Raw genomic sequence first — 68,014 nt, 5'->3', positions numbered from 1 at the left:
CCATGGGTGACTCCCTGGTGTATCCATGTGTGATTCCTGGTGGGCCCATGGGTGACTCCCTGGTGTATCCATGAGTGATTCCTGGTGTGCCCATGGGTGACTCCTGGTGTATCCATGTGTGATTCCTGGTGGGCCCATGGGTGACTCCCTGGTGTATCCATGAGTGATTCCTGGTGTGCCCAGGAGTGACTCGGGAGCAGAGGGTGGGAGAGCTGTGGCTGTTCTGTGTCTGATGCCCAGGACAGCTCCTGGTGGCACTGCTGTGTCACTCAGACTGAGTGCCAGTGCACAGACCCGGCTGTGTCGTGCCCGCACCCAGGCCCTGGGGACTTCTCCTGCCCTTTCCATGAGTTGCCCAAAAACTGGGCTTTGGAAGGTGGGAGGTTCTCAAGATCCCCAAAAGTCCCAAGCAAGAAGCCTACACTGGGTGAGTGTCAGGACAAGCCTCCATCCATGCCTCCTTGCCTTGGGGAGCAGATGGTTTTGGTATCCTGCTCTCTCTCCTGGAAACACATCACTTCTTCCCTTCCACATCGCACACATTAAGGGAAATTTCTTTCCAGGGACAGCTCTCCATGGTGCTCCCTGAGCCCCTGACAGCTTTTTATCCCCACAGCACTGCATGTCCCACTCTAGATCACATTAAGCAATGTGATGAGCACCCCTCCCATGAGCATCCATCTTCTCCCTTCCTTCCCCCGGGGGAAAACCGAGTGGGAATAGTTTTAATTAACTAGGCTGTATGTGCACGGTGTTTATACCTACGCAGGCAAGGCTGAACAAGTGTGCCTTGCTCTTGGAAAGAGAGGCACTGAGGTTTGTGGCCTCTCTGAAGTTCTAATCCCTCAGTGGAGAGCCAGCTCCAGAGAAAGCCCTGGGTTTGGACTACACTGGGCTTAGCCCAGCACAGAACAGAGAGAGGGGTGAATGTCTGGGCCCAGAGCTGGGTCACTCTGCAGAGCTAAGGAAAGTCTATATGCACCCCACACCAGGAGCACTGGATGAGACAAAGATGGTCCTAGTGTAGCCTGGGACTTCATGGGGAGCCTCTGCAGAAGGCTGACGTGACATTTTAGGCAGAATTCAGAAGGAAGGTTAGGACACCTACATTCAAACGTATTTGAAGCTGTCTCTGTGAGCTCTTGGTGTCTCAGCTCACTCATTAGTCCATAGAGATCTTGTCCAGCCAGACTCCTCCAGCTAGCAGGGATCTTCTCTCCATGGAGGCACAGGGAGAAACAATCAAAAGCCAAAATAATTTCTTAGCCTTGATCTGGCTAAGGCCTTGTGGGTCCTCCTTGTGATGTATGTGTGTAATGTAGAGTTTAGCATCATGCAAAAAGCCATCTGTCCTCTTTTTCAAAGGTGTTTATAATGGACTTAAAAATCTGGCAGGAAGCATGCTTATTTTATATATAAGGATGCCTAATATTGACAGCTGTGAGACATCTAAAAATTAAATGAATTTTTTACCAATGTATAAATTAAGAGGGCTTTCAAATAGACTGACTATTTGTCAGTAAAGGTTTTGGATAGTCCCTGCATTTCACCATGCGCCCACAGAGGAGATCCCTCAGAGTGGCACATGGACAGTAGCTGATGTCCGAGTCACTGTGTTTCTCACCATGTTGACCCCATAGACTGTGGAAAAGTACCCTCAGAGATGTTTTTCTGCCCATCTCTGGTAAAGCCAGGGGGACAACAAGCTACTCGCTCAAAATCAGAAGAAACCCCATCAAAGGGGCAAAGACCGAACCTGGTTCACTCAAATCCCAGCATTGTTCTGGCAACTTGCTTGTCTGCAATAAGGAATTTTTTTTTATTATTTTCTCCTTCCTACACCTATTTATAGTTTCAGTTCATAACCAGTGGTTAATATTTTCAAAGTAGTCAAGCATGTGGTCACTCACACAGAAGATGTGACTGATTCTGCTGCGCTGCCTAAGAAGTGTTGCCCATGATATTCAGTATCTTTCTGCAGGGATCAGTGGGGAGCTGTTGGCAGAGGGCAGGAAAGATGCCCTGCTGCCCTGGGAAGACACTCTTGCTGAGTCTACTACACTCTGCAAGGCTCTGGGTGAGTTTGCAAAGCTGCTACCTTCTCCTGAAGATGCCCCATGTTGGATTTTCATTGATTTTTTTTTTTTTTACTGAATTTAACCCACCCTTTTCAGAGTGCAGCTGAAAGTTCCTGAATACATGGGTTGAAACTTATTGCACTCTGGATCAAAGACTGGTATTTCGTGCCTCCTCCTGCACTGTTGTGCAGTGACAAAGTTCCTGGTGACTTAAGTGGGAGAGAGGCTGTGTCCTGGGAGACAAAACTTAATTGAGTGTAATACCACAGGGCACGTAAAGTAGGACAACACAGTCTGACCTCATTTTGCCCATACATAACCCTGCTGACATCAGTGGGAGCTGCACATATGCAGTCAGGAGGTGAAATGTGCCCACTCTTGGCTGCTCTAGGAAATTCTTCCTCGCCTGATAAATTCTGTTATTTGACGGTGCATTATGAGAGCGATGGATACACCAGGTGAAGCTGAGCAAACACAGCTCAGCTCCCTGCCTGTTTGAAGTTGTGGAAAGACTTCTTTTGACGCTGGTGGTTGTTGGATTGAGCCCACAGTACACAGTGATTCATAATCATTTTCCTCAATGAAAGCAACCAGGTTGGTTTGTTGTTATTTGTGGGATCACATATTCATTATTTGCAAATATTTGAATGGCAGTTGGACTTTCTGATGCCTGTGAACCCTGTAGCTTCCATTGGTGTTAGCACAAAATGGTTATTCACACACTCTGCCAGAACAGACTTGTTTGATACTGTACATTTATTACACTCCTGTTTCCAGAAAAACTTTGCTGAGTAGAAAGGGCATCATTTGGCAAAGCCAGCAAAGCTTACACCCAACCAGTGACTATTCCAAAAGAATTGTTCATGAGCAATCCTGAGACTAATATTTATTTGCATTCATGACTGTCTAATAATTAAAACCAGTTTTTACTGCTGTAGAAAACAGGATGGGGCTGACTTACGAGGAAGAGGTGAGCTGGTGAGTGAGGCTTCAGCTCTCTGCTCAGGGCAGGCTGCAGGAGCAGCAGCAGCAGAGCTTGGCAGAGCTCTGAACGTCCCAGATTCTGAGTCTGGGGTTTCTTAAAACTGATCTTTTAACTCTTTGGTCTCCTTCCTCACAGAATAAATGCAAGAAGACTATAAAGGAAGATTCTTGGTAGATGGGATGCAAGGCTGCTGTATTTAAGAAAACTGTTAGCTTATTTAACAATACCAGTTACTCAGAGGGATGGATCCCCTCCATCCTTGCAGACATGTGGGACCTGGCAGAGGGTGGCCTCCAGCAGATTGTTCTAAGTGGGCCCAGTATGGGCTGAGGTGAGACCTGGGACCACCAGAGGCTGCTTACAGCCCAATCTGCTCAAAATAACCAAAAAAAAAACCCCAAAAAAGCCCATGAAATGCTTTAATGCTCCAAACTAGCCAAAGCCTGATCTGTATCCTGCTTGTAAATAAGTTTCCTCCACCCAGTGAAAGCCTATGACAGGTCTGTGACACAGTGTCTGTCTGTTGTGAGACCAAAAGGAAGTTGCTGTAATTGCACACAGATGTATCATCCATTGCCTTGCAGAGAATGCCATCAAAACTCTCAAAACTTGGAACGATACAGCATTCCCAAGTATGGTTTCCTTGTGAGCACGTCCCCTTTCCAAGGGAGACATCCTGATGTCCCAGAGGTCTGGTCCAGGCAAGCTCTGCCTCAGAGATGGGCTGAGGAAGAAGGGGTCCCTGTGTCATTCCCAGAGTCCAGGAGCTGGGCAGAGCTGCATGAAGCACACGGTGCTCTCAGAGCATCCCTGCTCCCCTGTCCACATCCAACCCCTCCTGCCAGATGTGAATTTGGTGGCCAAAGACCCCTCCACAGTCACGCCACACAGAGCATCCCTTGTCACCTCTCCTCCTCAGTAATAGAAACGGACATTTGTTCACACCAAACTGAGCAAATCTAATATTTATTTCACATTTAGGTCACAGAACATCAAAACAAATATTTTTTCCCCAAATAGATTTCCTGACCTTGTGGTTTCAATCCTGATTTGCAGTAGCATTTGTCCAAAGAAATGTCTTGTTCTCACTTAAAAATGAAAGGAAAAGAAGTTATATAATGTCCTGCTCCCAGCTTTAAGGTGCACAATTGCCTGTGCACCCAAATCAGCTCTGAATGCCACTCTTGGAACATGCCACTCACTGGAACCAGAACAAGGTCATTAAACTCATATTTCCTGGATTTATTCACTCCTTTTCATCCCTGAAAACCAAAATTATTTAAATATGTAAGTCTAAGCACCCCAAATGCAAAGCATTAAAAATTATATTTAACAATCTTGGCCCAAACAGTGGCTGTGGGGCCCCTATCAAATCTGAGACAACCCCATCGCTTGTAAAGATGCTTTTTTTAAAGATGATTTTTTTTCCTTTTCAGCCGGTGTAGGCCAAGGATCACATTAACACTGCTCCTTTGAAAGCTCTGAAGGGCTCTGTACACAGAAAATTGACCTTTTTTTTCAGTTAAGTTTGATCTAGTTTTAAGGCAGAAACTGCTGAACAGAGAATTTCAAAAGCTTAAGAAATCTAGTGGTCCCTTATGGCTTGCAGTAATGAGTAAGATAAAATGCTCTTTCTGGTTTCCTTCCCCCTGTAATTGAAATAGATGCTGTACTGGGGCTGCAAAACTGCTGCCCAATTATCGCCCAGCCGGGCTGATTTACATCTCCTGCTCAGCCTCAGCATGGTGTGAAATGCTCAGGAGGGCCAGTGTAAACTTATTTATATCCTGGTGGGATGTGCTGAGCTCCTAATATCAGGATAATAATATTATATATGTATACATATATATGCATATATGTCCAAAGATCCAGCTAGGCAAACTTTCCCATGCGAGGGCACAAAGAGCTGCTGGCTGAGGCACAGCACAGCGACCTGGCTGGGAAACACCTGGTTTACCCCAGTGCTTGCTTGGATTTTAGTTGCTCTGTGGATGTGATCCTCTTTTCCTGGCACATCCAAGCTTCCCTTTAGAGGGTTTACCTGGTGTCTGAGCACCAGGGCACTGCTTGAGCTATTGGTGTGGTAAACACAAACTTGTCCCAGTCTCATTAAGGTCATTTCTCACATTGGCTTGGGTGGGGGAGGTGGAGAGGACAGGCAGATGCTAGTGGGCTGCCCTTCAGGGCACCTCTGCTGCCCCTCAGAACCCTTCCAAATGAGTTGGCTTCACAGAGCCACGCAATATTTCACAGGTAAATGACAGACTGTCTACTTGGCTGTAGGTGGGAGGAGAAGAAGGTTGTGGCCACCACATGAAGCCACACCAGCACAATTCCTGGTGGGTTTGAATAATCCAATACCAAATCCCACAGGATACCCACTCTGGGTTTCAATGTCATCAGGGTGAAATCCTCAGAGAGTGTGTGACAAGAATGCCATCACATATCAGACATTTCAGGAAGTCTCTGTAATTTCTTTAATTATTCAGACAACAGAGCACAAGGATAATAGCTTCAAGTACATTCTTATACATTATTTTGACAGTAATAGATATGTATTTAGTCATAAACTATTCTGTAGCCACCACTATGTGTACATTTTATACAAACTATTGCCATACTCGGACCCTGAAAATGGACAGTGACATCTCCTAGATGTTTTGCACAAGGTTATGACAGTACATCCTTCATACCAGAGCTGTGGCTATGGGTTGGGTTGGCCCATCTAAGGAAGCACTTCTAACACACCATGGAGGGGTGATCCTGATGAGAGGCGCCAGATGGAGAGCTGGAATTCAGACACCATGAGGGGAAGACATAAAGCTGCTTGGAATAAGTGCAAGGGAGAACATGGCACAGCATTTCTCTGCTCAGTGAAACAGGCTGATCCTGGTGTAAGAGCATCTAAGCTTCTCTCACACCACAAAGCTCTGAGCTCATCTCGGCCTTTGGGTGAAGATTAAATGAGGCAATGTCTGGTGTGGTCCCATCCAGGCATGTGCCCTGCCCTGACACAAGTGTGGGCTCTGGTCTGATGGCTCTTTAACATCTCAGTTGCAATTTAGATTGAATCCCTCCAGCCAGTGGCTTTAAGTTTGATCACTGACATCCCTAAACACCTCCACCACCTGACCTCTGGAGAAGTCACCTTCCAACACGGTCATTTCTTTGAGTGTAGAGGCCTTAAGAAATGGCAACCACCTCTCAGAGACAGTAGAGAGAACTCAGACACCCAGATGCTGCCAAACTAAGGCCAGACCCTTACAGCAGAGATTCATTTGTTCCATGATCACATTCTCACATGCCCCAAATCATCTGGGTTTGCAGCCCTCAGCACACCCCAAAGACAGGGAGGTGGCAGAGTCCAAGCTGGGGTGTGCAGCGGGTCCTCAGCACCCACCAGGCAGTCCACAGTCCCCCGTGATGCCTCTCATTGGGTAGGCATGAGGGTGGCTTGGCTCCTCTCCTGGTGCTGCAGCACACTGTGGTCACTCCAAAGTCTCATCACCTTGGCCATGTCCGAGCTTTGGAGGTTAGAAGTGGGGCTGGACTAGAGGTTGACAGGAAGGAGAAACCACATCCGTCTCTCGGGGCTTCACACAGCAGTGCTCGTGCGTGGAACTCGGCCACCAGCTCCTGACAGCGCTCCAGAAGCTCCTGGGATTTCAGCGTGGAAGAGCATGGTCGACACTCTCTGGAGATGGCCCCAGGCAAGGACATTCTGGGAGAATGTGGAGCTGCCATCCATCCCAGCAGAGAACATGGCTGTGTCTCTGGAGCAAAAGGCCTGGTGGATGAACATCCTAGAGTGGCGAGTAATGGAAACCAAAGAAAAGGTGAGAAGACATTCAAGGCAAGCTCCCTTCCGGCACGGTCCCGTCGCAGACGCGCACACACATGCACACACAATGTTTTGCAAAATTTTTAAAGGGATCCTGGAAAGCCTCCATGGAGGAGCACACGGTGCAGCAGAACCTCACTGATCAGCACCTGTCAAGGATGATCCCCTCAGGGTGGGTTGGGGCTGGGACCAGGCAGGGAATGCAGCACTGGCCCCACCACTCCGCTCCTAAAACACATCTCCAGCACATTCACCCATGGGTGGCTCGGGACAGACTCCTGCGTTACGGCTAAGGAATGTCTCTCGGGATAAATGAACAAATCTTTACCCTTTTGTTTTGCAAAGGGTGTTTTGCTCTGTTCTCAGTGGCCCCAAGCTCTATGCTGTTACTCAAAGCGGCCAGTGAAATCTGGTGGCCGTCTCCTTCTTCCAGCATCAGCCACATGAATCCTTCTGACTCACCAAAGTCAATGTCTCTCCCTCAGATTTCCATCTTCTGGGCACCCAAATTGAAGCCCACCAAAATCCCGGGGCTGTCACAAGGTGAAGGCAGCTGCCTGCCTCCTCATTAATGCGCTTCAAAGGGAAAACTTGATTTAGCACCCTCAGAAATCAATTTTAAGAGCCATCCACAGTCTTAATTCCAGACTGGGAAGCGGACATGGAGTTAGGGCTGGAGCTGGAAGAGAGGAGCATCGCCTGAGCAGGGATGGGGAGCCAGGGCTCTGGCAAAGGGAAATCCGTCTGCCGGTCTCTCGTGCAAATAAGTGAGGTTCTACTGTCAGTACAAGAGATTCCAGGTTATGCACAGATGTGATGGATTCGTTTCCTTAATTAAAGTACCAAAATTAAATGTTATAAGCAACACATCTAAATAAAATAACGGGCACTCATTTAGGCATCATGTTTCCTAAACCAATAAGCAAAAAGAAAAAAAAATGGGATGCACCAGGAACTCTTAGTTATTATATACTAACCAAACTGTGCATGGCACATTTTATTTCTATAAAACTATTAAAACTATTACAAAATATTCAAAAATACATTTTAGTAAATTTACAGCAGTTATTTCTCAATTTATTAATGCAAAACATCCTTTTCCCCCCTCTGTACAAACTACCATCTCCATCGTCACAGAATTGCCGCCATGTGCGCTTTTTAAAAAATATTATTTTCTAATAAACTTTTTCTGAAGTTAAAAATAACAAAGTTTCTTACGGTTTTTGCAAATAAAAAGTTTGTGTAACAGTCTTGACTTCCATGAACTTCCATGAACGTGGCCAAATGATGTTTTTACAAAGCAAAACATGGAAAACAATACAGGAAATGATGTTACATTTGAAACTATTTAAATTAAAATAATATATTCTCATATTTTACACTATTTCAAAAAACGAAATGTGATTCAGTTAAGTATTGATCTCTCAAAAAAATCTAATTTACAATTCTGTGTATAAAAATATAATTTACGGACCCCCATGAAGTTTGTCTTTTTTGTGTGTGTTTGTTTGTTTGCTTGTTTTTTAGACTTGCTGAAATGAAGGAGCAATGTAATGGAGAGATGGGAAAGTACAGAATTTTGCTTTCTGAAAGTCAGGACACACGTGACATGTAGAAAAATAGACTCTGCGCAGTTTTGCTTGGCCTCACAAAATAATTTTTTCCCCTGTGAGTACAGTTCACATGATAATAAATTATCAAAGAAACTATTTAAGGCTCTTGAAGGTCCGGTTCATATCATTTAAAACATCTATTCAAAATACCAAAGAAATAAATATCCAGGAGAGGAGAAAAAAAAAAAAACAACAAACAAAACAAAAGAACAAATAAAAATATATATATATTTATAAACTAAACAGAACAGAACTTCCAGGGGTCTTTGTTTCCCTTTAAGTCTACTTTGGACTGTCCTACTTAATTATTATTATTTTATTATTATTATTTTTAAGTCTTAATCCGTGCTCTCTTTTAAAAATATGTATTTTTTTCTTTTTTTTTTTTCTTTCAGTTTTTTCTTTTCTTTTTTTTTCTATTTTTTTTTTTCTCCTTTCTCTCTCTCTCTCTCTCTCTCTCTCCCTCCATGTCTCTGTCTCTCTGTTGGAGCCTGGCGGGCGGCCGGGATGGCGCGGGGTCCCCTCAGCTGGATGACACCATCATGCCCAGCGGGTGCAAAGAGTCACTATCCAGCACCCAGCTGCCGATGCGGTAGAGGAGCCGAGAGTACCAGTGGATGCCGGGGGCCGTGGGGTCTCCCATCGGGGACCCCGCCGCGGAGGGACAGAGGGCGGCCAGCACGGCCTGGAGCAGGCGGAAGGGAGCGAAGGCCCAGTGCGCCCAGCTGTGCTCCTCGATGACAGCGTAGCACGAGGCCAGCACGCGGTCGATGAGGATGGTGCCCTGGGCGGTGAGCGGCGCGTAGGCGCCCGACGCCTCCTCCCGCAGAGACACGCGGTGCACGGCCGCCGGCAGCAGCTGCTGCCCGCCCTCGCCCAGCACGAAGATGCGCTGGCCCGGCCGCACGCGGCTGGCGAACAGCGCCCGGCTGCTGGCGGTCCCCACCTCAGACTGATTCTGCTGGGGGGCCACGAAGAGGAGGTGGGCGGCCGTCAGCAGCAGCCGGGCCCGGGGCTGCCGGGTCTCGATGACGTAGAAGAGCTTGTGGGAGCCGTCCTCACGGTCAAGGAAGGTGAGGAAGTCGCTGTAGAGCAGACGGCCCTCCGTGTCGGCCACCAGCACCCTGTCTCCAGGCCTCAGGTCCTTCACCAGCTTGGTCCCACCTTTCTCCAGGTGCACTGTAGCCGAGCCAGGGAAGCAACCCCCAGATTTGGCTGCCACTGAGTTTTCTGTGCAGGGAGAGAGGCACAGCAGGTTAGAAGAGGCCCATGCCGGGTGGAACATGGGGGCATGCAGGAATTTATCACTTCCTCAGCTTCCCCAACCCACCAAGAAAGCTCAGGACACAGCCAGACTCCCCTCTGAAATTCCTCCACCCTCTTCTATGAACACAGCCCATTTGCACTCAGTGGGTCAATTGAGAATCCCCTTCCTGCCAGATTTGATCCAGTGCAAAATCTCCTCTGGGTTAGGAGTTACAGGAGTGATTTGTCTCATAAAGGAAATGAGCCAAAATATTTCCGCTGAGAAAATTGTTCCAGAACAAATTCTCCTCTGGAAGAAGTTCCCATTTGGCTACTGTTTACCCTGCACTGACACCTGATGCCAGATAACTTGCAGGCTTTCAAAGCCAAGTGGTTTTGCTGGCATACAGTATCTTCTCTAAGCAAGTGCCTGTGCTCTTGATGCTTAGGGTCCTCACTCAGCTCTTACTCAAAGAGCACATCTAGGGCAGCAAACAGTAGAGGACAGGAGAAGACTTTGCCCCAGGGTGCACACAAATTTTGCCACTGCAAAGCAGCAACCCAAATTTCCCAAATCCCCCTGCATGGTGCTGAACAAGTCCCCATGCTGCCTCCAGCCTTCCTGCTCAGAATGGTGGCTACTGGGGCACATCCCACACTCAGGCAACACCCCTGCCTGGCATCTCCAGCACTCTGCTCCAATCCTCTCTCAAAGAGAAAGAAATCTCTCCTTCCCCCCTAGAAGAAGCATGCTCTTTCCTGTCTCAGAGCGTGTGGTCCCAGAGCAGCCCAACACCTGTGCCAGACCCAAGCAAATGCCTCCTCCACCTTCCCCAGCTCTCTTGGGAGTTACTCAGAGTTTAGAGCAGCTGTTGCTGCTTTCCTGTGCTACTGACAGGAACAATCTCAGACTTAAAGAAAGCAAAACTAGCAATAAGACTCTGTCTCTCTTGCAAATCACTTTTTGGAAGCTCAGCCACCTGTGGGGTGGTAGGAAAAAAAGTCTGCTGAGATCCAGGCTGATCTCTGTCTTAACAGAGGGACTTGCAGTGTTCCTAACCGCTCTGGGTTTTTAAATATTGGGTTATAGGATGTCGTGGTTGCAAGTGTCTACAGCTGTTGAGATTCCCCATCCCTCTCTTGCCTTTCCCTGCTTTCTCTCAGCTACTTCCTATACCAGTTAAAAGACCTGGTGATTTAGCTCCTAAAGATGGACAGATTTTATATTTTTCCTCTGTGACTGCTACTGAAATTCCTATAATTTAAACAAATCCTTGGAGTTTCTCCTAATGACTTTCTCGGGAAGGACAGGAAGGGTGAAAATTAGACCGTTATTGATTTGCTAATGACTTTATCACTTCTCCTTCAGAAACGAAGCAGCAAGATCTCCAAGGCCTCCCTCTTCAGGGAGGACATGGCAACAAACAAGCTATGTGCTTTATGTGGAGGCCTCTGCTAGTAAACTACACCTTCCTACAAGCTGGCAGTAAAGGTCTGGCTAGAGCTTTGTTTGCATATTCAGGGACTTGATGAATAGATGTAGTAGTGTAGCAGCTCTACAAACATGCCAGTGAATTGGCAGAGGTGTGAAAATCTGCTTCTTTGAGCAGTGCTTGTTTGGGTTCTCTAATTAAAATCCAATAAAGGATCAGCATTGTCATTCTGATTCATGTAATAAATGCAGACACTCTTGGAAGAGAGGACACTTCCATTTTTTTCCCAGCTTCTTCCCCCCCTTTTCTCCCCCTCCCTATTTGTTCAGGTGCAGAAACCCTATGTGCCAATTCACACACATACTCTCCAAAAAACCCAGGACCTTCCAAGCACTATTTGCACAGCAGAGCCACTTTTCCAAGGCACTCAAGATCTGTATTTGAATTTTAAATGTAGGAGCTTGCTCTAAATACTTGCTGTAGCGCATTATCAATGTCCCTTTTACCACCCCTGCCTCTCCCTCTGTTCTGGTGACAATAATTCAGGCCTTGGGGGAACTCTTCTTTGCATTCCAGTCTCCTGGATCATACTTTTTGCAAACAGAGATCTAGATAAAGAATCTTCCTGCTGGCATTATGGGATTTAATCTTCTCATGAGATGCTCTGTCATGAAATGAGGTTTGGACAGTTTAAGATCAGGCTGAGAGAGTGGAATTCAAGCCTGCTCCCTTCAGCCTGCCTCATACAGTCACACGACCCTGCCTGACACCCTCCAAATATTGCCCCCGAGTCCTTGTGTGCCGAATCTCAATGAGCAGCTTGGGGTGGCTCCTCTCCTGTGAAACACCCCTGGGGTGGATTAGGAGGTGCTCCCGGGCTAAGGTCACCGTGCGCCACAATCGGACACCTTGTGCTACAAAGCCCATCTTGGCTATTGAAAGGGGTGTTTCAGATCTCCACGCAGCTGACAGCTTTGCAGGGCCTCTTTTCGGCTAGAAAGGACCCAGGAGCTGAACAAAAGCGGTAGCAGACTCTCAGGACAAAGCCCACATGGGCCAGGAGAGGTGCTCAGCCCCTGGGGAGCTCTGGGCTGGAGTGGGGGACATGAACCCCTCCTGCAGGTGGGCACGACAGGGCAGGGCTTGTTTCCCTGCCGTGGGGCTGCTGGGTTGGAAGCAAACGGCTATATTTAAAGAAAGCCCATTGTTTTCTTTTGCAGCCAAGTGTCTCCTGACACATCCAGCAGGTTGCTGGGCTAGAGTATGCTCTTAAAAAGAGCTCTCGATGTCCTACAGCTGGATGGAGGGAGGTGGTGGAGCTGGGGGTTGTCACTCGCTGACAGATTTGCCCCACCAAAAAACGTGTCAAGTGTCAAGAAAAGAAACTCTGCGAGTCGGGGATTTCTTGCGAGCTGTTCCCGGGTTGAGACAGCGTGTGGCGTTGTAAGCACAGGGGAGGGGAGGAAAAAAAATTATGTGTATGTGTATCCCTATCTGGGAATTTCCTAGCGGCTACCGCTGAAGGAGGCTGGGGACCACGTTACTTATTTATTTTCCTGGCCCGCTCCCACTTGGAGATTAGCGCTCGCGAGTAAGGCGTGCAGCCAGCGAGGCGGCTGGAGACAGCCACGAGTGTTTGTGTTGAACATGCTCCTTGGATGGGGAAAGCATCGGATCCCACGGGGGGAGGAGAAGGGTGTGCGGCTGCGACGCAGCTCTCGTGGGAAGGCTGGCCTAGCAAATCACCCAAATAAAAGTGCTGTGAAAAACTGCTGCAGCTGGCTGGGCTTTGTTTTTTCCTTCCCCCTCACTCTTTCCTTTCCCCCACCTCTGCTCCCACGGGGTCGCTAAGAGGCGGGGGGAAGGCCGGCTGCGCCCTCGGGGCCGGGTGATGGGGACCCTGCGGGGACCAGAGGAGGGAGCCCGGCGGTAGAGACAGGCGACAGAAGGCTCTAGGGCGCTGAGTCGCGGCTCGGGGGTGTCTCCCCACCTCAACACGCCCCTGGGCAGGCTGCCCGCCTTACCTGCTTTGACGGAGCAGTGGATGTGCGCCTTGGACTCGTAGTAGACCCAGTCGAAGCCAGCCTCGACGGCCAGGCGGGCCAGCATGCCGTACTTGCTGCGGTCCCGGTCCGAGGTGGTGATGTCCACGGCGCGGCCCTCGTAGTGCAGGGACTCCTCGGAGTGGTGGCCGTCCTCGTCCCAGCCCTCGGTTACCCGCAGCTTTACCCCGGGCCACTGGTTCATCACCGAGATCGCCAGAGCGTTCAGCTTGTCCTTGCAGCGCTGCAGGGATACGGGCAGATAGGAAAGGGTCATTGTGGGGGTGATGCAGCCAGGGGAACACCCCCCCTTCGTTATCTATACCCCCTTGGGCCACATCCTGCTTCTCTTTCCAGCCAAAGAGGCGGCATTCCTGCGCTCCCCGCCAAACGTGCCCCAGGATGGGCTCAGCTGGAGCTGACCACCTTCTCCCCCGCTGCCAGGGAGGGACGGGGAGGTAGCTGAGGAGGAGAAGAGTGAAACCTGGGGACACGGGATGAACAGAGGATCAAACACCACGAAGACCCACAGGGACGGACCTTTTCCCTGCCCTGGCACCTGCTGCAGGGACAGGGGGACCCCCCTCTGCCGGCGCTGGGGTGTGAGTGTGGCGATTCAAAGCCACCTGCATGGAGCAAATTCCTGCCGCTAAGTGCCCTGTCCCTTCCCGAGAGCAAAGTTTCTGCCCAGAACAAACACTCGCCATATATCTCAGAGTCACGGATTCCCCCCTGGAATGTCTCTGCGGGTCTTTTCAGCTTAATTCTGTGTTGAAAAGGGTATCAATACATGTTAACAGCCTTTATGTGCTGGAGGGAGGGGTGTTTTTTTTCTTCTCTCCCTTCGCACATCACTCATTAGAGCCCTCAAAGCTGCATGGGCTGGGAGCATTCACTCTGCTTCAAACATACATCGGCGCTCGCCTACAAAGCCGAGCAAATCCATACAATAATATAGCTCTTAGTGGGAAGATGAAAAGCAAGGGAGGGCCAAGGAGGGAAGTTAAGCAGAGCAGGGATGCTATGCAAGCTGGGAGCCCCTTTGTGTGGAGTGAAACCCTTCCAACTTCGTGGAGAAAGTACTGCAGGGTTTTTCATTGACCCTCCAGAGCCACCAGTCTTCCCCGGGATGAACTGGGCCCAGCAGCACCGGGAGCATGTAGGGGTCGAGTAATGACCCCTAAGGACGGGGGAAAGTGAGGAAAAGAGGTGAGCTGAAACCCTGAAAGTTTTGGGGAGATTCCCATCTTAGCCAGGTGGGGAATAGACACAGTGGTGACAGGGGAAAAGGATTCTGAGCCCGGCTGAAACAGGAAATCAGCACCGAAAGCACTGAAAAGCACTTGACTAAAGGTACAGAGTAAGAAACACACACATTGCCAGCTTTCTTCCTCCTTTTTGAAAGGAAAACAACCCGTGGATATACCCGATGTTATTCTCTTGATGCAAATACCGGTGTTTTGCCTGTAAGCCACGGCGGGATGCAGTAAGCTGCTCTTCCCACACTTTTGCTGGCCTGACTGGTATGCTTGGCCTTCTGCAGGACCATTCTCCCCAGTGTGCTCACAGCACAGCCAATAACAGACCACAAAGTTCCCCTTTCACAGCTCCCAGGAAGGCAAAGCCCCTCTATTACTCTGAGGACGCTACTTTTAGGGACGTGACAAGGTTGCTTAGCAAGGAAGTTCCCGTGTGTTCACCAACAGCCATAAAAGTGATTCCAGCAACACACAGGTTGATATAAAGAGATATAAAAGTCTCCGAGAGATATAAAACACGGTCATGAGCTCACTTTGGACTCTCTGGCCTAGCGTTTTATGGAGAGAGATGGGTGTTTGGGTTTCGGCACCGTTCCCTGCAGCAAAGTGCAGTAGTACAAGGAAGTTGAGTTTGATTTATTTTTTTCCCTCTCTCCCTCTCACACCTGAGTGGATAGATACGTTCCTTCACTGATTTACAGGGGAAAGGGGGAGAAGGATCAAACGTCTCAGCTGGTGATAAGGCGACAGCACTGCGCGACACGGCGATGTCTCGTCCCGTACGGGAGGAGCGGGCGCGGGCAGGGACGCGGGCAGCGGCGCGGGCAGCGCCGAGGGGGTCGCTCCGGCCCTGCCAGCACCCCTTCCCGGCTCCAGGCGAAATAAAGAAGAAGAAACGGCCTCCTAAAGGACTTTTCTCCCTTTTATACTGCCTGAGCTGGATTGTCAGAGTCAAAAGCCGTGAAGCCCAGACTATTTATTAATTCATCGGGTCGTGTGCCACAAATCAAGCCCAATTCTGTTCAGCCACCGTGAAGCTCAGCAGGGCTGCCTCCACTAACGCTTTGTGTGGAGGCAAAGTTGTTCAACAAGCCCTCTCCTGCCAGCTCCTAATCTCTTCACAAATGAATTGCTTGAAGGAAACACTTAACAGGTACCTGTCAGTGTAAACAACCTGGTGGGCTTCCTAAATGCCAAGTTGATCTCTAAATTCCTCACATCACGCACTAGTTGTGTGCCTGCATTACACGAGATTGCTATTTTATTTCATACAAATTCCAGCTTTATCATACTGACCTGGCCTCCTTATCTCTCTCCCCAATCCAGCCAATGGCCGGGGTGGGGGGGGAGGAAAGGGAGGAAGGGGGGAGTCCTTAGCAAACTGCTGGTGTCACCTGCAAAGTTGAGAACCTGACTTACCTACCTCTGTTTGTGTTCTCCCCCCCCCTCTTCTGGAGTTAATATTAACTAGCGACTAATGCATTCGGCAACCACTCTGCAAGTTTAACGATTCTGTCCATGAAAGATCTCTCCATGGTTGAAGGGCTCCCGAAGCCGGCGTTTAAAGGCTGGGATTTAACGAGGGGTTGCTGGCCGAGTTAGAGAGGGAAGGAGAGGAAAGCAAGGCAGGGAGGCCAGTGGCAGGACCGCACTCCGGGTCGCCGAGGACCCGGCCGTGCCCGGGCAACGGGGAGCGAGGGCAACCAGTCCGCTCGCTGCCCGGCCCCGCTCCGCTTCCCCGCTCCCTGCCTGGCCCAGGCGCGCCGGAGCCCCGCTCGCTCCCCGACCTCTCTCCCCTCTTTGCCGCCGGGTACCCGGCCCTGCGGCCTCCCCGGCCCCGCCGCTCTCAGCCCACCTCCCCCCTTTGTGTCTAAGGCACGGGAACAAGCACTGAAGGAGGGGGGGGGGAAAGTATTTGTTTTCGTTTCGTTCGTCTGAGGGAAGTTGACAGAAGGTCAGGAGTTCAGACGCTGCCAGCTAATGCAGCGGGAGCGGCCAGCCGCGTAGCCGGCGCAGCGTGCCCCGGGAGAGCCGCGGGGCCGGGGTCAGCCCGCAGTCCGCCCCCGGCCCGCAGCCCACCGCTCCCGACCGTACCCCGGCTCCCCCCGCGCCCGCCGCCCCGCTCCGCTCCGCTCCGCTCCGCTCCGCTCCGCTCCGCCGCGCACACGCACCGGCGCAGCCGCGCAGGGAGGGATGCGCCGAGCCCCGGCGGGAGCCCGTCTCCCGCGGAGCCGCCGCCGCCGCCGCTGCCGCCGGGCTGCGGAGGGAAGGGTGAAACCCGAGCCGCCGCGATCGATACGCGAGGGGAGTAAGTGGAGCTGAAAATGCGAGAGATGCGGCTCCGGAGGCAGCGGGGGCGGAGGACCGCGGGTGCGCGGAGGGGCGCGGGCCGCGCCCGAGCGGGGACCGGCACCCGCTCTGCTCCGCTCCGCACCCCTGCGCGGGGCGGCGGCGGCGGCGGGCGGAGGCGCCGCCGCGCTCCGAGGTGCGGTGCGATTTAAGGTGGTCGGGAGGAGATGGTGGCGACCGCCGGTCCCTCGCCCCGGGAGACCCGGCAACGTGCGGAAAATCAGGCCGAGGAACGGGGAGAGTTTGGGAAATTCCACCCCCACCCCCCCTTCCCAGCGTCCACTCCCCGCCTAGTCCTTCCAGGCGAGTCCTGCTCTAGCACTGAAGGTGGGGCTTAAATGTATTAATATTAAAAAAGCGCTGTTGACCTATATTTGGAGGAAACCCATTTCCAGTGTCTAGATTGCATGTAGTTTTTGAAACTCCGGGATTGGCAGAGCAATTGACTTCACCGAGCTCTCTGTTGAACATGAATTATAATTACGAGGTGACTCTCGGAGCGGTTCTCTTTCTCTCTCTCTTTCTCCCACCTTTATCTTTTCCTTCCTTTCTTTCTTTTTTTCATAAAATAGTTCCGCAATCCGATTCCACCCGAAATCCAATATTTACCCAGTTGTAAACCTTGTGCCATCAGATTTTTTAAAAGAGAAGGTGATGCAATGCCGATAAGTTGCAAGTCCCTCCCCTATGGAAGTACCAGAGCATTGGCGGCGAGCATCCTTAAAGAAATATCAATATATTTACGCTCTGATGGGCACAATTGCAGATGATGGTATTGCAATACGAGCTATATAATACGGAATCAGATGAGGAATGGTCGATCCGGCTTCAGCTGCCTTTTGTGAGTGCACGACTGCATGCCTACTAAATTTAGAATATGCTCGCGAGGACAACAATAATAATAATAATGAAGGTTAAAATGAAATGAAAAGGAAAAAAAAGAGGAAATAAATAAAATCTATAGAGAAAAAAATCAACTCAGCAGGCGCAGCAACCGCGGACTACGTTTGTAATAATGAGTGGGTGGCCTGGCGGTCACTATACACTTGGGGTCCTCTGAGCTGTATGCAATTCGTTTGATCAAAGTGCATCCTTGGGGACAAATGCAAACAGCAATCTCTAACCAAGTTACAGGGAACGCCATGGCACGGTAATGACTGTAAGTATCACACAGATTCCCCCACCAAATATCCAAACAGCTCCAGCTCCAGCCCCTGCTAACTTGGCCGGATAGATGGTATTTACATTCAATGGGGAAACTAGTCGAGTTTGGAGGGGCGGGGGGAGGAGGGGAGAGGGAAAGAGGGGGGCTTTCAAAAATACTAAGACAGATGCGTCCTTTAGGATTGCTCAGAGAGGTTAACAAACACAAATACAGGTATCTCTGTGGCTCTACCTGAGTCATCAGTCTGTCAGCTCCCGTGTTCTCTTCATCCTTAAAAATAATGTCAGGGTTGTAATTTGGGGTTAGTTCTTTAAATCTCTCGGAGTTTCTTGTGATCTTCCCTTCATATCTTCCACTGGCCCCTAGGGTCTTCTCTGCCACATTGGGAATAAACTGCTTATAGGCTAAAGGGGTCAGCTTTTTGGGGTGTCTCCTTTTTCCAATGCCCCTGCCTGGTCCACAAGTCAGCCCAGAGGAGACTAAAAGAGCGCAGATGAAGCCCACCAAGAGAATTCTTGTCAACAGCAGCATTTCGTCCATTGAATCCAATTACTTCAAAGCTCTCTGTGCCTATCCCTGGCTGTCTCTCTAGAGCTCTCTCTCCTCCTATGTCCTTGTCTGCTTTCTGAATCGTATACTATCCACCGATCCCTAGCAAGACAGGTGCTGGAATGGCAGGCTTTAGGTCGCTGATAACGGAATACATCGGAGTTTGGTCGGGAGACAGCAATCGAGAGACAAAAAAAGGGTCTGATTTTAATGGTAGCAAAGCAAGACGCTTGTGAGAGGAGTCTGCCTTTAGTTCTATATTATAGCTGCCAGGGCCGAGAGCTGATTGGCCAAGGCGAGACAAGCTTGTCTTCTGATGTTTTAACCCTCAAAAAGGCAACAAATTCTTGAAAGATTTTTTTTTTCCTTTTACCTGAAGGGCTTGGAGCTGAGAGGGGTGGAGATCGCGCTTTCTTGGGATAACATCAATTACATGCTTTTTTTTTTTCTTTCTTTCTTTTTTCTTTTTTTTTTTTTTTCTTTTTTTTTTTTTTTTTTCTCCAAAAACTTTCTTGGCAGAATGGTACATTTGTCAGCAAGAGGAACAGATGCCTCTCTGAAAGTGGGGGAAAAAAAATAAGATTAGCAGGCTGCTTCAGTGATAGTCAAGTTTCTAAGGGCAGTTGTGGTTAAATAAAATGACGAATTATCGGGGAGCCGTAGAAATAGGAACATACTTGGGTAATACTAACGCCCCGGGGGGGAATAATGCCATTTCAGAGCGCACCCACCTAAATGGCTTTGTAACAGGTTTCTTGCCCCTGAAAAGGGAGATTGCTCTCCCTCCCAAAGACATACATTTTTAAACACACTCGCCTTTTAGTTGATAAATGACCACTTTAATAGCAGAAACAGGTCTGATGCGAAGCGGCAGTTAAATGAAGTTAGTGTGTCTGACTTGTGTGCCACACAACTGCAATGTGGCACTATTTTTTTTTTTTTTTTTTTAATAAATTCAGGACTATCACCCAGTTTAAAATAGCGTTGTATCTTCGGAAGTGCACGAATAGTCAACTGATTAAAAATAGATGGTCTCTTGAGCACGCTGGGGCTATATTCTTTGTTTCTTTGGTCAAAGTCGGAGAGGAGCGTTTTAGACTCTTACACCTCCTTGCGGGGTGTCATTAAGTTTTTAAGAAAAGCATAGTGTTGAAGGCATCCGCAAACACAATTAACAGAGATCGATCCAAGCAAAGTGAATGGAAAGGGGATAAGTTTAATGTTAAATTAATTGTTATCTCATGCAGCGTGGCAAGTGATGTCTTTATCCCGATCTCCAAAAGCTACTAATCAGACAAAGGTGTTGAGAGACGAGCAAAATTGCAGAGATGAGGCTGATAGAGCAGGTTAGACAGAACAGTAGAGTCCCATATGAGCAAACACTTCTCTGCCTGCAAAGTGCTCATTTGCTTCTGCTCCTAAGAAAATACAATTTGTCCTAGGATCTAGAAACTTTCAGGAGTTTTTTAGGAGTTCTTAAAAATTCCAGGACGGTGTGCTAAAGTAATTCAAAGTCCACTTTCTCAGAAAAACAAAACACATAAAAAAAAAAAAAAACTTTATTTAAGTTGTGGTGTTTAAAAAAGAAAAAGAGAAAGAAAAAGGAAAAAAAGAAATAAAAAGAGCTCTTTGGGGTGAACAACTATATGGGAGTTTTCCTGTCTGTGACATTGAGCTGAGTAGCAATCAACTTAAACCTTGAAAATCAGTTTTTAAGTGGTAAAAAAGTTGTATATCCGTAAACTGCAACAAACAGGTCAGCACGGACTTTTCAAGGGACAAAGTGGTCTTTTCAGGTAAACTTTAGAAAAGTGGCGAAAGAAGTGGTCCGAAGTGGTCTCATGCCGACTCTAACTGGTGCTCTTTCATCTTTTTTAGCCTATGCTTTTCTTCTGCTATTTATGTTTCTTTGTGGAGTTTCAGTGAGTCGTCGATTTCTCTTTCCGACCTTTAAATTGAGGAGTTTTGACTTGAAAATGGGTAAAAAGTTAGAAAGTCAGCAGCTTGGCTCCTAGGTTGTTATCAACCAACTTAGTTGCAGAAACAAGTTGTATAACAGCTAAATACCTGCTTCATGCTATTAAAAAACAAACTTAAGTTTTATCTCCCCGTCTGCGTGCATGCGAGAAGACAGATACAAGGAATACATAATTTATACAAAAGAGGGTATGTTCTTTTGATGTGGTTGCCTAAACAGCATGACTTGATATAACAGTTGATTAAACAGCGCCAAGGAATAAAAGCTATCCTTAATGGTGTGGAATACTGCAAAACTTTTATCACCCCTCTTACCTTGTCCCCCTCCCCATGGAAAGAAGATCGATATCCCAAGCACTAGATGGGTGGACATCGCAGTGAAGAAATCTAGAGAATAAGGACAAACTCCCTCATTATCAAATTGCCATATGTACAAAGCAGTCACCCAAAGATTAACAGGGAAGGAAACGCAAAGAAGGAATTAATTAAATGCAAGTAATAAATGCGCGGGGCGGGGGGAGTTGGGGGGGGGGGGGAAGGGAGAAATCAAGAAAAGTTGTAACTGTGGGAAGCTCGAAATCCCCCTCCTATCAAATTAGATGTGAAAGAAAGCAGAGCTGGGGGAGCGGGGAGGCTCTGCTCAGCTTCAGCGCAGGCTGGAGCTGGCGGCGGCCCCGCCGGGAGCCGGGCGGGGGGAGCCGGGGGTGCGAGGGGGACACCGGGGGAAGCCGGGGGAACCGGGCCGGCGCTCCCGCCCGCCCCGCCGAGCCTCCGGGATGCGCCCTGCCTCTCCTCCCCACGAGGAGCTTTTTCTTCTTTCTTTTTAATTATTATTTAAATGCCACGGCTTCTGGGAAAACAACAGCCCCCAAGTCCCCGCTCCGCGCTGCCAGCAGCACGGGGGGCGGGGGTCCCGCCCCTGCCCCCGGCCCGCCGGCCCCGGCCCCGGCCCCGGGCTGCCGGGGAGCCCCGAGCCGGGCCCTGCCCGCCCCACACTCCGCCGCAGCAAGCGCCCCAAGGCAGCAGCAGCCCCCGGCCGGCACCGGCGCTTTCTTAGCAGGGTCCAGAGCCCGCAGCCACCGCTGTGCCCATGGGCCCCGGTGTCCCTCAGGGCTGCCCAGCGTGAGGGTGCCGGGGAGGCCCCTGGGTGAGGCCCCTAGGTGGAACTGGCTCGCTCCACTGCCCTGCCACAGCGCCAGGGCCGCTGTGGAGCTGCCACCAGGCTCCTCAGCAGCCCCCAAAGCCCTGCTGGAGCGCTGGGGCCCTTTGGTCATCCAGACCTTGATCCACACCACGGTCCCGGGAGCATCCACTACTGACCCCACCGAGTCCCAGTGCGAGTACCCAGCAGAGCCCCGTGGCCCCGCGCTCCTCGCTGACACCCAGGCTCTTCCAGGGGCTCAGCCAAACCCACTGGAAGCTCCCACTGAGGTGGCATGGATGGAGCCATTGCCAGCACTGTCCTGGGCCATCCCCATCCAGCCTGGGCTGCAGAGGGGCAGTGATGGATGCACCCAACCCCCAGACGAGCTCTTTGAGAATCAGACATTATTTATCTTCTTTTTTGTGAAATCTGGATTTGCTGATGGCTGTGGGCTCTGCATAAAGCTAAGGAAGGGTTCAGACTGTGCAAGAGAGGTTGCTCAGTGGCCATTTGAAGTTTCCAGATTTTCCCCGCACTGATATATTTTGGTTGATGAATCTTAAAATACAGAAAACTACACATGCAAATGATGTGTGACTTTTAACTGGATCTTAACTATTTATCATCCTTAATAGCCAACATTTGTCCTCATGCTTAATGTATAATTTTTAAAATAAATTATCCTTTTTTGGAGCATGAAAGCTTCATTTTTGTAGCCTCTTTGCACCTGTGACCCTTCTCAAGAAATTTGGGATCAGAGCAATCATTGCCAGAGAAGTAGATCATGCATAACTTCAGTGAGAACAGAGGTTATAATAGGGTAAAACTGGTGTAAATAGAAGGAGACTCAGGCAGGATTTTCACCTGAAGTTTTGTTTGATTCTTTTACGTACCCCGCCCTCCTTCATGGCAGTGTTAACCCATTTTCTTTAAAGGAATTGGTGCACATCCCTGTTGCCCATCCTCATGGTATTGCAATACCTATCTTGAAAATCAACTTAGAAATTTCAGTTCAGAATTACTGGCTAGCTGGCAACTATATCTTTATAATGACAAGCGGAACAATTCTTGTTCTATGGAATTTTCTACCAAAAACCCCAAAACCCTGGCACCAACAAGTAAAATTAAGCTCAAAATTTTCCACACATTTTGGTTTGACAGTGAAATTCAGGGAGCCATGCAGCTGAAACCTGGTATTGCTTTGCTGTCCCCTTAGTCTGGCATTAGTCTGTGAGCATTTCTGCCACAAGAAAAACATTTTGTGTGATGGAGAAGTAGAAAATATTTGCTTTCCAGAATAACTGTACATTGATTTTGCAGTTTTCATATCCATTTGCTAGTGGATTAATGCAAATCATTGTCTTGGATATGGTCAATAGAGCCTTTCATCATGCATGTAAAAATTTTTGTAGGCAGAATGATTCATACGACATTGTTATCTAGGTTTTGTTGTGTATTTGCTGTTGAACCAAACTTTAAAGCAGAATTTCCCACAGGTTTCCTTATATCTTCATCAGGGCAATATGTAGTGTCTGATTGTAGGTTTATAGAGAAACCCTTATATTTCTCTTTTAGGTCTTTTCATTTCTCCTTGAATTACCCAACTATTTCTCATTCCAAAAGTCCCAGGTGATTGTGAGTATAATTATTTTTTTTTTTTCCTTCTTGGACTGTAATCCGCATCCCTTTTGCAGTTACTTCCTTCTGGTCATGAACGGGGAAAATCCCAACAGAGGTGTTTCTGTCCGCGGGGACGGTGGGAGGGAAGCAGCCACTAGGGGAGCTCGATGTTGGGAGTAACCCCTGAGCACCTTCCTCACGGCTTACACAGCTTTTCTGCAGTAGAAATTTGAAAGCAGGTGTTAAGTTAAAAAAAAAAAAAGCAGCAACATACTACCAATTGGCAAACTTTGGAGCTTTATTTTAATTTTTTTTATAACAGTTTTATAGCCAAGTACCCAAAAATTGTTTTCTTCTTGTTCTGTGCATTGAATTGTGAGGTGAGAAATGGCCACAGCACATATTTTCTTAGCTTCTGATAACTCATAAAGTGAAGACATACAGAGATGTAGCTGCTTAAGCAGCAGCCATGAGTACAAGAATATCTAAAGTTTAGTCTCAGCTGTAAAGCTGACTTGCTTTCCTGGTCATTGGCAGGTGACTTAGATTCAAAGTTCGCATCACATAAACATTGCAAAGAATAAACCTTCAAAAGAAATCATATCTTTCTCTCGCTGTCATTGTTATAAAAATTGTTGGCTGGATTATTAATGGCTCATATGTTAATTTGGGTTTTGGTTGTTTATCTAAGGAATTTATCTGGGCAACATAGTCAATGATCATTAGAGGTTGTGGGTGTATGTAGAGCCAAAATAGATCTTTTTCTCTATGCAGATCAATACCAGCAGGTTCTTACTTGGCTGTCTTTGGGTCCCACCTATTCACAAACGTACCTCAGTATGAAGAAGCTATTTATTCTAAGAGACTTGCTCTCATCTTTTTCAGTATCAATGGCTCTGGAAGCTAATAAAATGTTTAGTGTAAATAAAGAGCCTATAATTAATATATATTAATAGTCTCCACAAATGGTTAATGAAATTATTACCTTTTAGCAAGATCTACATGTTAATGAACTGTTTTCTTTTAAAAAAGAAATAAAAAACATGGATACATAAAAAGCATTGGGAAATGCAAGTAATTCTTGGCTGTCTGACTTGCACAGTTGTGTTTTAGGGAAAAAGTGCAGAGTCATATTTTGGAATATCAAGTGATGGTACATCTCCCCCTCTGTGTGATATGACAGCCAGACAGGGGATGCTAAGAGAAACCTGAAGGCATGAGATAAATTCAAACTTAACTTGCTGGCTCTTGCAGTGTGAGGTTGGCTCATTCAAAGTACACAAACCAACAGACTGGATCAAGGCTCTCTGTTTGGGCAGAGATCAGAAACAAAGCTTGCCCTCTAAAGTCCACCTCATAGCCAGATCCAGCCATGGTAACCACTGTATTCACTGGGCCATGGTAGCAGGAGAGGTATGTGCATGATTGTCTTAGTTTTTCTTGTTTCCTTACATTTGCAGACTATTTTTGAGCATAGTTTACATGTTTTCTTTCTTTTTCCCTGGCATATTTACACCCCAGCTTTTTAAAACGCTTTGTTCATGCCAGTCAGTTTAGCAATGCGCTTGTTAAAACAGTTCCTAATATATAGTATATGACTGAAAATGACTTAATTGTTCTATTTCTTCTGACCCCAATAAAAAGTGTCTCTGATATTGTTTGAGTCACTCCCTGTTCGCAAGAGCCTACATGTATGTCACCGGGTGACTTTGAAACATTTCTTAGCTACATCAGTTCAACTGCTCTTATTTATTTATTTAGATTTGTAATAATGACAGTAAATGGCCATCTGAATCAATCTGGGCACTTTGCAGTCATTAATACTGCAGCATCGATATCACATAACACAATTATAGTGCAATAAATTACCCACATGCCTCATCTGTTTCCCAACCAAAATAAGAACTGTCTGTATCTATCACATTGCTCATTTATGTCCTTTCCTTCTAAAACACCTTGATAGCGGAAAAAAGGGCTTTGAAATGTTCCTGAAAGCTTAACAAAACCCCGTCCTTTCCAAGGGAGATGCAGATATGAGAGCTGAGGAAATGGCATGTGGGATGCTCCATCAGCTGATATGAGCTGAGCAGAGAAGGGCCCAATCCTCTGCACAGTCAACTCATAAAGTTACTTAAATTAACATCAGAAAACCTCAGACCATCTTTCACTGATCACATCTTCAACTGGATTGTGTGACAGTTCAGGAAGACTTCTGCTCTCTCATCTCAAACCATGTGGGGCTTCCGATGACAAAACCAAAACCTTGATTTTTTGTAGAAACCCTAAGTCACTGACACAGCGCTGAATCCAGTGTGAAGCCAGAACTAGGAGCAGTCAGTCACACTGCACATCGTTCTGAGCTTCCATATTGGTTTGAGAAATAATTTAGCAGTGCCCAATTCAGCAGCTTAATCCTCAAACATGAAAGGACTTGGGTAACTAACTGCAGGAAGATAGGCACCTCAACCCCACTATCTTCTGACAGCTAAAGATGCAAGGACCTTTTTTGTGCAGCCTCCTTCTGAGCAGCAGCAATGATTGTTTTTACCTCAGATGGATTCTGGAGCATCTTTACTGGAGGAACAGAGGGAGGGAGGGAAAGAGGAATGGAGGGAGGGAAGTTTCTTGAGTGCAAAGAGTCCTTTGTACAGCCATGAAACTCAGAGCTCCTGTGCTGTTTTGCCATGGGCTGGAAGGGGAGAGAAGCTGAACCAATGTTATAGCAGAAACATAGCTCGAAGCAGCAGTAATCCTTGGATTCAATAAACTGGAATCCTTTTTCCAATTTCCCACAGGATCCCCTTAGAAAACCCATTAGAACAGCAGACTTGACCCTGACAGGCCTTGATTCAAAGTCCTCTGGATTCAATAGGAGTCTTTCTGCTGTTTTTGGTGGATTTTGCATCACTTTGATGTTAAGTCCATCACATTTGTGTTGCTCAGAGCAAACTGCTTGTGTTGCTGTTAACAATTCCTCAGACTCATACATAAAAGCAGGGAGGTAACACTATGGTTTTAGAGCATCAAAGTAGCGTGCCCTGCTCAGTTCCCTGGTGAGATTTCTTTGGGTAACTCAACAAGCAGCTCTACAGGGTAACAAATTGTGTTAGCTATTCATGCTAGATGTTTGTGTCTCCTTCACAACTGCAGCAGCATTGCCCAAATCTGCTGTAACAAGACAAATAATCTATTGGTCAAATTTGTTTGTAGAATAAATCAATTCCAATCAGTAATTGCCTTTGGGCAACAGTTCAATTATGGCCTTATCTTTTGCTTCTTGCTGTTGTAAAAACATCTAAGTAAGTTTTGAAGAGCAATTTGCTTCTTTAGTGCTCAGAATCAGGCAGTGTTGCTGTTGATGCTTATTTTGTTCATATAACCATGTTTTCTGCACATGGCTTCTTTGTGGGCATGGAGTAACAATGCAGTGGCAATACCATAGCACACAGTGAGCCATGCTAAATACAAATTAACATTGATAACCAAGGAGGAGTATGATGTATCTCTCACCCCAGTGCTGGAGTTGTGAGATCTCTGCATCTCTCAAGGTTCAAACAAGAGATGCTCTTTTTATTTCAGCTCTTCTCTGTGTTTATTTTTCTGTATAGAAATAAAAATACTTGTTGGAGGTGCGGAGTTTTCTTCAGAAGGAAAAAGCACACTCTTGAAATATTCATTATAAAAAAAACCCAAAACCAAAAAACCCCCACACTCTATTACTTCACTCAGCCTTTCTTTCGGAAAGCAAAATAAATCATAATTTATGCATGGAGACTTGAAAATCGTCACAAAGTAGCATAAGGGCAGCCTGACAAAATAAGGCACAGACTGTAGGCTAGAAAATTACCCACCGTGTAAACAAGGTGACACAGACAATTGGGCACTGAGAGCTTAGTGATTTTTGAGGCAGGGGAAAGCACTTTGCTGATATAACCTAAGGGAATTTGAAATCACTCCAAAATGCACTACCTGAAGACAGGCAATTTTTTCGAATGTGTGCATATTATGTCATTATATCTAAATATGCTGAGCAAAGAGCTGGATAATATTTCCCTTTCCTTTATGCTGTTAAAATGAATTCAATTTGGGGCAAAACTGCTCAACTTTAATCAGTATTTTTGTGCATTAGTATCCAGTTGAATCCCAGGGCAAGCCAAACAAGCTGCAGACATTGGTGCAGCTTGATATTGCTATTTTTATTCATTTCTGTTTATTGCAGCAAAGCATAGAAGCCAAGAGAGAACCACCTTACTCGGCTCTACCCAAAAAAATAGAAGAACATCTCTTCTTCAAAGTCTACCCTTTTATTTGTACTGTTTGTACTTCACTTTATCTGTATGAAGACCCATTGAAGTAAGTGGAACAATTTAAAGAATGAGGCATATTATAATTTCCAATCTGATGTAGCAAAATGAAACTTTTATAAAGTCCTCAGCTGCTCCTGATAGGATGCAGTGGGAGAAATGCCTCTCTTGCCTTAGCTGAAGGTGTCATTCATACATTTTAAAGCTTTCTGGCCAAACTCATCTCTAGATATTGCTGCAGCAATTATATTCAGAGTGATTCAAACAGGACTGGATACTTACATAATTGGAATATCTATGCTGAGTAGACAGCTTTAAATTTCATGTGAGCTTTAGTAATTTTGAAAGAAAGTTTCATTAATTATTTGGAGCCAGAACGAAACTGTCCCTTTAAACACCTTTTTGTGTAAATAACAATTTTGAGGTTCTGCCAGCAGTATTCTCTGAACTTGGCTGGAGCCAAAGGAGAAAAGATTTTAAGGACTCCTGGTGATTTGGCAGCACAGTGATCCTTCTTAAGCAATGAGTTGTGCATCTGCAATCTCTGACACAAAATTGAATTGTGACAGCCTCACATGTCACTGTGAGAGGGCATCCTCACTCGTGGCAAGTGTACAGGATAGGTTTATCACAGAATCACAGAACGGTTTGGGTTGGGAGAGACCTTAGAGACCATCTAGTTCTGACTCCCCTGCCCTGGGCAGGGACACCTTCCACTAGACCAGGTTGCTCAAAGCCCCATCACACCTGGCCTTGGACACTGCCAGGGATGGAGCATCTGCAACCTCTCGGGGCAACTTGTGTCAGCACCTCACCACACTCACAGGAAAGTATTTCCTCCTGGGATCTAAACCTCCCTTCTCTCAGTTTGAAGCCATTCCCCCTTGCCCTATCCCTCCATGCCCTTGTCAAAAGTCCCTCTCCAGCTCTCGTGCGGTCCCTTGAGGTAATGGAAGGGGCTATAAGGTGTTCCTGGAGCCTTCAAGTCTCAGGCTAGATAACCTCAACTCTCTCACTCTGTCTTCATGGGAGAAATGTTGCAGCCTTCTAAGCATCTTTGTGGCCTCCTCTGGACTTGCTTCAGCAAATTCATGTCTTTCTTATGTTGGGGACCCCAGAGCTGGACACAGCACTGCAGGTGGGGTCTCATGAGGGCAGAACAGAGGAGCACCTCCCTCAACTTTCCTCAGCCAGCTGGACACCCTTCTTTTCCACAGAATCATAGAATCCCAGAATGTTCTGAGTTCAAAGAGAACCACAAGGATCATCAAAGTCCAGTCTCTGGCCCTGCACTGGGCAGCCCCAAGAATCCCACCATGTGCCTGAGAGCTTTGTCCAAATGCTTCTTGAGCTCTGCCAGGCTGGTGCTGTGACCACTGCCCTGGAGAGCCTGTTCAGTGCCCAACCACCCTCTGGGTGAAGAACTTTTTTCTAACATCCAACCTAATAATTTTGATGCTGCCCAGAACACAATTGGCTTTCTGGGCTGCGAGGGCACAGTGCTGGGTCATGTCCAGCCTCTCATCCACCAGCCCAGCTGGATGTTGTGGATCAGTCCAGGCAAGCTCGTGTTGCTTGTAGACGCAGGAAGCTGGGAGAGCCTGAGTGGCTCGTTATGGTAGGTGAGATGCAGTGTGGTGACTAATTCAGCCTTGCCACCACAGTGCTTCCTTGAATCCTACAGACCCACAAGTGGCTTTTGAAAATGTCACTCATGTAGCATAATGTTGCCCAAAGTGTTTGGTGAATCAAGAATCAGGCTGTGAATGGCAAGTCCTACAGAGGAAAAAGCAAAAGAACTCCACACCTTTCATTTTTCAAGTCACAAACACAATGTAGATAACGGATATCTTTAATTTGTATTCACATTTTCTAACCTGATGTCTTAAAGCTCACTACTATTTTCCCTAGAAATAAGGTTTATTTCAATCTATGCTTAGATTATCAGCCTCCAAAAAGCCTCTGCTAAGATCTTAATGTTCTGTACATGACAGTGATTCAGAAAAACAAGATTCTTTTTCTTCTTGCACTGTGCAGTTTTTATTTCCTGTTGAATGCATTTATTATACATTAACATAATTGCTTTAATTTATTACCTTAGTAAATGTCAGGCCCATAAGATGTCAGCGTATTCCGTGGGTTACACTGCACTCATTCTGTTTAACAAAGAACCTCCAACAAATGATCAAACTCAGCGTCATGGTTCTACTTCACATTGGCATTTTTGAAAGACCATTGTGCAATAAAAAATGTGCACTTGTAATTAAATTCTGCCTTTGTTTATACCTATTGTGTACTCCTGTTGTGATCCACGCAGACTGACCACGTCCAGCTTGTTGGGATGCTGAAAAGCCCTGTGCTGCTAGTTCTAATCCTGGTCCTTTTAATGCATTAAATCACTCTCATACCCTGCATTTAAGATAGAGGTTTTGTTTGATTTTTTGTCCCCTAAAATTTAAAAATGTTAGAACCCTTAAACGTGCTGTTTAAAAACCTCTTAGACTCTGCTTAACACATGGGATAGAATAAGAAACGATCCCAGGAAATCTATCTAACTTTGGTTCCTGATCCCAGATCACAATCACATTTATCTTTACCTATGATGTGATCAGGATCACAGCATATTTACACTTATTCATGGCTTCACTATCAAAAATGCAGATTTTGGAGCAAGTACATATTAGAGGCACTGGCTACAACACTGCATCATCTGCTGCGCTTCATCAAGAGGGAACTGCAACTCCCCTTTCTGCTCTTTGCAGATTCCCCAGCAGCAGGTACTTCACGGGTAACTGCTGACCACACAGTCCTCTTAGAGGAGGATTGAAGCATCCTCCTCAGACTTTTGGAGTTCCTGTACTATCTTTTTCTTCCCTAAGGAAGGCATGCAACTTCCTGTTGAGGGTTATAGACCCATGTTTTTCAAAAGAAATTATTGCAAACACTATTCCTGATCTGTATTGGCAGAATGCACTGGAATGACTCCATGAAAGTCATGTTTGCTTCATATACTGTCAATAATTATAAGAGTAATATTCTAATCTGGCATATTCACAGACTATATGATTCCAAATATTTGCCTCTGATTATGTCAGTGCAATGCATTGACAAGCTCAAAGAAGGCAGAGGTTGTCTTGACAAAGCATCTGTACTCTCTATTTCCATAAAATATCCCCATGACATTGGAGAGGCCTTCTTAAAACACTGCATGGTTTCTGAGGTCTATGCTAAAGTATTTAAGATATAAGTTATTCATGATTTTCTACACAACAAAAAGGCTTCATGGGCTGAGAGCAAGGCAGATGAAAATAAAAATATCAGGGAATCTGTTTCTCTCCAGATTGGAAAGAAAATCCAGTGTTTTCTTCAAACCACTTATCTCACTGTGAGCAGACCACTTTTTGGGAATATATACAGGAGTGGACAAAACTCTCTGAACAAACCTGTTTGAGTAGGACTCTATTAGACCAGGTTTTCTACATGTGTGCAGCCCAAAGAATGCCTCAAGAGAGTTGTTGAAGTCTATTATAGTTTATGAGAGATCATAAATATCTCCTCTCCAAAGACCTTAATTTATTTTAGAATTTGATAGAGTTCCCAGAACAAATAGATAATCCTTCTAAAATGCAGGCATAAACTATAAAGACATGTTTCTAAGAAGCAAAATCATTGACATTTTTGATCAAAATCTGCACTTTTTTGTCTTGACATAGAATCCTAACAACTTTTCTCTGAATTTTTTTTTTTTAACATGATTAAAAAATCTTGTGACAGGAAATTTTTCATTCTAGATTAAATGAAGAAGTACATCTTCAATCCTTCCTGTCTCAAATTGTTATTGGAATGACTGAAATCTCCCAATCCATCACATTTTAGGAAAGAAAATTTGCACCTAGGTGTCAACTAGAAACCATCTTCTTGCCAGTCCTGGAGATGCCACCAGTATTCTCAGCTCTGATCATAATTGGGTTTCTCTCCTTCACCATTGCTTCTGGGGAAACAGAGGTCTGCAGGCAGTAACCTTTGCAACGAGTACCTTTGTGGATGATTTCTCATGGATTTATGAATGAAAATCTACTGTCCAGCTTGTCCAGCTTTTTTGTGGATTTTTTTTTCCTGAGAACACTGCTCTATTCTTTCTTGCTGAGAAATACAGAGAATTTCAACTTAAGACCTTTTAAAAAGTAATATGATCAAAAATGTCTGTTTTTTCTTTCAGAATCGTTCACTTTACTTACTCATTCTCTGTTGAAGAGTGAGAAGGAACATTTACCCCATTCTATAGAACAACATTTTCTTTATTTTTAGACTGTTGAGTACCAGACTGAGAAGGATCTCAGCTGGGACTGCATTTGGTGTGAAGGTACGGTTCTTTCTTTGGACTTGATGACCTGAGAGGTATTTTCCAACCTAAATGATTTTATTATCTTTTTTTTATGTTGGGGTCCTGTATCTACTTTTGATAAGTGGTTAAACATGTGAAAGTTCAACCTTGCAAATGTCTGTTGCATGATCTCATGGCTTGTCTCGGATGAGGCCTCCTTCCCTCCATGGACAGACAGCCAGGCACAGCTGTCAGTGAGCCCAGGAATCTTTTCCCAGGTAGGTAAGTTGGACTCTTGGCCTGATGACATCAGCTACAATTATAATTTCATCTTCACTACTTCATTTTGAGGCCAATCATGGAACAAGAGACTATCACTGTGAATGTGCTGTGGGGTAAGCTGTTTTCACACTTTGGTCTCCTTTCTGCTGGAATGTCTTGATGCATCCTGGATCCAAGGAGGAGATGAGCTGGAATATGCCTTTGTTACTTATGCAATTTGTGAGCTTAATTTTATGAAGTAGTGTGCCTTGGGCTTTCCTCAACACATGAATCTCACAAGAATTATTAGAATGTCCCTTAAGATGAATGCCCACTACACCTCTGGAACCTGTGCTTTGTCTTGTCCTCCTTGTGAGGGTTTCAAGCACCTTCAAGGTGAATGCTAAGACAAATAAGATAGTCATCTTGGTGCTCTGTCTCTTGAGTGAAGTACAGCAGAATTTCTCTTCGCATGAGCTGGGTCATTAGCTTTCAGTCATGAGTGGCCAGCAGCTACGAGGTTTTTCTCCGAGCAGAGACTGTCAGTCACATCAGATCTGATTCATTTTGTGACATGGCTAGGTATCCAAAATGTAACAGGCTGAGACCAATAAACTAATTTCATTTTAATCTATGGAAGATTTGTGGCTTTTATGCTGAAATACCAGGGTTCAAAGCAGCTGGTTTCACCACATTCTTGGTGCTGCCCCCTCCTTTAAACCACAGTAGCAGAATCACATGTAACAATTTATGAGCTTGTGTTCATCTGAGACCTTGTGTTTCTTTGCTTACTGTACCTTTCTATCTATAAAAAAATTAAATAAATATGCTTAAATGAGTCAGTGATTATTGAACTGGGAAGCAGATCTGAGTTTGACAATTAAATGTAACACATCCATATTGGGGCACGGGAAGTAAAGAAAAAAATTAAAAAAACCCAAAACTTTAACATTTTCACATGCCAGAAAAACTAGCTTTCATGTATTCTAAATAAAAGAAAGGTAAGATGTGTTTGGGAATAAAGACACAGCCTTCAAATTCACTCTTCAAGTATACTCTGTTACAGCAGCATGATTCCTTTTATGATTGTATCCATCATGCTGTCAAAAAAAGAAATCTTATCTTCACTCATTACTAAATATACAAAGAGCTGGGATTTCCACTTGGCAAATGCTCCTGTTTACCTGAAGGCTTGATTTTCTCTGCACTTTGATAAAGTTCATTTGCTGAGATAGACTATACTTTTTAATCCTTAAACTGCTTGAGTTTGTAAACCAAGTTTTGCTCTGAAGTAAGCAGCATGTGCATGGAGTTGTTATTTTCTTTAGGAAAATTAAAGATTTTGTTATGGAAGGAAGCCAAAGGGCCCATCTGGATCTGTCCTGTCTGTGTTTTGAGTTATAGCTCCTGTTTACAACTGCTCTGCAAAATGAAGTCTAGCTGAGGATGCCTTCAGTAGTCACTGTCAGCCTTCTCTTCTCAAGTTTTTTGTCTTCAGGAAAGGTTTATCAACAGTGGAGACACTCTCTTGGCATGTGTGATCCCCAGTATGCTTAGACCTTTCTAATACTCTCTCATCATCAAAACCTTACATTAAATATATCAAAAGAATGTTGCCAGTTTAAAAGACACAGAACCAAGCTCTCATGTGCCATGGGTGTGCTTTTCTTTATACTTAATGTGAATAATCCTCTCTGAACATGTTGATGCAGATGAACGTCCTGAATCTAAGTATTGCTCTGAGTGCCTGGGATTGCTTCTCTTTCTGTTGCACCCTTTCAAAACAAAAATAACTATTATTATTATTATTATTTCTATTATTATTATTATTATTTCTATTATAATGGCAACCACAAACTATAATTGAAATCATGGTCCCAGTTTTTTGAGCTGTGTTTAAATGTGAAATCACAAACATCTCCCTACCTTCTTATTGAAACAAACACAACAGGGAAAGGGTGTTACTGTAACTCAAGTGCAGAAGTGATTTGCAAAATAGATATGACAACTTTCCCTTTGATTTGTTGAGGCTTTGTCATCCACTTTAGTGGTCACTACTGTGTCTGTGTCTCTACAAACTCTACTATTGTGTATCATTTGTTCTGTCTGAAACCTGTCTCCTTTGATTTGTGGTCTTGGAGTTATGTGGATTGTGGATTTCTTTCTGCCCCCTCCCCCCGCCACTCTTTTCTTAGTTTCCATTTCAGCACTATCCAATTTCCCGTAGGATTCAGTCTCTAAACTTTACTCTCGAGACACCAATCACTACAGCAACCTAGTCCTGCTTTGTCTAAGATGGGATTGCTCCAACAGGTGCTGTTGGAGCAATCCAGCACTAAAATTCACCTGGGTTAAAGAGTTCTGCTTCTCTTTAATACCTCTTTCTTGTTCTTAGTATTATTTTCTATTATTTAGTCTGTATCATCTGTAGTGTTCAGTCTCATTCATCACATGTTCTTAATTCAGTGAATTAAGCCCAGCTTTGGAATCCTCATTAATGACTGTCTTTCTGTGCAGGTACAACCTGGTTGATTTAATTTCCTGGTTCATTGTTTCTTTCAGGTCACTGGCATAACAATATGAGCAATGATCACCCATACACTAATCCTTTTGAATTTTCCCCTCCTATCCTGCCCTGATTTCGCATTAACTGAAACTATAATCTGGTTCCTTATGAACAGAGTGACCTGCCCCTCAACCATTTTTGTATGAGTTTATGCTTTTGCATGGTGCTATACCCAGAAGTCAAGAATTCTGATGTCCTTACATGATTTCTCTGAAGTTATGACTATCTTTAATTAAACAATTGCTTTCTAGGCGTTCCCCTGCTGCGTTCCTGATTAATGTTTCCAGTTACTTCCCAGTTTATGAATCAAAATCTGCAATCTGTTGTAATTTTTATGCCACCATTGACTGAAATTCTTTATCTGTGTTAAAGATGAACTTTCCAAACCCTATGAGATTTAGCTGTGTAATGTGTGTAGATGCACACATACACACAGGGTTCAAATCTGCAACTCACCCCCAGCTTATCCCCAGCTGCTTGGCGGTGTTCGCACACCTTTATCTTCTTAATGACCTGCAGAATATTGTGTGAATGCTGCAAAACTCAGGAAGATTAAAATAGAAGGGGACCTATTTGTGTTCCATTCATATTTACTCACAATTATTTGGTTGATTTGCAGTGAAGGGAATTTCATATTGGATGTGGAAAGCTGTTTTTTCCCAACACCCGGCTATCTTCATATTGAATGGTCTATTTCACAGGGGACAGAGGCCATTAGAATGATAATATTCAGCAAAATTACTTTAACAACCCTGACATCTTAACCTAGGGAAGGATTAGAGGGTACCTTTGTAGCTCTCACACAGAGTTGCATCATTCTCTTTGAGAGCCAGGGCGGTTTTTGGTGTGTGCAGTGGTGCAATCAGGCAGTGATGTGATTCAAAGGAGTTCCAGCATTTCCAGGCATTTCCTGGAGTAGTGCACTTCTGTCCTTTCCCCACCCTGTGACCTAGAGTGGGTATTGCTCACTCCTGGGCCCTGCTTCTACCTGCTCTGGTGAAGGTTTAAATGAGGAAATTGTTTTTATTTAGATGAGTTTAGAGGTTTTTCTTTCTGAAATGAATGATACTAAAAATTTCCTAATTTCCTTCCAAAATTCAGTAATTTTGCTGGCTCCATGAACAGATGTGAACCCAAATACCTGAATGATGTGAGTCCTCAGTGTCAGGACTTGAACTGGATTTTTCCCACCATTAAGTGTAAAAAGAACTTTAACCCCTTTAAGCATCAAGGTGAAATAAAGGGCCAGCAGATTTTCCACAAATACAAACCAAAACAAAAAATTTGGCAGAAAAATATACTTGACAGCAGTCTTCACTTGCACCTGAGATGCAGAAGACTGCAGGATGGTCTTTGCTGCTGGAAAATGGAGACTGAGGGTGGGGTTTCCCATGTTTCCAGCATGTGTCCTAATCACTGTACTCTGTGGGGAGTGAATTTTCCCAGTTGTTCCTATGAGAACTTGATCATTTGAATAAATAATTCATCACCGCAGGGACAGTATCCGCTTTTTTTTTTTAAATAATCCCTCATTATGTTTTAGCCATTGGGGTATTAAGACTTTTACATCTCTTTCTCACACAAACGTGTTTTCTTTTGACCAGAACCTCTTCTCTGGCCTTGTGTTGTCACTAAATAAGCCGGACTTTATTACAACCACTGTTTTCATGTAACTGAAGGTTTTCAATGGAAAAATATTGAGATCAAAAGCATTTCTCACTAGGTTTATGCCATCAAGAAAGAGAATAATGCCATGTCATGTGACATAACTAGATGCTGTAATTCATATTTTCAAATTAGAAAGCAAAATGAAGGAGAAGGGTACAATGGAGAGATGTGTCCATCTATATTGTTGCCAAGAATAATGTTTGTAGACATTTTGATTGCACGTTTCCCCACAAATTTTGCACATTTCTGTTTCTTTCATTGGGAATGACAAACATAGCATCAAGCAGATGGATGATGTGTGCTCTCTTTGCCTATACTTTGGGTCAAATATGTCTCTTTGAAATTAATTGTTTTGTTTTGTTTTCTTTACTCCTGTCTGTAATAGGACTAAGTATTTAATTCGTATTCTTTGCCCTTGCAAGACCCTCAGGGTAAACCAAATTTGGTTCTATTCCCATTGAGTAACATACTCCTTGAGCAATCCCATCGGCTTCTGTGAGGCTATTTGGGATTATCCAATGGGATCAAAACTACATGAGTCTGGCCCCAAGGTATTTACACACTCCCTGGCTCAATGGCACCTCAGTTTCACTCAGTGCCTTTGGGTGATGTTGCATTTCAGCCTTTAATAATCAGTTTGTTTCACTTCTCAGAGTCACATTTTAATGAATAATCTCTTAATGTAGAAACCCAATCTGTGACAGTGTAAAAGTATTCGGGAAAATGTTTTCCTATGGATGTCTCACAGAAGAAGAAAGGATGAACTCACCCCAGCAACTATTTGCTTAGTTCTTGGGGAATTTACGCTGCTACGTCAATAGTTCAAAGGTTGTCTGAACTTGCAGTGAACTCAAATGTTCAGCATTTACATCCAGGAGTTATTTTCCATTGGAGACAATTGTGGGTACCCTACTGCCTGCTTTGGAATGGTGCTGGGCTCATCATTCTCAGAAGGTTTCTCTGACTCTGCTCTGTTCAATGGACGTGGTCACCATGCTAGACTGAAGCTAGGAACAACATTTTTTTTAAAGAACATGTTTAAACAAGAGTAACAGAAGGGCCTCATAATGGAGAGCTAAAATCACAAGGGATTCGTCTCACCTAATTTTATCCCTTTGACACTTAGTTATCTAATCTAAAAGGGCTATCTGGAATCCCCTGTTGCCAGTGAAAAGAGATAGACAGCAATGAATGGCCTTCTGGAGGTATTTATGTCTCTCTGTGCTGACTATAGGTGGAGCCCAGACTACTGGTTTATAGTAAATGTTGAACTTCTCATGGGCTACAGACGGAGATGTGATAAGTGGATCCCGCCCCTAATTTCCCATAGCCTCATCTCCTTCCATCAGTGACTCAGGAGAAAAATAATAACCATGTCTACAAGCAAGGAGTGTCTACACTAAAGGAAAATATCAATTTGTTATAAATCCTGGCCTGGGCTGAGGGTGTCTCAGTGGGAGGGAGCAGGAGCTGGTCACTGGGTTCACTAGAGGGAGCTCAGAAGAAACCTGTCGGTCTCATCATGATCATGGTGTTCCTGCTGCAAAATTATTCCAGAGAAAGTACTTCTGATGGAAAGGCCTCTGAGGTCTTTTCTCCAATTCATAGACATAATGCTGGATTTGTCAAAACTGATTTTTCAGCCAGATTATAACTTCTCATACGTTTGATCTTATTTTGATTACCTTACCTGGACAAGACTTGACTTGTGTATATAGAAAAATGTGGTCCAAGATATGCACATCTTTGTCTACAGAGAAAAACAACAACAACAACAACAACAATCACAACAATAAATCTATCTGTCTTCAAGAGCAGATCTTTCTGTCTTGGAAAGACTTTGGACACCTGAGCACCTCTAGATGCATTTCGTGTGTGTGTGTACACGTGTATATAGTAATAAACATGCCCTGTTCTAAGATTTATAGTTCTGAGAAATAAACAAAGGCTGATCATTCTCTTTTCTTTCTAAATCACCTGTGCCAGCTCATACTTTGAATCAGTGCTTCCCCAGATCTACAATATTTTCCATTTTGGTGGGTTGAGATGAGACAATCTTGCTACTGAGGTCAATGCTTTAGCAGCCTCCGTTCTGGATTGCTGGACTCAGATGAGCATGAACTTTTTCCAGGAGCAGTCCCAGCTCTGTGGGATGTAGCTGATTTCTGTGAAAGTGCATGTCTGCCTGCACAACTGATATCCCAAAGCATTCTATTTTTATGCTGCGAGTTGCTGTGTTGAGATCTAAAATGTTCAAAATTATTTTTATTGGACAAACACAAGCACTGAAATCATGAGGTTTTGGCAGACTCCAAGCTCTGCCAGCTTAACACTTCTTTGTGCTTGGCAGGCAAAACAGTTTTTAACATTTTAATTTTACTTTGCTGGTCCCTGCACAATGGGGGTAGTTCTTAGTGACTTTAATCAAAAGGTAGGAAGTATGCAAGGACTATTATGAAACTTTTAACTGAATTGAATCGAATAAAGCATTATCTGATCAATTTTAACAGCAATAATGCAAATTTAATTTTGGACCCAAATCTGTGTAATTTGCTGCAGCTCGTCAGCCGGCTGAATTACCCAATGTACTGGGTGTCTCACTGTACAGACCAGTGATGCAGATTTGTTTGTGGTGCTGACTGGGGATCAAAACCTGCTCTCTCTAAGCCAATGGAAAGGCCCAAATAATTCCATTGTTTTGAAGGAAGTTATGTTCTGTTGACCTTGGACCTTCAGCCCCTTTCCTGCAAAACACAGGCTCAGCAAGGCAGGTTTAGTATTTACTTCGTGTGATGAGAAGGGGGGTGGTAAGGAAGGAAAGGAAAACCTGGATCATCTCCAGCAGTAAAAAGCTCCAGGTAGATCATTGCCAGGTTCTTTTCTGCAGATAAGCTTAAATAGGTGTTACACCCAGTGACTGCTACTGTGACCTGCAAATGTCACAGTGCAAGAGAGCCCCATAAAAGAGGTGCAAATCAGAGGGAAAACAGAGAGAAAGATTGTGACCTGCAAAGAATCAGTTCCTCTCTTTCCTTTATAGCAATGGCACGAGTTTGGATTAATATTACCAACATTAATATGAGACTGCAGCAGGGCTGCTGAGCCAGGAGTGCAATGTAAAGACAAAGTAATACATCCTTTCAGAAGCCGCTCTTGCTCAATATTTTCTTTTTCTGTGATGTGTTTCTCTGCCTCCTGATTATTATTTCCTGTGTGCACCTGACACAGTTGCATAAAAAGCACACAAACGGCCTCAGAGCAGCTTGGTGAGCTCACGATGGCTCAGCAGTCAGGCAGGACTATGGATTGTAATTTACAGCAGAGCCCAAGCTCTGAGCAGCAGATTCAATTTTATAAGTGCCTCTCTAGTTCAGCTTAGGTAAGAGTGTCTGGAACAGACAGCCTTTCCATGTGCTATAAATAGTGAGTGGTTAAATGTGCTCCCTCAGTACACATCATTGATTGCCATGCAAAGCACATTCTCAAGAATAGCCAGCCTCACCCCCCTCATCATGTTCCGGGGTATTTATTTATTCCTTATTGTCATTACAGGCAAATAAGAGGTTTGACCCGATGTAGCAGAGAGGTGGAAGGCTGATTATTTTATTTCCACAGCTGTTGCAGTGCTGTGTTTTACAATATGTTTGTAAATCATCAGTGTAATGGCACATTATTATAGCTGGCAAGTTATATTTTCAAGGAAATATATTTTAATTTACTGAATAGGAATATGAATAGCTAACTATCTTATCAGAAGGCCTATCTTAAGTACAAGAACAAGGTCCACCCAGATACTGATTAATATCAACTGTATTGATTTTATTACTCATACTTTATAAAGGACACTGATATTCTTGAAGAGTGCAAACATTTGCTTTCTTGTGCTGTTGTCTCAGTTGGAGTGTAAATCTCTCACTTTTGTGATTATTGTTCTGGTCATTGTTTCATGACTGGAGGCATTTTAATGATGATTTATGGGGTTATATATAGTTGTACTATAAACTTCTGATTGCAATTAAAAACAAGTTAAATGAAAACTTCCAGCTTGAAGGCAGTATCTGCTTATCACCGAAAACTATAAAAGACTAAAATGTGATATTTTTGGGAAAAAAAAATCAATAAATAGTTGGGTTTATTTTTCCCTTTTCATGCTACAAAGCAAAAGAAATATCCAGAAATCCATATTTTCAGCATATTTTCCAGGAGGAAAATTTTAGAATATACTACCCTAGCACTCCTGAACAACGTCAGATTGCCTTTTCCATTATTTATATGCCCAGAGTGTGCTCAGGTGAGAGGAAGAGACTTTTTTCTTGGGTTTGGTCAGAAGAACTGTGGACCAAAAGAACAACCTGGGGTGATTCAGCATGCTCCTTGCTGAAGTAGCAATGTAAATCCTGTGGGTCCTCATGAAGGAGAGAATAACTTTGATACCACAATGAAAACATCTCCTTCCATTTTAAGGTTCTCCAAGCTACTTTCCTCAAATATTCTATTTCCATTTTTACCATTTAGCAGCATTTCCCAGTATGGCATTGGCCTGAGCTGTTGCTGCCCCCACGTGAAAAATATTGCCTTCAAAATGCCCCTGATTTTTTTGGTATTGTTACAGACTAGATTGCCAACATAGAAGCAATTTTGGCTGCATTTGCAAGGTGTGAGCAGCGCAAGCAAATGCAAACAGTCCAGGGATGCCATTTGAACCTCTGTGTTTGCGCAGTGGTGTTACACCATCACACCTCTCTGGCTTATGAGAGTGTTTGAATCCACACTGTTCGGGAATTGTTCCACTGTCAGTGGCATGAAGTTGTGTACAGCTCTTCATATAACTGCATGTTGTCTGTTACACACTTCAAAAGTGAAATAATTTAGAATTTTCTGAGTTTAAAGAAAATCCATCATCTTACTCATCACTTTTCCTTCTGTTGCATGGGCCCAGCTGTGTTGGCCACTGAATAATTTTGACACTGATGGAGAGGGCCACAGGTGAGAGGGCTGGTGTGCCAGACTGAATTCAGATTTTGCTTAACCCTTTGCTGGTGTATCCTATAAGTCCTGATAGGCTACTGCTACCACCCAGTCCCATATTGTTCACCCAACATTATTCCAGCCATGTCATCTACAGGGATCAATTTTTAGCCCTGGCAGTTACAGCAGCAAGTGATGTGCTATTTCTAGGGCTTATGGACATTTCTGATCTGCAGACAGACCCAAAAGGCACAAATAGACTGAGTTTTCCATTAGCTGACTGCTGCTGAAATCTCATAATTCTACATTTTCCCTTGCAATAGGGATTTCACACAGGTTGGTGTAATTTGTTATATCCCTGCCAAATACTAATGTCCTGTCTAAACAGTGGCGATGCTGGAGTCATGTCTCTTTCCTTTCTGTTTTTAGAGGACCACTAGAAGGAGCTTTATATAGTTCAAAATCCATACATGATTCTTCCACTTTATTTCCAAGGTAAGAAAACCAAAGCCAAGCAACTGTGCTTTTATAGATGTATCCCTGATTCTGACGTCGGTGCTGTATTAAGTATTCCCTGTATCGCATTTATACTGTATTTCTATCATCTACTCTCAGAAACCTTTTTAATTTGTAGAATAGGCTTGAATGGGAAGGATCTATGAAGTTAATGGTTGCTCAGCTCCTCTGAACCTTGGCAACCTGTGCTCTCTTTTTTGGGGAATTTCCAAAGAACAAAATTTGACAGCTGTTGGTGTCTCCTGTTAACTCTTTCTGAACCATATTTAGCACTGGACATGACCTTGAAAGGAAATGTTGTGAGATGATTACAAGATCTAACAAGATGTTTTTCAGTGGTAATACTATATATAACATATTACACATAGTTTTGTCACAACATAGTCTATAATGAACCAAATTCCACTGAGGGTGAGTATTTTGCAATGAGGATATTTTTTGGAGAATGTTACTTTCCATAATTCTGGTACCTACCTCATCTACCTAAGACACTCAGATTAACTGGTGTGTGCTTGGATATTGATCAATTACTGGTGGAGTGTTCAAGGGCTTTCCCCGTCCTGTGTATAGGCAGAAATTAAATTTCCTTGAGGGTGTAATTATTGCCAAAATAGGCAGCACTAATACATGGCTGAAACTCCTGCCATCACTGCTGTGTTTCAGCTATTTTCTCCACCTTGGTAGGGTGTTTTAGTGATCAAATAGTTCAACTGATTGTCTCTTTTTTTCCCATCCTGATGATCACTGAGCCAGTAGGGATCCATGTTTTCTGCACTCTGCTAATGTAGAAGTCACCCAGAGCATATATGGAGTGTGCTGTTAAGATTTCCCATTCCTTACACTTAAAGATGAACACTTGTTTCATCACTCAGAGCTGTGCAATTTCTTTTTTTTTTTTTCTGTTTGTCAATACAATATCTTTCTTTCTAAATTTCTGCCACCTCCAGAAAAGTCAGAGTGTGCTCTGTTGAGTAGTTTTCTGCTTCATCTGGACAGAGGAACAAGGGCAGATTGTGAAGAACTCCATTAATTGCAATTTTAGTAAGCTTATCACTATACTATCAGGTGTATTTGAAAGTAGTTGAAGTCAAAGCACCTGAGGGAATGAACACAAGAGTTGGGAGATAATTATAGGTAGGATGTACTTGAAGGTAATACCTTTGTACATCTCACTGCTTTTGGGGAGACCTCTTGGTCATGGTGTTTTTCCCACTTCAAGCTGCTCTATGTGAAGTGAAGCTCTTTCAGTAATTGTTGTGGGAGAAAGACATGAAAATGAACTGAGCTGGTTCTTCACAGGTTTTAAATGTAAGAGCTAAAATCCTCCTGGGACATAAAGCAGCTTAATCTTACCAACTACCCTGACTTTACCAAGTACTTGGGACAAATTCCTGATTCCACTGCGGTAAAACAAGTGAAACTGCACTGGGGTCTGATGTGCAAATATAAATATTTTTAAATATCAGCTAAGAGAGTCATCCAGGTCAGCACTTCATAATTTCCTATACTCATAAGGAAGAAAAAATAACAGAATCATAAAATGATATTGGTTGGAAGGGACCATAAAGATCATCAAGTTCCAACCCCCCTGCCATGGGCAGGGACACCTTCCACTATCCCAGGTTGCTCCAAGCCCCATCCAATGTGGCCTTGAACACTTCCAGGGTTGGGGCACCCACAGCTTCTCTGGGCAGCCTGTGCCAGTGCCTCACCACCCTCACAGTAGAGAATTCCTTCCTAATATCTAATCTAAACCTGCCCTCTTTGAGTTTAAAGCCATTATCCTTTGTCCTAAATAAACTTTGATGATCCAAAGAAAACCAGACTAGAATGAAACCTAAGAGAAAAAGCATTTGATTGCAAAGTAAAACAACTTTTTCTTTACCTGCTAAGGTTTGCAGTCCAGACTTGTGTTTTCTCTAGCCTGACAGATGAATTTTTTACTGTCAAAGCTGCTGGTACAGTAAGGTAACCCCACAGAGGATAGTTATGAAAGCTGACATTGAAATTTTAGGATTGTGGATGTTGCACAACCACCTTATGGCTTTCCAGTGACACCAAAGTGGGGGCACAACATTTGGGCAGTTACATCCTTAGACCCAGTGGCAATCAGATACAGGAAGAGTTGTCAGGGGCTGGGGCTTAGCACTGTGTTAATTGTTAACCCAGGACTAGGACCATTTATATTCTCTTCTTGATACACCATGGAATGAACTGACGGTGCTGTGGGTCTGCATCTCTGCAGGTTTTATTTCTGTTATTTTATTCTGCTATTTCAGGAATATTGTATAGGCTTGGGCTGCTTTGTAACAGGCATTATTTTTAGGAAAACTTGAGAGATAAGCTTCCAGGTCTGTGATGGGCTTCTAAAATTCAGGCAATTTGCAGAATGCAATTTGTCTGGTCCTCTTCCTCCTTCAACCCAGCATAAATGCAATAGATCCTTCTGACTCCATGGTGGTGAATCTCTGCTTCATCTGCTCTGTTTTGGAATGCCTGGATTTAATGGATGGTTGATGTCTTCTGGACATTTAGCAACAAATACTGTGAACCGACACAATAAATGAAGAACTAGATGAAATCCACTATACAGCTATGAAAAGCTGAAAATTCCCTTTTACTATGGCTGTGAAGTCACATTAACTTTTCTTAAATAATTGCTCTATCTTGTTCTTTTGTGATTAGTCATAGGCTCCTGTATAGGCCAGCCCAAATGAATAGGCAATAAATATCTACAAAATAGTCTTAATAAAAATGCTAAAAGAGCAATATTGTAAAGAAAGTCTCTGTCTACACAAATCAAACAGGAAATAATCTTGGAAAAATCTGAAAAATAGTACAAGTGCTACTGACTGTTACTCAGAGCAAAGAATTATTGATCCTTGCCTCCTTCTATTGATTTTATGTCACTTCTGTGATTTAATCATGTTTTCCTTGTTATCTCTTTGCAGTCTTTCTTCTATTGTCTGCTATGAAATCTCAGCCAAGGCCTTTCAGCTTGTGGTGAATCAAAATAACTTTGCCTTCCATTTGCATTGTTTTAAAGAAATGATTAAACAATCATGCTGGAGTGATCCTTGCCCAGGATTATACAGCATAAATGCATCTCTGAAAAATGAAAATGCCTCCTTGTTTTCCTTCCTCAGGGAGTCAGAAAGATTGAGTAACGCTTCTGCAGACAATCCAGTGTGCAAGCCCATGCAAAAGAGTCTGAGCACTTCACTTTTGCATTAATCCATCTTTTAGTTTCTTTTCAAAATACTCAAATTGTGTTAGAGTTTCTGGCCACTGAAGTCTATGGGAAAAAATTTGCATGTGGAAGAGACAAAACTTGCATTTTATTAAGGCAGTGTGGCTGCTGCCATGCAAACTTCTTTCCAAGATAGTACTGTGCTTTTACTACACAGTGCTCAAATTTCACTTTCAGGATAATGGCTGCAGTGAAGAGCAAGATTTGGCCTATTTCTTGATGTATGTTTAGAGATACATATCTATGTTTTCATTATTATTATTTTGAAGCTAGCAAAAACCTAGAAAAGATAATTTATTTGAAAGAACGAAACTAAGACACATACTAATAGGCATATGCAGTGAGGCAGATATTAATAGGGCAGCATGTAGCTATCAACTGCTCTGCAGTTCACTGTTTTCAGAATATAGGTATTGATTTCTCTCCCAATTTCATTAGAATATGCTTTGCACACATAGTTGCACACAACTGGCAAAACACTGCTCTTCTTTCGCGTGCACTTGAAATTGTTAATGTTGGATGTTTCCTAATACCTGGGTCTATTTCCTTAATGGAGTACCTTTCTCACCCTTGGTATTAAGATTCCACTTAGAAAGGGTTCAGAGAGGTTTAATACAGAGTCAGTGGATTTATGAGAGTGTTACATACATAATAATTATAGATGGTTATAAGCACGTCAAAAGGAAATGAAATAGATGTTTGTGAGCTCTGGTTAAATGAAACCTGTTGGGCTCTAACAACTGAATCACCATGTATTAAACCTACCTTAATAATCGATTATAGCCTTCTTATAGCTTTTGAAATAATGCTCAATTATTTATTCTTACATTTGAATCTGGACTTTTTAACCTAATCTGCAAAGGTCATAGTAAATTCGCCACTGGGAGAGGATTGTATTGCCAGTGGATGGGAATTACAGAATATTATTCAGGTTTACAGCACCCAAAGGCGTAGTCTGTGCACATACATATTTTGCTAGTTTAATTCTTTGTAGACCAAAATGTTGCAAGAATCCATGGGATCTTTTTGAATAAAATGGACCATAAAAATCTTTCAGCTCCCCTTTTGAGCTGTAGTAGAAAATATGTGGGAAAGTGTCTTGGGGACCACTGAACTTCTGCCCATCAAAATATTTGGTCTTCCATGATGTAGAACCCAGTTGCCTCTCACGGTGTGGTGACCCAGTTCCCTTTTCAGTGGACATCTCTGGCAAACAAAAGGTCAAATTGGAGGCAGAAATCAGAGTGGGTGGGGAAAAAAATCAACACATAAAATGCCACTGTGCTACTTGTTGCCCTATGACAAAGATAGTGTGGGAGGACAGATTGGAAATGCAAGTGAGACCTTCCCTGGGCATCCACAAGTTGTTCTCTGCATCAGCCCAGCACAACTTCTGTGTTCTGGTTAACAGCAAGTGCTCTAAGTCCTCAAATATAAATAGTTACTGGTGACTCATCCAATGTAATTCTTCAGCTATGTCAGTGGGACGCGAGGGTGGCCTTATGGGTAAAGGCATGGCTTTCAGGCAGGAAGTGCACATTTTATTCCTGCCACTAGCCACAAGATAAGTCATAAGGAATTTCTTCAATCTTTCCATTTGTAATTGTGTGAAAAAATCTTACCCTCTTCAGAGCAGTATTGTGAATTCATCTGGGGTCAACAAAGCATACACTTGCCTATGGCAGGGCTGCCAAGGGCTGCCAGGGTCCCATTGTCCACTTTGCTTGTGCCAGAGTCCCAAAGTGCTGGACTGGGTGCTGCTGTTCCTGGCAGGATGGAGCTGTAGAAGCTTTCCTGCTTGGAAAGGGAAACATCCCTCTTAGGAAGAAGAAGGCACAACTACCCCCTCTCCTTTCACCATTGCTGATCAACAAGTCCAGATCTGCCCCCATCCCTGGTGCATCCACCTTTTCTGGAGCATTGTTTGCCATGAAAAAGTCTACCTCATGCTCCTGCCCTTCATCCTAGTTCCAGGAATATGTGATTTTACAGGTGGTGCTGCAGAACCTTGTGCTAATTCTGGTCAAACTCTTTTGTATTGTGACCTCTTGAGACTTTAGACTTCCTTGGGTATTTCAGGGATTGTTGCATTCTGGAAAAGCAGATGCCATATAAAGTTATCCAGTGCAGGTAGGAACTATAGACTATAACCCTTATTTTCAAACACATCTGGAAAAGTATAAATTAAATAGCACTGTAGAACTGTTCCTCTTTTGCTGGGAAAAGAAGCTTGATTTTTTAGGATTTTACAGCTGCTCATTATATGTGCCTATGATTACTTAAATTTGTATAGACCACAGGGCAGAATTTGCTTTTAAACCTCAATCTCCTTTTCAGAAGAAGAACAGGGTCACTCAGATGTTGAAGTTAGAAGGGTTTTCACTCAGTCTTTACTGCTCTTTGTGTTTCAAAGCCTCCATAACGTGGGCCTGAGCGAGCAGAAAGAGCCTACGCTCTGCAAGATGATTACACAGTGAAACCTGAATCAAAAGTTTTGAAGTCAAATCATCAACTGCATCCTTGTCCATTTGCTCAGGGTGAAGTAATTAACATATTTAACATATAAGATTAAGAATTTAACATAAGAATATGATAAGATTTAACATACAAGAATATGGAATTAACATATAAGAATGTAGCTCATTCAGAGCCTTTTAGGTACAGTCAGGTTTTGGTTAAATGCAGAGAATAATGGCAGTTAATTTAATTTCCACTTTATTCAAGCTGAGACTCCCTTATGACTAAAATTTGCTTTCATTTTAGGTGTGTGTAGTGCATGTCCCCTGCACGTGTCCTCTCTTCATGCCTCACTACTCCTGAGGGGTAAATTCTGAGCTAGGAGTCACATAAGTGGAAAACCATGACCCAAGGAGGAGCTTTGCCTTGTTCCAAAGCAGGGCTCAAACTCCCTCTTCTTGCATGTTTGATATCAGATCTTCAGGGGAAGCATTTCAATAGCAACCCACAGCTCACTCCCATATATTCAACAATTAGGTTATTGACAGTGTTAGACTGGGGTAACAGATAAGAAAAGGGCAAATATTTTCACAGTGCAATAGAGAGTGCAGTTCTATTCTGAAGCTGAACTTCTCTCATGCAGAGGAAAGATGTGATATATAGCAAGAAAGGCTCACAGTGCATGTATCTCTCTGCTTTCCCTAAAAGGCTCCTCACTTGATGTAATGTCTATATAGTTGCTATTTTTTGCAAGTTCATTTCAGCAGCTACATCCTGGTATCGAGTTCTGTTATATTATACTGCTGCACTAACACTTACACGTTTGTTTTTGCTGATGAATGTCTCCTAATATTGAGTTATGTATCAGGTTATTGCAGGAAATCTGAGTGAAGATGTAATATTTCACATGCTTGCCTTAAGAGGAAAGAACTGCTAATATCATGAATAATTACTCACAATAGAGATCCAAGCTGTCAGCTCCAACTATAATATCTGGGCCCCTAGGGAACTCAGGTTTTCATCTGGAGGTGTACAGATCCAAAGGAAAATTTGGCAGTGTTATCTTGACAGTGGTGGAGAGTTCTACTTCCTTACTCCAGAGTTCCGTTAAATACATCAATAGATACACCATATTATGAATTTTTAAGCACCTCTCCAGAGACAGTACTTAATACAGAATATTTGAGGACTCAGCCACTGCAGTGTTTGTTTGGTGCTTTAGAAATGTTTCTGCTGGGTAAATTTCTGTGGGAGTAGAGTTTGCCCCTTTATTTTAATCTGTCTTCTTTCAAGATGAATGTGTTTGTTCTTAAGGTCCTGGTGACATTGGCAGATTCTTTAGGCATCTCCAGACACCATGGCTGGAAGATACTACAAATTTATTTTAAAGGGTAAGATTTTTTTGAGCATTGACCAAGATAAAATGAAATTTTCTGCTGTTTTCAATGTTCTTACCATTCTCCTTAAAAAAAAAAAGCTACAAAAGAAATTATTTCCCTTGTGAGGACAAATATGAAGGCCTTGTGTTCTTAAAGTGAACGTAAGTATAGAACAAGATCCTGGGACGCCAGGATGGACTCAGAAATGCTGCTGTAGGTTGGATTTCTCTGAAACTACTCAGATATGAAAAACCTAAAACTGCTTTCTGTGCTGCTTTTTAACAAGAGACAGGAGAAACCTTCAGCAAGAAATGGGGTTGATTTTGCCCGGTGGGGTGCACAGTTGAACCTAACAGCTCCCTCAAACCCTACAGAAGACAAGGGGGCTCTGCAGAATGTTTTGTGCTTAGAGATTTTTGTGCTCAGAAAGTTTCAGAGGCAGGGTGGAAGAGTCCAACAGTTGTCATTTGACAGCCCACAGGATACTGAAACCATTCCTACCCTGTGTTCATGCAAATACAGAGACCTCTGTCATTTAAAGAGATTGAAATAAAAAAGAATTTGCTTCACTTGCCCTGGCAAAAGTCTTGCTCTGCAACCTGAAGATTGACACATCCTGGCATCTCAGTAGGGAAAGGGATTTTTTTTTAACATGTGTGACTTAATTGTGTATAAATTCAGCCCCAGCATTAAGCTTAATATATGATATTAATTATGTCAGAATCCCTTAAAACAATGATATTCTTCCCAGTGCTAAGGTTGAATTAGAAGAACTAGTTGTTAAGGCTGGAGAAAAAGGCCATTTCAAAAGCCAATGTCTTATCTTGGTGTTGGGCATTGCTCTGCTTTCAGCCCGTGGGTCTGTTGCACAGCTGATATAAATGTGGGAGATTTTTCATTTGCTTGCACCAGCTTATTCTGGAACTAGCTGCTGTATTTAAAAACAAAACAAAGCACTGATGATTGTATTTTCGGTGCATGTACAGAAAGCATGTGAAAATAAGCAAAGAAAATGAGCTTGCAGCTAAATTTAAAGAAAATAAAATGCTCAGAGGGTGGTAAGCAGGAACACACAGCACTTCTGTGAGGAAAAAGCTTTGCACTCTGATGTAAAAGAGCAGCCAAGGAGAAAATGGTTAAAGAGGCAGCGAGACTCATTGGAGAGGCCAGTGACCTGATGACAGGCGCTCAGAGGCGTCTCACATATCCACATGACATTTCTTGAGCTAGCAAACACAGCAAGGGCAAAACCATGTTTGCAATTTGCAGGTAAATAACGGCTGTATTTAAGGTAATTTCTTACCTCAGGTATTTCTGTGTGTCAGTATAAGATTTCAAGCTAGACTTAAACTGCAAAATCAGATCAGTAGAGCTGGTGTGTTAGAACTGAAATTATGGTGCAAATTATGGTTCTGTCCACTCACACCAGGCTCCCTGCCTGAGTCACTGAGTCACTATAAAAAACTGTTTATAGGCTCACAGAGTACAATTTGGGGATGTTAAGCATCTGCATAATGATATCTGGTGGATATTTTCACTCTGGGCCTAGTTGGTCTGGGTGGTGGCATGAACCTGTGTCCAAGTTTGCATGGGATAATATCAAACATTTGGCCACTTCCTTGGGTATGCCTACACTGTCCTCAGGGCATCTGGCCAAGCAGATGTGTTTGAGCCATATGTTCTGGCTCTTCTTGCCAATCCAGAAAAGCACATCTCTGAAAGATTCAGGGTTTTTAGATTTGGCCTGTCAAAATGTGTTTGCTACGATAGAGTCCTCTGTTTAGAGTTGCTTACATATATGTAATAACTGCACCCATTTTCTTTCAAATTAAACCTTGTTTCAGCAGTTTTGCTAACAGTTGTGATGTTTTCTCTTTCACAACATCAGGAGGCTGTTCATGTGCTGGAATAAGAAAGATGGTCTGTGCAAATAGTGGCTCCCTTATGCAGGGAAGGGTAGTCCCTCAGAAACGGCAAACAGAAGCGTTTGAAACAGGAAATATCTACCTCTTATTCATAAAACATAGAAGTTGTCCAAAAATGTAAAATCTGGATTCACAGTGGGGAGTTAGGCTTCTAAGCACTATTGATTTAACAGGAAAGAAGGGCTGATACCTGGATAGATTTAGCATTATGGCTTACATTAAGCAAAACATGCCTAATTGAAAGCAAGTGCCTTATCCCATTGCAATCAGCGGGATGTAAGTATGTGCTTGTGCTAGACAAGGAGGAAGAGACTGCTGAATTGGTGCCTGAGCAAGGGACAAAACTGGTTTATTTATAAGCACTCTATTTATAGCTTTTGCTGTGTTGGAATACACTAATTCATTTTAAGTGCTCTATCTCTGCGAATGAGCTCATAGCTCTGGAGAAGGTGAAGTTTTCTGCCTGCACTGCCTCTTCTGATGAGGTCCTGCTCTCACTGAGTAGTCTGAACTCCTCACCATGGCCAATGCCACCTGGGAGGCAAGCAAAGAAATAGTCAGGTTGTGTAAGAACCTGTTAACCTGAGAATATGCACTGGAAGGACACCAGGATGCCTTCTTGCAGTGGGAGAGCAGGGTCAGCCAGGCAGACATGGAAAAGCTTCACTGAAGAGATCTTGGTGCAAGAGATGAAGTTCATGATGCAGGACCCATCCATGGAAATACACTGGAGAACTGCAGGGTCAGAGTGAGCCCAGGCACCCAATACAGAGCACATCTCCACACTGTCGATCACCATGGGTTTGCTGGGTTTGGGCTGAAGCAGCAGAAACTACTCCCTGCCTGTGGCCAGGCAGTGACTGGGGAACATGATGGAGGAGGATGCTGTCCTGACAGCCCCAAGGCCACCCCAGAAACATTCACAAAAGCCAGTTTGCCTTTCCATGCACTTGATGATTTGGCTCCCAGATAGCAAGATGTGTAGTCTACAGCATGGTTCTGCTGAGCACGCCTCGCCTGTCGAGTCAGCCCAGAGCAGCGCCTGGGAGAAGAGCAGCGCCTCGGTGTGAGATGGCTGCATGGAGGAGGCCATAAGGCCAGTCTGCTGATGGGCAGCAGAGAGAAGCCCTTCAGCTTCAAACAGCAGAAAATGTAAAGCCAGCTGAAGCTGAGGCTGGAGGAGTTACAGGGGATTTCAGGATTTCTCTTCCTCCCCTTTAAACAAGAGCTGCACGTCGAGCCATTGTTCACATCCCTGGGAATCTACACATGAATTTCAGGACATCTACTTCAAAGGACACATCTCTGGAAGCAGGAGGAGGTGTGTTTGTGTGGGACAGGCTCCTGACTTGCATCTCTTTCAGGGAGCTCTGAGTCATTATTTGATCCTGATGTGTGTGGCAGAGGCAGTTCTGAGTTGCCCCCATGTTTCAGGCTCAGCTCGTTCCTCGTTTGTGGTCCTCTCCCAACAGCATCTTGAATTTCCAGTTTGGCCCTTGTCTAAATTTGAAACTGGACCAACCTGTCAAATCTCATCCCCAAGCTCTAAGAAAACCCCACAGTCCTACTTTATCAGTGGACATGTTTTTAGGAAAGTCTTTGTGGACATGTTTTTAGGAAAGTCTTTGTGGACATATTGCCATAGATGCCACCAGACACCCCAGGAGAGGACAAGCAAGTAGAAACAGGTGACAAAATTATATGCAGATTTTATGATACAACCACCATCTTGTGTTTACAAATCATACAGCTTCACCTTGGATTGTTTTCTCTTGAGACCTGACCCCAAAAAAGGGAGTAAATTAGACATGGCAAAACATGTACTTTCCCCATTCTTGTTCTTTTCTAGAAACAGTGAGAAAGCAAAGGTTAAAAAGGGCTCAGTGTGTATATATGTACATATAAGAGTTTGTTATTTATTTTTAAAAATTATTATTACAAGTTTAGCTAAAGTGGCCTTCTCTTATGTTTCTCTCTTGAGCACAAAGGAAATATTTTCAGGAGCAGAGAGGATTTTTTCAATGCAGCCTGCTCTTGGCTTTATCTTTATTTTCTATCAAGTAACTGAAAACGAAACAAAGATCTCAGACACAGGTACATCTTTAAGAGAATTTGCTCCCTCTTAACTTTGTTTGAATGGGTAAACCTCCTCACTGTTTGCCCTTAGAGCTATTCCAACAGAGAGCTGTTTTATCAACACTGGCTGCTCAGTGAGGAGAGGCATTTTCTTCCACCTTCAGAGCAGTTTTCTATGCCACTGTTGGGGGGTGGGAAGTTGACCTTACGTGGACCCTCAAGACAAAACCAGAGGTTTTAAGCAAGTGAAGAATAGGCAAACACTAGCCAGCAGTTGCCATATACAGAGTACACTGCTCAAAAATCCCAGAAATCTCACTGATAGAGCGTTACCCTGTGACTGGATAGTGCTTCTGCCCTTGTAATTTATACATGTGTCAATAGGAGATTACGCCTGTAAGTACAGACTTGGCAAACTCACTTCTAGTGTTTATTAGGGAATTTTGGGGGAGAAAACGAAAAGAAGTACTGCAGGTATTTTTGCCAGTCATAGTGCCTCGGAATGGTGAAACTGCCTCTGGAGCTGTTTTGTAAAAACTCTTAAACAATGAGTTTAAAACAACAGACAATTTTCTGAGCTTTGTGGAGCGTGATTGTAGCTAAAAGCTTAATGCTAAAATTCATAGAGAAGCAAAACTGCAAGAAACAGTCTGCTTGTGATTATTAATTGAATAAAAGTCCCTAAATCTGAGTATCTTTGAATTTTACAAGGTGTGAGAAGCAGGTCTGAATTCTTCTGACCCGTAACTCTGGGCATGAGAAATCATCAACAGTTAAACACTGGGCTTAAAAATAAAGCTAATACCTGCTCTGCACAGATGTTTTGATTTGTCTCAAGCCTGTTGGGAACAGGTTCAAGATAAGCTGAATTATGCTACTATTTTAACTGAAGCAAGAATGTCCACAGACCTTTTTGCAGTGATTTAATGGATTAAATTTGGGGGAAAAAAAGGTATGGTACACTTCTGGTCTTTTCCCAGGAATGGGTTTGTGGTTGAGGCACTGGAATGGGTTTTAGGAAATCTTGATTCTATTTCTGACTCTGCCAAGTCATTTATTCTCTCTGTGCTTCTATTCTGTTCCATTCAAGTAGCTGCAATTAATAAATGTCTTCCAGGCATGTAGCAAGGGTGAAAACCTGTGTGCTCAAAGACTACATGATGTGGATTAGAGGAAGAACACAAACATGTAGAGGTGAATTTTTTCAGCACACTAGGTGTTACCATCTAAAGCATTCCAAAACCTGGACATCTAACACGCTCTGTCAGAAACTGAAGTTGCCAGCTGCATGGATATGTTTAATTCTGCTTCAAGAAAGTGCCGAGAGCTCTGTTGTAGTGCAAATGCCATCTCACAGCAATCCAGGAAGGACTGGCAGTTTGGTGTTCAGATGCCATAAATCACACACTTTCACATTAAAAAAAAAAATCAGATCTCCATATTTGAAGCTTTCTCATGGACGTGAGGATCCCTCAATAAATTCCATTACTTTCTCAACTGTATTTCAGGGGCTCACAAATTAGTTTTAACAAAAGATTACATATAAAAAGAATTAGCTCAGCATTCCAAAAAAGGAAATATTTTCTAAGTTGATTTAAAAATTAAAACGTTAAAACCCCTGAAATGCTGAAGTACATTTTCATCTTCATCCTGCAACCTTAATTTTAAAAGTCCCGAAGCCGAATTAATTGATCCCATCATTTAAATTTTTTCATTACTGAATTCCAGCATACATAATGCAAACATGGCAGTGCTGTGATCTAGAAAGTGCAACTTGCTCTTCATTCAGCTGAGGTGACGTAATGTGCTGTTCAGCCTTGCAGCTGCATTACATAAATATTATTAATGATGAAATGTGGGCTGGGTGCTAAAGTATTCTTTTAGAGTAATCCAAGGCAATATCAGCTACAAGGTTTTTTAGACACTATCTAAAATATGGCAGATGAATTCCCCATCAGGAAAACTGTTTCTCAGGAGACAGGATCATGTATTGGTAGCTCTGATTTTTTTCAATCTGCTGGTCAAAAGTATAGAGAGAGATGGCATGTTATGTGGAATCCAGCCATGCCCATTTGAGGATGGGGTGTGGTTTGCTGCAAGGTATTTCAATGCAGCAATGAATAAAATACTTTTTCCCCCAGAGTTTGCATAATATCATGGATAGCCATGCAAACACAGGCTCTACTGCCATCAAAACTCTTAATCAAGGGCCTTATAAAACTCTCCCCAAAGACAAAGGAGTTTAGGAAGCAGTTCATCTCAGCCTGAGCTAGACATTTACAATAAGCCAGATGAACTGGTCCCTTTGCTCCTGGAAGCAGACAGACAACTGGTAAGCTGTGCATTGTGTCTGAACTGGTTTGGTGGGAATTTTTAGCTTTCAGGTCTTCTATGTGAACTCTTGCTCCTACAGAAATTGCTTTATGGTCTTTGTTGACTATATGGAGGAAATGGGATCTTAGATCTAAAGGGCTCATTTGAAAGGCACGTATATGCTCAAGTATTCACACATCACACACAGAGGCAATAAAATCCATAGTTTGAAAACACATTTTCAGAGCCTTCGCCATCACAGTATCACTGAAAGATGCTGTCAGCTCACGTACTATAAACCTCAGTGTTTTATCTCTCTGGATTTACAAAATGGAAATAATGCCAGAAAAGCATACATTTGCTGTTAGATTGTATTATTTTGTTTAGTTGGGACAAAGATGAATAGCAGAATCTTCTGCCTTTTTGTTCACAATCTTTTTCAGTCACTGCAGATTTGATTTCAGGCTGCACTGGGTGGTGCTCCTTCAGACCAACTACTTTCAATGGGATTTTTTTTTTAAGTCAAATCACATCTATTGATTTAAGAATTTGCCACAGTGGGTTGCTGTTATTTTTATTAATATAAATCAAACTGAAAATGTCCCCTTAGTGCTGAGTAGGGAAAAAAAAATCTTTGTTTTGAAACGGCGCTCAATCAAACCCAAATCCCACTATGAACAGAGGAATGAAGGATTACAGCAGCCATATGTTTATAAATGAGTAATAACCTTTACATCAGCAGAGTCCTTCACCAGGAACATCACAGATGGCGATATTTACAGTAGTTCTCTCTGAAGGGCTGACACCTAGGGTGGGTGAACCTCCCTTAACACAAGCAATCTTAAAATGGCAATTTCTGACCTTCCAGGCCGGACAATGGAGGAGTTTCATTTTTCCAGAGATTTTTTGCCTCCCTTCTGTCATCAGTTTTGCCACGTTGCTTAGTGACCTTCCGGCACTTGACCAGTCGGCGATTTTCAGAATGCAGGAAAATGTTCATGGGAAACAATGCCAACCCAAGTGCCAGCTTTCCTCAATACCCTGCTTTTGTATCTGTACAATCCAAAACCTGTAGGAGTGGGAGAGATATAACGCCGCAGCAAGTAGGACTCTAAAACAGCTATTGAAAATTCATATGTTTTGATGAGATAGCACATAAAACAGTGACTGGCATCAGGCCACAGCATGATTGCAAATGTTCATATTTGTTGGCAAAAACGAGTCTTCTGTGACCTCCCAAGGTCACCTCTCCAGATTTCTCTCTCTGATTCATCAGTAGCAGTTTTGTCAGTGTGTGCAAGCACACAACTATGAGCTCTTCTCTTTCTCCTCTCCTGGCTGAGTGCCACTTCTGAACAATAAAGTTTCCGGAATTGCTTCTGCATATTGCCTGTGACACTTGGCCCACTCTGGCTCCCACTGCTCGCAGAGAGATGGCAAGAGAGTGAGCAAAAGCTCACCCACATGCGACATCAGAAAGCCAGCTGGCTGGAATGCCACGCAGCCTACAAAAATGCTGTGAATTTGGGCGTCTGAAGATCGAGGAATTCTCTCCCAGGAGGAACAGTGTCTTCTGAGGAGGGAAGGAGATCTGGATATGCTTGAGACAAACCAAGATGTCTGGCTTTCTGGGAGGTGCCTGAGGTGTTTGGTCTTGTTCTGGTCAGGTTCTGCTGAGGTCCAGTGTCAGTGCACACCAGGGCTGTGTTCTCAATGGACAGGGGCCCAGGGGCATTTCTGACGATTCAGCTCCCCAGCCTGCACTTTTGTTGCCCTTGTGGGCAGATCCATCTTCCTATTCAATCCTTGGACTGTCCCTCTTCAGTGCTGGTTACCTTGTGATGAGGGTTTTTTTGAGAGGCACTGAATGCAAATGGCAAGGTGGTTCCCAAATCCTGGGTCAGCTGGTGGGCACAGACCCTGCCTGCCTGGACAGAAACACTCTCTGGACTCCAACTTGGACCATCCATTTCTCTGCTGGAGCTGAAATCTCAGGAATCGAATCCTGCCTCTGCCCTTTTCCCCAGACACTGCAGCATTTTGGCCCAGGGTCTTCTCTGTTCTAACTCTGTTTTTGAGTCCATTATGCTATTTGCACCTTCCCTCATCAGTGACATACCATCTATCCCCCCTTTACCATGCTAAGAGGATCAGAAAATACATCTTATGACTCCATCTTACATTTTCACAGTAATTTCATCCATGTTTAATCCAGATCTGGGTTCCTTACTCTCCTCTGTGCCTCAAGGTAAAGCACTGTCCCTTTCCAGTGAAATCAGCTAAGCAGAAACACCATAACTGCCACAGGTCCCCTGATGGTACCTTTGACTCCTCCTGCAGGGTTTCGGATTTAATGACTTGGAATGGGTGGCAGATACTAATGGTTTGCACATCTGTTACACTGCAGCTGGAGAGTGTGTTCCTGTGTTAGAGGCTTGTTTTCATGTCCTGAAAGTAGATGGACAAAAATAAAGGCTCATTAAATATTGAAAAGAAAGGTATCTTTTTTTAGTCAGATTCTTTATGTCTCTTCTAAAAATTAAATTTTATAAAAAATAATCTTATGTCTTCCTTCTGATATGAAATGCTTCTCTTTACCAGTGGAATATGTCTATAATTTTTTAGGTTGTCTCTATTTTGACTTCAGCCACTCATTGAACTATTCCTCACTGTTGATTTTTCTTCTCACTTTTCTCTCTGCCCATTTTGCTAAAAAAAAACCAAAGCTACCTTGACTCCTGGTGTATTGAAAGAAATAAGGAGACATCCACAGAAGACAAAGACAACTGTAAAGGAAATTTCCCTTACAGTTTTTCCAATCATCTCAATACAGAGATCTTATATAATTTCCTCCATCTTGTGGTACTATAAAATACTCTGGAGGACTTCACTGGCAGGAAATTCAAACACATGCTGCCCTTTTCTGCTATTCCCATTGATCCAATTTTAAAAATGCTGTCTATCTGTTGAAACCTTTCAGGTCTAGAATGTACCAAACAACAAAACATTTTAAAAAACATCTAAATCGCTGCCCAGAAGAAGGGGGCCTCACTTTCTCTGCTCCTGTGATGAAAAGAGAAATCACTGGGTTTTGCTTTGTATTTTGAGACCTTGTAGTGTTATCTTCTTTGAACCTTCAGCACTCTTTGTTTTTTGCCATTGAAGTGACACTTCAGGGACAGCTGTCCTCACTAAAGTTCTCATTTTCCTGCTATTACATCATTGTGTGCACAAAGAGAACCTAAATATATTTGAGAAAGTGGCCTTTCTTATACTGGGTACAAACAGGAAAGAATGAAAATGAAGTCAGATCCTTGAGAACCTGCACCGGAGTAAACAAACACAACAAAAATATTACCGTGACAATCAAGGAGGGCAGTCTGAGCTCAGTGGGAGCTATCCACATCCATCTGAGCACAGGCTTTGACTTGCCTTAGCAGCAAACTTTAGAGGTGAACCTGACCTTGAAAGTTCAAGGGTGCTCTGATTTAAAGTTCTAGTTTGATCTCATCTGCGCTCACAACAGCAGGACAACAACTTCTGTTTTGCCCTCTGTTAAAAAGGTCATAGCTTGCCTTGGTTTTCAAAAGTTTGTTCTTGCAAGAAAATAAGTAGATAAAAATAGGAGAAAAGAAAACTGCAAATGATAAAAAATATTAGTTTTATGTGAGAGAAAATAATGCTTTATCACAATAGCCAGTTTTCTTTTGCAGACCTTGTTTTTTCCTTCTGTTTGTACAGCAGACAGAAGATGGAATGGGGCTGACTGTGAACAGGAATATAAAGGTATGCACGGATGTAGGACTTTGTGAACTGCATGGGGTAAGAGTCTTGATTAGTGTTGCTGAGTAACAGATTAATTCCTTTAGCATTTTCCCATAAACATGTCTGACTGTTTATGCAGGCAGAGGCTTTAAACTGAGTGCATAACTTAAATTCTGCCTCTCTTGTCCATGTGAGCCGACATCATGTGTTGCTTCAGCCCAGTTCTTTTTTCTACTGTACCTGCCCTTTCCCTCAGTGGGGATTTATGCTCCAAAGTGCCTTGCAGGACCAGTTTGCAAAGGCTGTGTGATCACAGCAGAGCTGTGCCTCTGTTTGCTTCCATCCGGAGATCCAGGGGCACAGCGGGTCTGGATGGTGCCGTGGAATCGGACGCTGAGCAGACGCTCAGGTTTCCAGTACTGAAAGGGTTAGGGCTGCCTCCACTTCTGCCAACAGGAGTCCTCCCATTGATTTCCCACTAGGAGCAAGTTCAGGCCCTCCTTCAGTAAGTTACTGACACAAGTATCAGTGCTGGTAATAGTGGCCCTGCAGCAGATGGAGTGCTTCAATTATCTTGGGCCCGTGATGAATGAGTGCTATTGACAGCTGCTGCAAAATCCATAGCAGACTGAGGATGCACAGACAATTATGATATCGCTGGTAAACATATGGCAGGATTTCATCTCTTAAAAAACTACAAACTCAGGCTCTGCTGGCCTTGGGTTTGGTCCAGAGCCAAGTTCTATGTTGGACTTCACTCACACAGCAAAATCCCACAGGGGTGACAAACAAGGGTCTTAGGGCCTTGGTATCTGGAGCTCACTCTACCTTTGTTGAATATTGTTTCTGGGTGTTATTGGTGTTTTTTGGTGTGAGGAAAAGGAAAGTTTGTTTTCCTGTACAACTGCTAAAATGTATGGGTGTATTCCTTTCAGCCTATTTAATTCACCTCAATACACACAGTACTGCCTACAGAAAACTGTGACCAGGTCCATCAGGAGAATGTATTTCTGCACTGATCAAGCCAAGAAGTCAGTAATATCTGTTATTTTAGCCCAATGCCTGCAGTTCATATACCAGCCAGTGGAACAGGAAAGCAGAGTTGGTTTACCAGCTGTTCTCTTGCTGATTCCCACCTCTCCTTTTCTACAAAATTATGGTGGCTTTGGAATGGCCACCTGTGGCCTTTTGCAATCATCTCCCATTTGCTTCATCTGTAGCTCTTAATATTTCTGGAAAGGATGCTGAGGTAGTTGCACACCCACCTGCAGCCTCCGCGGTCCCTTTGGGCACACTTGTGGTTGTGTCACTGGAGTCTGGAGGGCTCAGGACCCCCAAGCCTTCACCAGACCCCGTGCTTCACAGAGTTCTGCCTCACTGTTCCTTCCAGACTCTGAGAAGGTGCCTTACAGACCTGATGAGCTTTTATTTCACTCCAGAAGAACAGATATAAAATGGGAGTCTCCTTTTCCATCTTTTTCTTCCTGGAGAGGATAGTTTTTCGGTTGCTTTGTTATACAGTTGCACTTTTCCTTCAGCATTATTAACTATATATCATGACTAACAAATAAGTGTCCCACCAGCTCAGGGAATTAAAAAAAAAACAAAACAAAACAACAAAACCTACTCTGGAGAACTGCTTTTTTCTCTATTTGTTGAATCAACAATTTTAGCTGATCCTCCTGCAATAGGCCATATTCAGAAGTCTGCATGTACTTCAGACAGCTGAGAGCAAAATTTGCCCTTCACATATACTTTAATCTCCTATCACTTCACATCTCAGTGCCTCCCTAGAAAATGCACCCGTTTTCATTCTTGCTGTATTGTCTGTAACACTTATTTATCTATTGTCAGCTGGCAAAGTTATGAGATCAAAGGCTTTAACAGGCAACTACTACTCTAAAATATTAGAAAAATAGCCTGAGTGATCTTATCCAATTCTCTATTGTTCAGTAATTTGGGAGAGACTTTTGGATCCTATTATCTCTGTTGTCATTTCATTTTTTTTAATGCCAACTTGTTTCTTAAACATTATAAATTATGATACCAGGTGCAAGCATTTCTCTGCACAGACCACTCTCTGAAACACATATTTAATTGTATCAGATTATGTTTTTATTTTGTTTTTAATAAATAAAAATATCTGAACACACCTACACAGGCAAGGGATGTAGGAGCTTGTTTGCTTACTTTGAAACCTACTTACATGCAGAGAGTTCAAAAGCTTGAGTCAGACATCATGATCTGCTTGGGAGAGGCTGAATAGAGAGGTGATGAGGGGTCAGAGAGGGAAAAAAATCAACCAAAATGGCTCTCTAGATGACCACAGTAGATGTGAGGGTGTGTATTTGCACTGGACTCATCAGAGATATCTCTCTTTGTCTGGACTGAGCATTTTATGTTGTTTAAATATTGGTACCTTATCTTGGCTACTAATATGTGGCATCTCTTTCCCCTTTGCTCACGGCACAAGGCTTTCCTTTGGTTGCAAACAGGAAAGGGATTACTGACAGATGAGAACTACATTCAAAGACCAGAGAAAAAGGTCTGTGAATTCAAACAGTGTTTGATAGAAGTGCTTTGCCAGCTCAGATCATCAGCCATGCCACTGTGGAGCACAAGCCACAAGACATTTCCCTTTGCCCACAAAGTCAGAAAAGTCTTTTTGCCATACAACTGCATGACCAGGTTTGTTCTCCACTCTCTGTGAGGCTTGTTCTCTCCAGCCTCTTCCAAACAACAGAGGTGTAGGCCCAGCCTGCTATAAAATATGTTACAGACCTTTTTTTTTTTTAAAAAAAAAAGAGAGTGAGGGGGAAGAACAAAGGAATAGCCTACTTTTTGGGTCGGAGTCCTGTCACACTGAAATTCAAGGAATAGCAGGGTATACATTGCTTTGAAAATGCAATAAGTAGATGTGCAAATAAAACAAAACAATAAAATCCCAATTTAAATCCCCCTGTCAACACAATATAAACATATAAAGCATTTGCTAAAACCAACTCAGAAAAAAACAGAACTGGGGACAAAAATGGGAAAAGATGTGCCCAGAAGACCACGGCACTGCTTTCTTGCAGGGAAATGCCAGCCTTTTTTTTGGCATTGTGCATCATTTCTATGGTGGCTGATGGAAATCATCCACCTTTCCATCTTCCTCTTAGGAAGCATGTGGGGATTCCGCATAAATAATTTTTTGAGATTTGAGATTGTTCAAGACTGTTTGGGATTTGAGATCCTTACCAAAGTCATATTAGTAAAAACACCAATCTGATATCAAAAAATGTTCTGTTCCATCTGGGGTCAGATTGTATTTGTTATCATTTAAATTTAAAATGAGGCTAGAGAAGATATAAAACCCTGATATTCTAGGAACTGACACAGCCCCGGGTCTGACTTTGAACAATTTATCGCAGAGACTAGAGTTGTCAAGGGATCAGTCATAGCCTGTAGCTGAAAGTCATAGACTGTGTGCAGGAGAAATCCAAATATGCAGGAGAAAAAAGAAAAAAAAAATCGATTGTACTCTGTTTTTTCTGTAAACATAAGATTCTTGTCCTTGTAGAAGTTTTTTCATTTCACCAAAACTCACTAGGAAAAACCAATGAATTATGCCCAGATAGCAATCTGGGACAAGCAATGATTTTTTTCCTGATTTTTGTGAATTTTTGTGGAAGGATACTTGTATCCACTTGCTACTTAAGTTGCATTTTCCTTATGAGAGCTGTTTTGCCACTCTTTAGTTCGAATGGTCTTATCACTTAAATGGTCACAAAGGGGTTTAGGCATAATTCTCCTATTAACATATATGAAAGATGTTTAAACTTCCCTGCTGGATTTATTTTTTTTTTCAGCCTATCTGGCTGTAGATTCTACCAGATTCAAGAGCATTGATTTGCAGAGCACAGACAATCTGGATAACCAGAAATCGTCTGCACTTCAGGGCATATTTTCCCCTTCAAATCCATTAACTTTAGGATGACTTTCTAGGTGGGTAACTTCAGGGGAATAATAGACTTGTGAACTTAAAAAGAAGTGACCTCCTTACTGAAGCAGTTAGTGAGGTGCTTTAAAACCCAAGAGCTGAGCAACTGCTTTCAGTTTGGATTGAGTGTAACAGGGAGAAGAAGGGTCCCACCACACCAAGCCATGGCCCATGGAGAGCTGATGTGCACCTTGTCCAGCCCCGGCACAGGAGTTGGTGTCTCTGCAGAGTCCAGGACATCTTCTTAACCCACCACCGTGGTTCCTGCACCTCTGAGGGTGCATTCGAGTTGTTAGCAAGACTTGAGCTCCTCCAAAATGGGTGGAGTCTTCTGCAGTGCCTTGGTGGATTCATTCCCAGAATTAAGTTGTTTTTTAACACTAGGACATTTGTGTAGCTTTTCTGCTACACAAATGATTTTTTGCATCATAATAATTTGCTTTGGGATATGTCTTTTATTCTCTCAAATGCTCAGAGGGGCTGGACACAGATTGTTTCTCCTCAGCCTCAGGTACTCCCCTGTGGATGCAGCCACCAGTGGGAAGGGGATGATCAGAGCTGGTATGCTTGGTTCAGAGGGTCCCAGCTGGGTGCTCCTGCCTGGCCTTCTCCCCATCCGCGTGTCTGGACACGGGCGGAGATTCATTAACTCTGTGCTTCTGTTGGAATTCCTCTGCTGTGCCAATCTCCTGCTATCTGATCATTTCCAGCAAATTTATCTGGCCAGTCACATAAAATTACAGCAAACTCTGACAAACTAGGGCAAACCATTTATTAAATATTTATTAAACATTTATTAAACCAGATGAAACTATTTACCATTTCTACCATCATTTAGATACAAATGGCTTTTCTTGGATTCTAGTGAAAACAAGGTAAGCTGCTAGAAATATATCAATGACATATACAGCCCCACAGATTGGGTTTATGTCTTTTACTAAATGATATCTTAGAAAGCATTTCTGTGTGGATTTAATTTCTTAATGTGGTTTACGGCCCCAGAAGCCTCATGAGCCAGTGAGTGTTCAGCCTCCTCTCTACTTGACAGTACAAGACTGATACCCTTCACTTTACACTGACCAGCCCACGCTAAAACTGATACTTCTTCTATTGCAGTATCTTTTTACCATATGACTGACAAATCCTCTCTGACTCATTTTTTTTCCCAGCAATCACAAATGCTGCTGGATTCAGTTCCTATTTTTTTTTCCTTGCCTTTATGAGTAACTACCTATTCCCGTAGCAGCGGCTGCAGAAATCCCTCCTCAGCCCAGTGCTGCTGACACGGGCCTGTTGCAGGTATTTTGGGGAACAATGTAAAAGCAGAGCAACTGTAGAGGGATACTTTATTCTGGCACACCCTCCCAGCAGTCTGTGCCTTAGGGGCACTCTGAGCCAGAGATTGTATCTGCATCTTTGCGTTTTGTAACGCTCGATGAATTTTTCAGCCAGGAATTTGTCTAATTGCTTTTTGAGCCCATTTATACTTTTGGCCCCTACAACATCCTGTGGCATTGAGTTCTGCAGTTTAATTATGCACCATGTGAAAAAAAAAAAATAATTTTGCTTTAAATCTGCATCTTGATATTTTTATGTGATACCCTTCCTTGATACCCCCTTTCTTGAATAGTAATAACTAATTTAGAACACACTATACTTTTCTTATATTTAGAATGGTTTCTCTTTATATCTACTATCCTGCATTTATCAAATAAATTTCATTTGACTGTTTTCATCAACTGGTCACTAATGAACATGAAAACCTTCAGCCATACGCCATAATGAAGTTTTGCTTTTATTTTTGGTGGTGTTTTTTTTTGGTTGTTGTGTTTTTTTTTTTTTTTTTTTTTTGGTCATGTTACTTATCAGCTCATTTTCCTGCTTGTTTATTAATATTTTGAAGAGCAGAGGTCCCAGGACGGCTCTCTGTGAAACTTCACTGATATCCCCCACCATGGCAAAATATGACCACACATTTCTACTCTCCTTTCCCCATTTTCTCTAGTTACTGGTTCACACAAGAATTTCTTTACCCACAAGTGTTCACTTTCCCTAAACAGTCACTGAAGGACCGTGTAGGAAACATTAGGGACCTAAGTGCAATATGGGAACAGCCAGAGTGGGTCTAACTTGGCCACATGCAAAGCCATACTCTTGTTCCACTTTCTAGGTATTCTTGCTGCACATCATGCCTTTGGGCTATTTTTTTTTCCTTTTTACTATACCCATATTGCATGCTTGCTTAGAATTTCTGGTCTGCTGGTACAGCCAAGCCTCTTTAGTTCTCACTTCAGAAACAAAATGGATTTTATAATCAAAACAATGAGCTCTCCTTCATCTCCCAATAGATTTTGATCTTCTACAGAAACTGTTTTCAGGTCCAGGCTGTTTGCTGTCTGGATATTCAGAGTAACTTCCCTGAAAAGACAGTGGGTATGAAAAGGGATTGTTGCTAGATACATTGTGTAGTCATGATGAAGGAATATAGCAGGGTTGAAAGGAGCCTCCTAAAAAGCATGTCAGGCAGCAGTACAGCATCTGCTCCTCACAGACATTGGGATGGTACAGGAGAATATTCCAGTGGGAGAAAAAGGGAGTGAGGTATGGGCCAGGGGAGGAGGAGAGCTCTTCAGAGAACAAGGGAAGGGAGTACTGCAGAGACAACATGGGCCCAAGAATTTTTGGGGTGTGTAGCAGTGACTTCTCTTTATATGTCAGTGGAAATGGCTTCCTGCGTTTCTCTTGCATACTGGGAGTGAGGACTGGCAGAGATAGGCTGCATTAAAGTGGCCTGTGGGACTGGGTCCTGCTGTGCACACCTCTTCTGGACAGCCTCCAAAAGACATGGCAGATTGTCAGCTGCAGTGATGCAGATGGTGGGGGGGACTTTGGTGTTTCACCTTTTCCTGAGCTTCCAGCATCTTGTTCCGAGTGAATCAAAGACCATACTTCACATCAGGTCTAGAGGAATTCTGGGCTTGTCTAAAATCCTCAGACAGGCCTTGATTATCTGTGCTGGGCTCCATGAGTACAGAGAATATGCAGCATAGCCACAATCCAGGTGGATGATTCTATGATTCTTGTGTCAACACACTCCAGCTATGCATGTAATAGACAAAACCTGCATGTTGTATCTCAACAGAGCTCCCTCACTCCCAAAAGAGGTAAAAAAATCACTCTAAATTCCTTGCCTTCTTCTGTGTGCCACCACTTACTCATTCTTGTCTGGCTTGCTGTCATTTCCAGAGGCCACAGGCAGGTATGTGGGATCTCACAGCAGCTCACACCTTCTGGCAGGCTCAGTATCTCCTGATCCTTCAGTCCTGCCCCGTTCTGCACATAGCTCTTGGCAACAGCTGTCTTGATTTTTCATCCCTGAGGCCTTCTTGGAGACATTGACTAAGGTGAAAAATTAGGGACAGAATTTTAGAAGTAGACAGAAAATCATGAATGTTCTGCTATGGTGTGCCTATCCTTCCGCGAAGAACGTTAGTTTTTCATGCTGCCCATCTTCCCAGGCTACAGACATGATTGTCCTTTGACACTGATCATGAAAATAGTTCTGCTACATTTCTGCATGTCATCCTCTTTTTTCCTTACCCAAATACAGCTGTCCTTTTCTTCTCCAGGCATTGCCATTTTTTGTCCTCCCTTTGACCACAGGGTACAAAACTGCTTCATTACTGCAAGTTGATAATTCTTTTTTCAGAAAAATCTGAAACTCTTTGCCAATCTTTTTGCCTCTCAAGTTTCAATAAGATAGATATGTCTTTAAAATTAACTTCTAATATTTTAATTGCATTGGAATAAATGCCACAAGAGAAATAAAGTGACAACAGCAACAAAAAGAACCCTATTGGCATGGTGAGCGAGTCCTTATCTCCAAAGCACATCCAGCACTATTTCATATCCAGTCCCTGGTTTAAATTCCAGGTGCAAAGCATGGGTAATCAAAAAGTTTTTCTTAACTCACCAGAACATCACATTCCAGACCTTAACTGTATGGTGACTGTGTTGTCACAACAGCTCTTCAGCTTTCAGGCAGAACAGTGAAATATATTGGCCTACAAATTAGCAAGACTCTGAAACCTTCTCTTTATTGCATCACATGCCTGTCCATCAGTGTCCTTATTCTTGATTTTCTTACAATTTCCCTGTTTAATATTGGTCATCAGTACAGTGAAACCATTCTGCTGAATTTTCAGAGGCCGGCATCTTGGTACTACATGAGAATTTCTCACGATTCAGCACTCAACCATTGTTACTGGGACATTATTTCATCTTTGTTTTTCTCCTGTGCCAAAGGGCTTTATCAAAGATCTGTAAGCAGTTTTTTAACAGCTATTCAACAACGAAGATCCTGTGTCCTGTTTGTGTGGCTCAGTTCAGAGCAGGGATTGGGAGGCTTATGCTTCAAGCTCTAACACCAGTAGCTGGACAGGGGTAGTGACTACATCATCTGTGAGGAGGAAGAAGAGTTTGAAGAGAGTTTGGAGAGTTTGAAGCAGCAAGTTTAGGTCACAACAAGAACCAGACATTCTGCAGCGGTGAGAATGATTACTGCTTCTTCCTGAGAGGAGTTCCTGTCGTTTCAGGAATGAGATGTCTGCTCTGTGGTCAGAGAGACGACTCTATATAAACATTTCTGATGAAAGGTAGCACAAATGGCTCTTATTCTCCTCCATGGGCCCCTTTATGAGACTTCACTTGTAGATCAAGATAAATAATATATGACTGCATGAGTGCAGGCATAGATCACACCTTCTCGGAGATCAGATGTTTCCCTTCTTTTAAAGGTTTCAGTCCAGAAATAAAAGACAGCATTGATGATCTTACTGGTTATCATGCAACATGCAGTTGTGCCTTGAAAATTAAATACATAATGCCTTTGGAGTGAGGTCATTGAATTAACCTTGCATTAGATAGTTGGATTCAGTGAGCAAAAATTAACCTATTTGTT

General features: G+C 43.4%; 1 protein-coding gene and 1 long non-coding RNA gene across 2 annotated transcripts; one reads left to right on the top strand and one right to left on the bottom strand.

Annotated features, from left to right (window-relative positions):
- Positions 1–7,860: 7,860 nt before the first annotated feature.
- SHH (sonic hedgehog signaling molecule) lies at positions 7,861–21,467 on the bottom strand. The gene is made up of 4 exons (XM_068174575.1): positions 20,852–21,467; positions 18,242–19,115; positions 13,220–13,481; positions 7,861–9,747 (listed from the first exon to the last, which is right to left on the bottom strand). Exons 2-4 carry the CDS (start codon positions 18,548–18,550, stop codon positions 9,041–9,043), a joined length of 1,278 nt encoding a protein of 425 aa, XP_068030676.1. The 5' UTR covers positions 18,551–19,115; positions 20,852–21,467; the 3' UTR covers positions 7,861–9,040.
- A 6,875-nt stretch (positions 21,468–28,342) lies between these two features.
- LOC137463408 (uncharacterized) lies at positions 28,343–41,873 on the top strand. The gene is made up of 3 exons (XR_010993909.1): positions 28,343–29,222; positions 31,913–32,002; positions 41,821–41,873. It is a non-coding gene; the product is annotated as an uncharacterized lncRNA (long non-coding RNA).
- The last annotated feature ends 26,141 nt before the right edge of the window (positions 41,874–68,014 follow it).

This window comes from Anomalospiza imberbis, chromosome 1 (genome assembly GCF_031753505.1).
Source record: "Anomalospiza imberbis isolate Cuckoo-Finch-1a 21T00152 chromosome 1, ASM3175350v1, whole genome shotgun sequence".
Classification (NCBI taxonomy): domain Eukaryota; kingdom Metazoa; phylum Chordata; class Aves; order Passeriformes; family Viduidae; genus Anomalospiza; species Anomalospiza imberbis.
Note: the sequence above shows the minus strand (reverse complement) of the source record. Positions and strands in the feature narration are given on the sequence as shown.

What these genes read in the sequence shown, in the direction of transcription:
- SHH (XM_068174575.1), bottom strand. Translation starts at nt 18,550, where the DNA reads ATGGACGAAATGCTGCTGTTGACAAGAATTCTCTTGGTGGGCTTCATC. An exon ending in CTGACAGACTGATGACTCAG is followed by an intron (nt 13,482 to 18,241) that starts GTAGAGCCACAG and finishes GTATCCCTGCAG; the next exon opens with CGCTGCAAGGACAAGCTGAA. An exon ending in CCACTGCTCCGTCAAAGCAG is followed by an intron (nt 9,748 to 13,219) that starts GTAAGGCGGGCA and finishes CTCCCTGCACAG; the next exon opens with AAAACTCAGTGGCAGCCAAA.